This window comes from Lithobates pipiens, unplaced genomic scaffold, assembly GCF_037356315.1.
Source record: "Lithobates pipiens isolate NorthernLeopardFrog02 unplaced genomic scaffold, aLitPip1_a1.2 Scaffold_16, whole genome shotgun sequence".
Classification (NCBI taxonomy): Eukaryota; Metazoa; Chordata; class Amphibia; order Anura; family Ranidae; genus Lithobates; species Lithobates pipiens.
In genome coordinates, this window is record NW_027507748.1 from 219,033,136 (window position 1) to 219,105,224 (window position 72,089).

The following is a 72,089-nucleotide window of genomic DNA, read 5'->3' on the forward strand; positions in this document are numbered from 1 at the left end:
GGCACTCGTCCCGCCTCCTCCCTCCGAGGCAGCTGGACTATATATCTTTTGTGACCCCAGCGCTGGGAGATCGCCGGGGGCCACAAAAGATGTACATGTTTAAATAACCAGGCGGGCCGTTCAAAACCTGACCGCGGGCCGCGATTGGCCCGCGGGCTGGACTTTGGACATGCCTGCACTATCAGATTATCTGCTGAGTTTTTCCTTCAGATTTACCAAAACCATATAGTAGAAGGGCCTGCCTGATTGCATACACATTGAAAATCCTAAGGTTTGTCCTCATATTATATGGTTTTGGTAAATCTGAAGGAAAAACTCAGCAGATAATATTGATAGTGTGTATGGGGCTTAATACTAGTGTCCTCACCAAAACAAAGGGCAGTCCCAGAATTCAGGGCATTCAGGGCATTTGCTAGTACTGTAAATATTCTCTTTTTTTTCCCATAGTACCTTATTTATAGGTTACACTGTGTTATATATCCACTTCCATACACCTTTTAAGCATAAATCTCATGTGTTATACTTACATATCTTACTTACAGAAATAATGAGTGTGAAGAACAGGAATTTCCTCAATCTCGTGGAGTCAATCCACAAGAACTTTTTTTTTTTATCACTGGGATTCTATTGGTATATCTGCTACATGTCTGTGTTTGACAAAAGAGCAGGAGCAAAATTGAGATCTCATTGCCATATGTATAAATATATAAATGCCAGCAGTTGAATCAGCCTACCAGGCTCCAGATGTATCTGAAATGCCACTTTTGGGTGGGCTACCTCCTTAAAATTATGTATAATCATCGCTTGCATTCTCAGTGGTTGGCGGCATCCAACTCATTGGACCTTGACAGCCTGAGTGGGGACCCTCAAGGATTTATCATGGGTCAAATTGCTTTCATTCCACCATTTTAGTTCTTTATATAGCAATGCTTTCAATTTGCATATAAACAATGTTCTGGTATAATCATTGGCAAGGTTGGATCTTAATTTCTCGTGACTTTTATTACAAGAAAAGGATTTTATTACAAGTAAAGAAATTGTAACATTTTACTCTTTATTTTCTACAATGTGATGGTAAAATCTTATTGGCTGCTAAGGAAAGCTTCAGAATATTTTAAACTATTGGGTTTATTAGGAATAGGCAAATATCAGTGTGTAGTAGCTAATTGCAACCAATCAAAAATCAGCTTTAAGAGATCTGAAAAAAAATTGATTGAATACACTGAGCACTTTACCTGTTATCTTTGCTTTTAATTATGTGGTGATTAAATGGGAAGCAGCTGCCCATCCCATAGCTTAGGGAAAAAAACATGCTGTCCAAAGAATGTTGTGTCATGCATACCCTGTGTAAAAAAAGGGCATTCATCCAAATAGTTTTGCTTGTTTTAGACACTTTTAATAACTACAGCTATAATTCTGAATACAATAACAGCACAGTAACTATTGTAAAGTCAAAGGAAATTACATGGTAGGGTGGGGAAGGAAAATATCTTGGAAAACAAAGTATTTTAAAGGGCTAAGCCATCACACTAATGTTCACAGACCTTATAGGCATAAAATAGAGGAAATAGTAAAAGCTTTGGTTATGTAACAGAAGGTAAATAATTGTAAACCCTAACTGAATGACTGCTAAAGCACTGTTTGCCAAACTAACCATATTTTTTTTTTCAATAAAATACGTACATTTCACAGATTTCCATTCTATGTTGCATCTGTTGATTTTCTTCAGCTACTTTGTAGCCACTTCCTGACTAAATGCATGCATGACATTTCTCAGGGTTTTTGGATGGTGAGAATGTGTATTGAAATGACCATTTGAAGTCAGGGAAGCCTGTGTGACAGTGAGACAACACAGGAGAACTATTGGGAGACACTATAACAGGAAGTGCCTAAACAAAGTGGTTCTAAAGCCCTAAGGTTTTTCAGCCTAATACATTCTATGCATTAAGGTGAAAAACCTTCTATGCTGCAGCTCCCCTCAGCCTCTCCCTTTTTCTTACCAAAACCCAATTCGATCCAGTGAACGAGAGCAGCGGCTTGCAACGCTGTCTCCCTCCTCCCTCCTCAATGGGCAGATTGATAATTGGCTCTTGCTGCTGTCAATCAAATGCTGTGAAAAGGGAGTGGGGCCAACCCACCCTCTCTGTGTCAATAGCTGCAGGCAGGGCAGCTCAGGAGCAAGCATACACATGTGCCCCCATGGAGCAGCTTTCCATTGGGGCACTTGCTAAAGAGGAGGGGCCAAGATCCTGAAACTGAGCTGTAGCATGGGGGCAAAGACCATACAGCGGTTTAACAGGACAGGTTCCACTCAGAACAGGCCTCGCCATGGTCGACCAAAGAAGTTGAGGGCACATGCTAAGCGTCATATCTAGAGGTTGTTTTTGCAAAATAGACGTATGAGTGCTGCCAGCATTGCTTTAGAGGTTGAAGAGGTGGGGGAGTCAACCTGTCAGTGCTCATACACCGCACACTGCACCAAAGAAGGAAGCTGTGACAGACCTAGCCGGGACAGAGGCTTGAAGTGTTCGGTAGCTGCCTTTGTTTTCGGAAATGGAATGTCCTAAACGACTTTAACCCCTTTCATACTCGGGGTGTCCTTATAGAAGCCTCTTCTAAAGACGATGCACAAGAAAGCCCAAAAACAGTTTGCTGAAGACAAGCAGACTAAGGACGTGGATTACTGGAACCATGTCCTGTGGTCTGATGAGACCAAGATAAACTTATTTGGTTCAGATGGTGTCAAGCATATGTGGCAGCAACCAGGTGAGGAGTACAAAGACATCTGTGTCTTGCCTACAGTCAAGGATTGTGGTGGGAGTGTCATGGTCTGGGGCTGCATGAGTTCTGCTGGCACTAAGGAGCTACAGTTCATTGAGGGAACCAAAAATGCCAACATGTACTGTCACATACTGAAGTAGAACATGATCCCCTCCCTTCAGAGACTGGGCTGCAGGGCAGTATTCCAACATGATAACCACACCAAACACACCTCCAAGATGACCACTGCCTTGCTAAAGAAGCTGAGGGTGAAGGCGATGGACTGACCAAGCATGTCTCCAGAGCTAAACCCTATTGAGCATCTGTGGGGCATCCTCAAACGGAAGGTGGAGGAGCGCAAGGTCTCTAACATCCACCAGCTCCGTGATGTCATCATGGAGGAGTGGAAGAGGACTCCATTGGCAACCTGTGAAGCTCTGGTGAACTCCATGCCCAAGAGGGTTAAGGCAGTGCTGGAAAATAATGGTGGCCACACAGATTATTGACACTTTGGGCCCAATTTGGACATTTTTACTTAGGGGTGTACTCACTTTTGTTGCCAGCGGTTTAAAAAGTAATGGCTGTGTGTTGAGTTATTTTGAGGAGACAGCAATTTACACTGTTATACAAGATGTATACACTCACTACTTTCCATTATAGCAAAGTATAATTTATTCAGTGTTGTCACCTGAAAAGATATAATAAAATATTGCCAAAAATGTGAAGGGTATACTCACTTTTGTGAGATACTGTATATTATGATAAATGTTTATTTGTGATGACATACTTGTTTTACCTTGCAGAGATTTTCATACAACTTTGAAATTATACTTTTATGCATTTTGATGTGTTTTTTTCCCTACGTTTGTTAAATACACAATTTAAAAAAGTCAATGGGTTCTGTTGAAAATGTTTCTAAATTGTCCTTTGATTAAAATAATCTATCACTCCTCCGTTTATATAATTTAACACTCCTTTGATTAAAATAATGTATCACATATTTTAACCACTTTTAAAAAGATCAGAAATGTTCCAATGTGGTCAACCAATCTATTATTAAACCTTGAAAAGTGATAGCTGAAAATAAAAAAATAAAAAGCGCCATACACCAGTTTCTTGAATTGGACTGAAATGTCAAATAAATGGTCAAACTATCTAAATGTAACATGCGTGGACATTTGTAGTGTACAGAACGACATTCAAATGTTTTTAAACATTATTTTTTTATTTTATAAAGACCCACCTACCTAGTGTACACCTTTTGTATCATAAGGGAACTCTGTACATGCTACAGTAGGCCTTAAATATGTATCAGAAAATAATGTTATATTCCATCAAAATAAAGGAGAGCTGTGTCATTGGCTGACCACACAAATGATCCTGCTGAATTTGGAAATATCGGGGTGTTGCATTAATACTAGGAAAAGGGACCATTGGCCAATTGGATTTTCCCAGCTAAAAGTTATTGTTCGTCCAAAGGAAGGGTGGTGCCGGGAAGGGAGAGAAGGGAGCTTTGTAATTCTTGCAGGGTATAAAAAAAACACAAAAGTGCAATGCTAAATTCATTGAATGTCTAAATGCCATTTTAGTAAGCCCACCTTAAAAGATATTCAAAGATAAATAGAGTAAGTTGAATAGAAGGGTTTGGGATTGGACTCTAATAGCAAACACTCGTAGGATATGCAGACATTTGCACAGTCTCTCTAATGTATTTGTGACAGGAAGCTGGCTGAATATTCCTGACAATCTGGAATTATGATCTAGCCACACAACAATGAAGAGTTTTTCAAAGGAAAGGCTGTTTCCCAGAGTGGGCCTATCCTCAGGAAATCACATACGTTTCTTGTGACAACAGATGTTATTGCAAGTTTCATTTCAGCCTCAAGCGCTCAGTGAATATGTTGTCGAAATTTTTGGGATTATCCAAAACTTGGAACTAAGTATTTCTACAAGACAAAGTATTGTAAAGAGGTATGTGCAGGCTAACAAAATCATTTAAGTTGGTGATTTCACTGTTTGTAAAGCTGGATACACACTATACAATTTTCTTTAGATTTTTTTTTTTTTTCCTTTAGATTTACCAAAACCATATAAGATGAAGTCATACCTAAACACTTTCAATTTGTATACCCTTGCACTACATAGTTGAAGGTAAATCTAAAGGAAATCGAACAACAAACGTTGTATAGTGTGTATCCAGCTTTATTGTACATTGCTATAAGGCAACCAGTATTTTATTTTTTTTCCTCAAAGGCAAACCATTCATACTTTGTATTTAACTGTTGTATCTATTTTTTAAATTCTACTGCTCTGCTTTTACAATTGTTGTGAATATTCTGATGATCGCCACAATGCAAATGTATGAGTTACCTATTTTTTTACCATTAAAAAGGGCAGAAAATTAGCCATGAAAGAAGACAGTTTAGAACAACAAAACTGAAAGACAGAAAAAAAAAACACAAATTTTGCATTTCACAGTTAAAATAAAAGAAAAAATGCAAACATTAATAAATAATAATAATAATTATTATTATAAATTCTATGCATTAATATATGAACAATACTATTTCAGCTGTTACTTGTTTTTTTCCCAATAATATAGATTAACTTGCCTAATTATAAATCAGTGAAAAGCAATGTATAAAATATAGTAACCCAATGTATAAAATATAGTAACCCATAGCAACCAACCCGTTTTCATATTTCACCCGTTTAGCATAAGCAAAGCTAGTTGATTACCAGTTGATTGCTTTGAGTAACTATAACACAACATGTGAATTTATAGGCCCATGAGTAATATTACCACCCTCCATATGAAGTATAATCTTTTGCTGAGTCACTGTTTTATGACATCACAATCAAGAGATATTATAGCTGATGGTGTTATATGCCAACGCATACATACATTTAACAATCACATATGTTATTTGGAATGCTGAAAGAAACAATAATATATATATAAAAAAGGGCATGTATAATTTCTTATTGTACAAGTCAGTACCCAAAATGATGTAACTAAAGCCCAAAACTTTTTGGGAATTGTCGCTGAAGTTTAAGGCCATTTTGCAGATTGAGTAGAGTAGGTGTTGCCTCTGGATCTTTAATATAGTGATAAGGGGGAATGTAGCCTAAAGGCCCGTACACACGATCAGACTTTTTGACAACAAACATGCAAATTTACTGTTTTAAGGCAACATCCGACCATGTGTACGCTCCATCGGACAAACTTTTTCGGTTTTCATCGAACAAATATTGGCTGTTCGAACAGACAAACTTTTTGACAACATAAGTCCGATGGAGCAAAGTCCGATCGTGTGTACAGAAAACCATCGGACTTTACAAACCCGAATGCTCATAACCAACGCAAAAGATCAGACAACAATACAGAAGCTGACCAAAGGTGGCAGTAAAGAGCAGAAAAAAACGTGATTTGGTGAAAGTTGGCTGAAAAAGCCAGATCGTGTGTATGCTTAACAAGTTCACGATCAACGCCCTTTGTACAGAAATCCACAGGGAAGTTTGTAAAAAGTGTGATTGTGTGTATGAGGTTTAAGATGGGTAAGTGAGCTCTGAAAACAACTCTCCAGTAAAGTACATGAACTTATACACATTAGTCTCATTATAACAAGAATAAATATAGATTTGACACAAGTTTTTCTTTTAAAAAGAAGGCAACGGTAGCTAGCTTGATTTAGAGCAATGAAATAATAATGAAGTAACAACTTGCACATGTAAAATTAATTAAAAAAAAACACTGATATTAATAAATCTGCTGCTTGAGTAGGTTGTTAATGATGCTACACAATAATCAAGTATTATTCACATCCTAATTCAAACTTATTTTATTGTGTTTTTTTTTTTACAGGATTGACTGAGACTGAAGCTGGGTCTTTACATTTTCATACCAAGATGACACAGTCTATCAATATAAGTAATAACCTTCCAGGTAATGTACTTGCATACTTGATGTTTTATGCAAAAGAACAATGCACTTTTTTCACATAGTGTATGTAGAAAAACAGCTAAATATATATTTGCTTTTTATAGGGGAATATTTGATTGGCTGATGGTTAATATTTAAGTTAATTTTACAAAACTACAGTATACTTTGTTCAATTTTGTGGGTAGGCTACTGATAAGCGCTAGACTTGTGCACAATGGAAAATTTTGTTTAGTTTTTTTTCGTTTTCATTCATAAAATACATCATTTCACTCAATGTTAAATTCCTTATGTTACGTTAATTTGTTTTCGGACAATTCGTTATTTATGCAGAGTGTCAATATTCATTATACCAAATCAATTAGTTTTGTATGTATATCGTTTCGATTCAATATTTATGTATGTATAGATATTCGTGATTAGGTATGAGCCGAACACACCCCGGTTCGGTTCGCACCAGAACCTGCGAATGGACCGAAAGTTCTCACGAACGTTAGAACCCTATTAATTACAATGGACACGAACGTTCCAAATCTAAAGTGCTAATTATAACGGCCAATATGCATGTTATTGTCCTAAAAAGGGTTTGGGGACCCGGGACCTGCCCCAGGGGACATGTATCAATGCAAAAAGAAGTTTTAAAAACTGACGTTTTTTCTGGAGCAGTCATTTTAATGATGCATAAAGTGAAAAAAAAGGGAAATATTACTTTAAATATCGTACCGGGGGGTGTCTAAAGTATGCCTGTGAAGTGGTATGTGTTTCCCATGTTTAGAGCAGTCCCTGCACAAAATTACATTTGTAAAGGAAAAAAAGCCATTTAAAACTGCTTGCGGCTATTAAAGCATTAATTAAGTAATTATTAAGTAATGTCTTGTCCTGGCAATATGGAGGAAAATCTTTGAGAAAAATGGCATGGCTACCCCATCACCCCCCTACCCCAGCCCATTACCAGCCCCTTTCGGTCTTGTATGGATATTAAGGGGAACCCCGCACCCAAAATATGTAATGTTAAGGTTAGGCAGATGCCTGTGTTGCACAAATGAACTACACAACACCAGCAATGAGGGGGTAGATTCAGGTGTATGCTGTGCAGGAGGCACACTACACCTACTGTAACAGCGCTAGGTTAGGAAGCAAAGCAAAGCTGACACTGTCCCTGCCTATTCTGCTCTCTCCCTGAACACTACACTCACTGTAACAGTGGTATCTAAAGAAGCAAAGCAAAGCTGACACTGTCCCGGCCCAGGGCCGGACTGGGAATAAAAACCAGCCCTGGAAATAATTTCATACCAGCCCCAGAGCATTATTATACCAGCCCAACAGCATAACGTCATTATTTTCTTGTTCAAAAAAGGTAAAACCATACATTTTAAAGCACATTTGAAGAGTATATGATATATAGATAAGAGAGACGTGGAATTTACAAACAGCACCAATTGTTTACTGGCAAAAAATCATGGCATTTAGGCTACTTTCACACCGAGGCGCTGGGCACGCTGGCGGTAATGCGGCGCTATATTTAGCGCCGCTTTACCGTAGTTTTAGCGACACTTTTCGGGCCACTAGCGGAGCAGTTTTAACCTGCGCTAGCAGCCGATAAAGGGTTAAAACCGCCCGCAAAGCGCCACTGCAGCGGTGCTTTGCAGGCGGGTTTGGAGGGCTGCCCCATGTTTTTAATGGGAAGGGGCGCTTTAGGAATGGTAAATACACCGCTCCTACAGCACTCCAAAGATGCGGCTTGCAGGACATTTTTCAACCTCCTGCAAGCGCACCACTCCAGTGTGAAAGCCCTCGGGTTTTCACACTGGAGAGACAGCAGTGGCTGTTTCAGGGCGCTTTGCAGACGCTATTTTTAGCACTCTAGCGCTTCCAAAGCGCCTCAGTGTGAAAGGGGCCTTACTGGCACATTTTTTTACTGACACTGCAAAAAAAAAGGTGCCAAAAATGTCAGTTTTCAGTGCAAATATCAATATTTACGCTATAAACATGTAGCTAATGCTATTAGCAATGTGTTTAAGTTAAACAAAAGTCAAAAAACATATTTGTCCATTTACATGAAGGTCAGATTATTATATCCCAGCACAGAGTTCCTCCTTACATCAGGAGGATTCCCCTTTTACAGTGCAAGGGAACTCTGACATAAAGGGGAACATTGCAGATCATGATCTAAGTGGGAACTCGGATATAAAAAGGGGGGCACTGGTGACCAGAGACCCCACTTATATCAGAGTCCACTGCATTCCCCTTTACATCAGAGTTCTCACTTACATCAGGGTCTGCAGCATTGCCCTTTACATCAGAGTTCCCCCTTGCACTGTAAGGTGGAATCCTGCAGAGTATGATGTAAAGGGGAACTCTGGGAATGTGGGGAGGACTCTGATGACCAGAGACCACCTTCCGCAGAAAGAAAACACTGAGATAAGAAAGTTTATCGATATAAGGGGGAAACCTTTATATCAGTGCCCCCTTACAATATTGTATTGACCCCCCACCCACCTCTTAGGCTGTCACTGACCTCCTCTCAGGTGCACTGTGCAGGGCTCAGTCAGTCGGCTTCAGATTGGTGGCTCTGGTTTTATCCCATAGTTTCCTCTCCACAGTCCATACATGTCTTACTTCTCTCTTGACCCCCATCCTGGCGGCACTCCCACTCTTGACTCCTCTCCAGGGGAGGTCAAAGGCTGCAGATGGTACAGGGGAGGTCAATGGCTGTGCAGGGGACAACAGGGGAGGTCAGAGGCTGAGCAGGGGACGACAGGGGAGGTCAGAGGCTGTGGAGGAGGGGGTACAGGGGAGGTCAGAGGCTGCGGAGGAGGTGAAAAGGGAGGTCAGAGGTGACAGGGGACTACAGAGGCTGCATGGGGGGACAGGGGAGGACAGAGACTGCAGAGGGGGAAACAGGGGAGGTCAGAGGCTGCAGAGAAGGGAACAGGGGAGGTCAGAGGCGGCAGCAGGGGAAACAGGGGAGGTCAGAGGCTGCAGAGAAGGGAACAGGGGAGGTCAGAGGTGGCAGCAGGGGGGAAAAGGGGAGGCCAGAGGCGGCAGCAGGGGGGGAAAAGGGGAGGCCAGAGGCGGCAGCAAGGGGGGGGAAAGGGGAGGCCAGAGGCGGCAGCAGGGGGGGAACAGGGGAGGCCAGAGGCGGCAGCAGGGGTGGGAACAGGGGAGGCCAGAGGCGGCAGCAGGGGGGGAACAGGGGAGGCCAGAGGCGGCAGCAGGGGGGGAACAGGGGAGGCCAAAGGCGGCAGCAGGGGGGAACAGGGAAGGCCAGAGGCGGCAGCAGGAGGGGGAACAGGGGAGGACCGAGGTGGCAGCAGGGGGGGAACAGGGGAGGCCAGAGGTGGCAGCAGGGGGGGAACAGGGGAAGTCAGAGGCTGCGGAGAGGACAGGAGGTCAGAGGCTGCGGAGGGGACAGGAGGTCAGAGGCTGCGGAGGGGACAGGAGGTCAGAGGCTGCGGAGGGGACGACAGGAGGTCAGAGGCTGCGGAGGGGACGACAGGAGGTCAGAGGCTGCGGGGCAGATAGGAGGTCAGAGACTGCAGGGGGAAGGGGGGCGGACAGGAGGTCAGAGGCTGCAGGGGGGAGGGGGCGGACAGGAGGTCAGAGGCTGCAGAGGGGACGACAGGGGAAGTCAGAGGCTGCGGAGTGGATAGGAGGTTAAAGGCTGTGGGGAAGGACAGGAGGTCAGAGGCTGCAGGGGGGAGGGGGGCATTCGGGAGGTCAGAGGCTGAGGGGGGAGGGGGGCGGACAGGAGGTCAGAGGCTGTAGGGGGCGGACAGGAGGTCAGAGGCTGCGGGTGGAGGGGGCGGACAGGAAGTCAGAGGCTGCAGGGGGGAGGGGGCGTACAGGAGGTCAGAGGCTGCAGGGGGAGGGGGCATTCGGGAGCTCAGAGGCTGCGAGGTGAGGGAGGCAGACAGGAGGTCAGAGGCTGCAGGGGGGAGGGGGGCGTTCGGGAGCTCAGAGGCTGCGAGGGGAGGGAGGCAGACAGGAGGTCAGAGGCTGCAGGGGGGAGGGGGGTGGACAGGAGGTCAGAGGCTGCAGGGGGGAGGGGGGCATTCGGGAGGTCAGAGGCTGCAGGGGGCGGGCAGGAGGTCAGAGGCTGCAGGGGGGAGGGGTCGGACAGGAGGTCAGAGGCTGCGGGGGGGGGCAGACAGAAGGTCAGAGGCTACAGGGGGGAGGGGGGGTGTACAGGTGGTCAGATGCTGCAGGGGGAGGGGGGCGTTCGGGAAGTCAGAGGCTGCGGGGGGTGAACAGGAGTTCAGAGGCTGCAGGGGGAGGGGGGCGTACAGGAGGCCAGAGGCTGCGGGGGGGCAGACAGGAGGTCAGAGGCTGCAGGGGGGAGGGGTCGGACAGGAGGTCAGAGGCTGCGGGGGGGGGGGGGCAGACAGGAGGTCCGAGGCTGCAGGGGGGAGGGGGGTGTACAGGTGGTCAGATGCTGCACAGGGAGGGGGGCGTTCGGGAGGTCAGAAGCTGCGGGGGGTGAACAGGAGGTCAGAGGCTGCAGGGGGAGGGGGGGCGGACAGGTGGTCAGATGCTGCAGGGGGAGGGAGTGTTCGGGAGGTCAGAGGCTGCGGGGGGGCATAAGAAGAGGCACACGCCACCAGACAAGACTTCACTGAGCGCTGCCTTAATTTTAAAAATGGAATGTGCCCACCTTTCCGAAAATTGCTGAGCGTGTATGGGCTTGGCCCGAGCATGGCCAGCTCTGGAACAGCGCTGGCGCTTGTGCAGTTTCGTGTCGGCCCAGCCCCACAGCCATATTTTTTTCAGGCGCCGCTGCCCTCACAGCGGCCCCAGGGACAGCCAGGCAGCCGGCCCGCCGGGAAATTTCCCGGTATCCCGGTAGGCCAGTCCGGCCCTGTTCCTGCCTATCCTGCTCTCTCCCTGAACGCTATACTCACTGTAACAGTGCTATCTAAAGAAGTAAAGCACAACTGACACTGTCTCTGCCTATCCTTCTCTCTATGAACGCCGCAAGGCCGCTGCGCTGGAGGCCTTTATAGTGTGGGGCATGTACTAAACACCCTGAGCTATAATTGGCCACAGGCATCCAACCTGTGGCCAATTATGGCTCTCCTCACTGCCGGCGCTGTGATTGGCCAAGCATGCAGGGTCACAGTGCATGCTTGGCCAATCATCAGCCAGCAATGCACTGCGACTGGCGCAGTGCATTGGGGGCCGTTCGTAACATACGAATTTGCTGGCATTTTTACTATTTGTGCTTGTCAGCACTAGCATTTTATGCCTTTTACTTTCCCAATAAAAATACGGAGTACACTTAGAGCGTGTCCCTCTATTTTTTATTCTTACCTGGGTTGGCCGTGTCACCACACTAATACTGCCGGTTTGGAGGCTATCATTGCCGGATCTTATTGCTGGATTGAAGTTTCATCTTGTTAGATTGGGATCTTTTCTATCTGCGCTGGATCACACTTACATCCCTGAGTGGATATACTTAAGCCCCGTACACACGAGAGGACTTATGTCCGACAGACTTCCGAAGGAGTTCCGTCGGAGTTCTGACGGACTTTTCGGCTGAGCGGACTTGGCCACACACAATCACACTAAACTCCGACGGATTCGAACGTGATGACGTACGACTGGATTCGAATAAGGAAGTTCATAGCCAGTAGCCAATAGCTGCCCTAGCGTCGGTTTTAGTCCGTCGGAATAGGATACACACGAGCAAATTTTTCGAAGGGACCGGGTCCGGCGGAGTTCCTTTGGAAAAATTTGAAGCATGTTCCATATTCTAAAGTCCTTCGGACTTTGGCGAGTCAAAAGTCCGTTGCAGCCCACACACGATCGAATAGTCTGACGGAATCAGTCCGTCGGACTTTGGATGTTGAAAAGTCCGCTCGTGTGTATGGGGCTTTACATATGGCCCTCTGTATCACAGAGGTCCACCTGATCTGGTAAGCGCATTTGTCTCTCTGTGGTGGAGGATCTTGTCACAAATTTTTCACTGGAGGATTTTATCTCACCTTCCTTCACAAGAGATCTTGCCTTCCACCTTTTTGGACATTTTAGTTCCTTTTCATGTGGAATGGACTTTTTTCCTTAATTTATTGCTCTGCACTAACCATTGTTTTACATAAAACTATCCCCTATTTTGTAGACGTTATAACTTTTGCGTAAACCAATCAATATACGCTTATTGCAATTTTTTTTACCAAATATAAGTAGAAGAATACATATCGGCCTAAACTAATGAAGAAATTTTAATTTTGTTTTTAATTTTGGATATTTATTACAGAAAAAAGTACAAAATATAGTGTTGTTCTTTTTTTGTTTATAGCACAAAAAATAAAAACTGCAGAAGTGATCAAATACCACCAAAAGAAAGCTCTATTTTTGGGGAAAAAAGTACATACATTTCATTAGGGTACAATGTCGCACGACCGCAGAATTGTCAGTTAAAGCAACGCAGTGCCGTATCGCAAAAAATGGCCTGGTCAGGAAAGGAGTAAATTCTTCCGGGGCTGAAGTGGTTAACCACTTAAGGACCGCTGCATGTAAATCTACGTCGGCAGAATGGCATGTACGGGCACAAGCACATACCCGTCCGATCGGACCCCCTCCCGCTGGCTGCGGCGGTCCGTTTCGCTTCAGGAGTGATCCAGGATGAGGGGATGGCCGTTGGTTTCTGGCCATCCCCTCTCGATCGCTCCTGGCGAATGAGAAGCTTCCCCTACCTGTGTAGTGTAAACACAGGCAGGGAGGAAGTGATGTCACTCTCCTCGGGGCAGTGTTTTTGACCGGACTGCAAGGAGAGCAGAGATAGTAAGTGCACCAACACTACACTGACATGTAGGTACACATAGGCACACAAATCACCCCCCAATCACCCCCCCTCCCCGATCGCCCCTCCTCCCAGTCACAGTGTCACTGATCATTTAGTGTCAGTTGTGATAGTAAAAACTGTCAGGGCAGTTAGTGTTAGGTCCAGGGTAGCCCCCCCAATAAAGATTTAACCCCCTGATTGCCCCTAGAGTTAACCCTTTCACCCCCTTTTGCCAGTGTCACTAAGCGATAGTTTTTCTGATCGCTGCATTAGTGTCACTGGTGCGGCTAAGTAGCTAGTTATTCTCTTAGGTTCACCGCCAGGTTTTTATAACGTTAGGTACCCCGATATACTACCCAATAAAGGTTTTAACCCCCTGATTGACCCTAGAGTTAACCCTTTCACCAGCGATCACCGTATAAGTGTCACTGGTGACGCTGGTTAGCCAGTTAGTCATTTAGTTATTTAGGTTCCCCATCAGGTTTTTATATAGTGTCCGGGACCCCCATATACTACCTAATAAAGGTTTTAACCCCCTGATTGCCCCTAGTTAACCCTTTCACCCCCTTTTGCCAGTGTCACTAAGCAATCGTTTTTATGATCGCTGCATTAGTGTCACTGGTGCCGCTAGGTAGCTAGTTATTTTTTTAGGTTCACCGCCAGGTTTTTATAGCGTTAGGTACCCCCATATACTACCCAATAAAGGTTTTAACCCCCTGATTGCCCCTAGAGTTAACCATTTCACCAGCGATCACCGTATAAGTGTCACTGGTGACGCTGGTTAGCCAGTTAGTTATTTAGGTTCCCCCGTCAGGTTTTTCATATAGCGTCAGGGACCACCATATACTACCTAATAAAGGTTTTAACCCCCTGGTTGCCCCTAGTTAACCCTTTCACCAGTGATCACCGTATAAGTGTTACGGGTGACTCTGGTTAGTTAGTTTGCTTTTTATAGTATCAGGGCACCCACCATTTATTACCCAATAATGGTTTAACCCCCTGATCACCCAGCGGGTGATATCAATTAGGTTTTAGGGTCAGATAGGGTCTGCGTCGCCCCAGGCAGCGCTAGGTTAGTGCCAGTACTGCTAACGCCCATGCGCAAAGTATAAACCTCCCGTAGTGGTATAGTATCTGAACAGATCAATATTTGATCAGATCTATACTAGCGTCCCCAGCAGTTTAGGGTTCCAAAAAAACGCATTGTTAGCGGGATCAGCCCAGATACCTGCTAGCACCTGCGTTTTGCCCCTGCGCCCAGCCCACCCAAGTGCAGTATCGATCGATCACTGTCACTTACAAAACACTAAACACATAACTGCAGCATTCGCAGAGTCAGGCCTGATCCGTTTTTTTTGGTAGCGTTTTTTATTTAAATCCTGAAGACAGTGATTAGTTTTCGGGGTCCCGTACGTGGCTAGGCTGCCAAAAAGTCCCACACATGTGGTATCCCCGTACTCAGGAGAAGCAGCAGAATTTACTTTGGGGTGTAATTTCACATATGCCCATAGCATGTGTGAGCAATATATCATTTAGTGACAACTTTGTGCAAAAAAAAAAAAAGTTTGTAATATTCCCGCAACTTGTGGCAAAATATAAAATATTCCTGGACTCAACATGCCTCTCAGTAAATAGCTTGGGGTATCTACTTTCCAAAATGGGGTCATTTGGGGGGGGGGGGGGTTTGTGTTATTTTGGCATTTAATGGTCTTCGAAACTGTGATAGGTAGTGAGGAGTGAAATCAAAAATTTTAAATCCTGAAGGCAGTGATTGGTTTTCGGGGTGCCATACGTGGCTAGGCTCCCAAAAAGTCCCACATATGTGGTATCCCCGTATTCAGGAGAAGCAGCAGAATTTATTTTGGGGTGTAATTCCACTTATGCCCATAGCATGTGTGAGCAATATATCATTTAGTGACAACTTTTTGTAAACTTTTTTTTTTTTGTCATTATTCAATCACTTGGGACAAAAAAATAAAAATATTCAAGGGGCTCAACATGCCCCTCAGCAATTTCCTTGGGGTGTCTACTTTCCAAAATGGGGTCATGGGGGGGGGGGTTACTGCCCTGCCATTTTAGCACCTCAAGAAATGAGATAGGCAGTCATAAATTAAAAGCTGTGTAAATTCCAGAAAATGTACTCTAGTTTGTAGACGCTATAACTTTTGCGTGAACCAATAAATATACACTTATTGACATTTTTTTTACTAAAGACATGGGGCTGAATACATTTCGGCCTAAATGTATGGCTAAAATTGAGTCTATTCGATTTTTCTTATAACAAAAAGTAGAAAATATATATTTTTTCAAAATTTTCAGTCTTTTTCCTTTTCTATCGTAAAAAATAAAAATCGCAGAGGCGATCAAATACCATCAAAAGAAAGCTCTATTTCTGGGAAGAAAAGGACGCAAATTTTGTTTTGGTACATTGTTGCATGACCGCGCAATTACCAGTTAAAGCAGTGCAGTGCTAAATTGTAAAAAGACCTCTGGTCCTTAGGCTGACAATTGGTCTGGGGCTGAAGTGGTTAAAGAAACTTTCATGAGCAAAATATAAAGGCCTATGTGGCTGTCACAGTGACTCTTTTGCTTTAAAGCTAAATTCCAGGCACATATAAAAAGGCACAGATTAATGCAGCCTGAAATTAATTAATACGTCAATTAAATGTATTTTTTTAAATGCAAGAATTGTAAGTGCCTGAATTTGAGTGGGTGTCCATTTCTTGCAGTTCCCTGTACAGCAGAGACCCAACTGGGGGCAGCACAATTTGTTGTGCTGCAGTGAATAGAGCATGTTGATAAGAGGAAAGATTAATTATTGATTTCATTTTTATTTTTATTTATTGTGCACTTTTTTGCACTTTAAATGATTATTGATTTTTTCACTTTGAAAATTTTTCCTTAGCGCGAGTTTTAGTTTGTTTCTTTAATAGGAGGAAAGAGTCTGCTGCTTCTTATTTCACTGTCTGGTAAGGGGCTGGGGGAGTGTTACAACTTTGTCCAGTTTTGTTCAGGCATTGCTCTTTACAAGCCTTGTTCTAGCTCTCTCAGCACTACTAGAGCTCAGGATTTCCTTTTTCATACAGTTCACTCCTGGTTTACCAATGAGCATAAGCACATGTTAATGACACTGGGAATGACCTGGAGGATGTTTAAGTACAAAACATAAAGTATATACCGTGCTGTCTCTTTAAATGGTGAACAGCGGCCAGCACAGCAAAAGAACAATTGCAAACAACGTGAAATAAAATAAAAGTGTACCACTAATGTACAATATTAATATAAAACTGAGATAAAAAAGTGCTTTGGTAAATTGTGATGCAATGGCATCAGCAGAGCCGTCCTGGGACAGGCTCTGCTGATGCCATTGCATCACATTTTACCAAACTGCTTTTTTATCTTCATGTGTGAGCATTCCTTTTATTTAATAAAATACTCCTTTTTCTTAATGGAATTACACTATGTGGCCCCATATTTTTTCCTTCTCAACCATACCACACGGGAGAGTATATTCATTCTGCTCCTCGTCTAACCATTTTGGGGGGTTACCAATCTGGAGAGCCATTGGAAAGATCACAGGAATATTCGACTCCTAGCCAGAGGTCGTTTTTATGAATGCCTACATTTCTTGGTGTGCTACACCACAAGCTCAATTGACTCATTAGGCATATGCCTGTCTGAGTCCAAGCCCTCTGGTAAGCCTTCAACTAATTGGTAGTGGATTATCTACTTGCAACCTCTTTATACAGTATATCCCCTTTTTGAAGTCACACTGATGCCATGACAATTAATTTATGGACTTGGATTCATTCAAATGTTTGACCTTCTTTTCTGTGGATATCACGTGAACTTTTTTGTACATAATATATTTGCACAGTTGATTTATGTACTGTGTGTTATGTCCCTTTAGGGGTTTTTCACACGCATTGTCTTTAGTATTCAAGTTTTTTTCACATATATTATTACACAATATTGAATTTTAGTTCATTTTAATATTGTAGAATAGCGCTGCAATTTTATTTTATTTCAGGGTGTCTAAGTACTGTACCAACTTCTTCAAAAGGGACCAGTTAAGTGGCCACTGGGGGTCCCGGTCATTATCCTTTGTGAAGACCAACTGGTACTTAAATTCTGCACCCTGGGCAAGCCCTTGTCACCTGCACCATAACAGGGATGGACAAGACCTGTAAGGCTTACTGAACTGCAGCCAGAGGTGGATCCAGGGGGGCAGCAGGGCAATTGCCCCCCCCCCCCCCAAATATGGCACTGACATGATTGTCACACTGGTGTCACTTGCAGGCTGCAGCGCTGGAGCCTCTGCCCGAGTCTCTCTCCCTGTCTCATCAGCCAATCAGCGGTGCAGAAAGAGAGACTAGTGGGTAATTACGCGGTGCCGGGATGGACCAGTAGAAGCCTGGAGGTGGGTGGAGCTGCACTGTTGGCCTGACAACCCTGGCCCTGCACTCGTTGCTAGTGCCTGGGCCGCCTGGCGTCTAGACTCAGAGCCGACATAACGGTAAGAGGAGCTGCCTGGAGCGGAGGAGCCTGCCTAAATGTATCTGAGCACCAAATTATTTGACTAAAAGTGAGTAAAAAAAAAAAATGAATGAATTCATGTGTCAAGTCATATCGCAAAATACATGTGTGCCACTATGTATGAAAAAAAATGCCCATTTAGTCTTGACTTGTTCAATCTTAACCCCTTCAGCTGCGGAAACTTTTACCCCCTTATGACCAGGCCATTTTTTACGATACTGTGCTGTGTTGCTTTAACTGACTGACTGACAATTGCGCGGTCGTGTGACATTGTAACCCAAGTAAAATTGACGTCCTTTTTTCCCACAAATAGAGCTTTCTTTTGGTGGAATTTGATCACACCTGTGTTTTTTATTTTTTACAATATAAACAGAAAAAAAGCGTAAATTTTGAAAAAAAAAGAAATATTTTTTGCTATTTTCTATAAAAAAAATTCTTCATCAGTTTAGGCTGATCTGTATTCTGCTAAATATATTCCATAAAAGAAAAATCCCTGTCTGTACGATACGTTAAATACAGTTCTGTAAGCAACACCTTATTTCCTTATTTTCTGGCAGTGCCCCTCCCGAGACTAGACTCTGGATCCACCTTTGACTGCAGCAGAGAATAATCAGGTCTCTTACCCTTCCAGAGAGAGCTTTGCTGTGTGAGTGAGTTGTGTAAATCACAGGACTGTATGGAAACAAAAAACTTGGCAGGTGAAACAGCTACCTTATATACACTATATTGTCAAAAGTATTGTGACGCCTGCCTTTACACGAACATGAACTTTAATGGCATCCCAGTCTTAGTCCTTAGGGTTCAATTTTGAGTTGGCCCTTTGCAGCTATAACAGCTTCAACTCTTCTGGGAAGGCTGTCCAGAAGGTTTAGGAGTGTGTCTATGGGAATGTTTGACCTTTTTTCCAGAAGGGCATTTGGGAGGTCAGGCACTGATGTACGAGAAAGCCTAGCTTGCAGTCTCCACTCTAATTCATCCCAAAGGTATTCTATCGGGTTGAGGTCAGGACTCAGTCAAAGTCATCCACCCCAAACTTGCTCATCCATCTTTATGGACCTTGTCTTGGTATGCTGATGCCTTAATAGTTCCCTTCACTGGAACTAAGGGGCCAAGCCCAACCCCTGAAAAACAACCCCACACCATAACCCTCCTCCACCAATCTAACTTTCTGTTTGAGCTGACAAAGTTGCCTTGGCTGCACTGAAATCCTAAGCTCTAGTATCAACCTTTCCTGAAATCTCATATTCAAGACTTTAAAACAGCTTCCATGTGAACCTAAACTGACTTTAGGGTCTCTGCTCCGGCATCTATGACCCCCATTTGGTGTGTTTCAGTGTGGGTGCAGATTGGGCTAAGAGTCTGCCTTGACCTCACGTAATTCACAGAAAAAGTAGCCTGGATGGAGTTAGGCTGAGGCAGCTATCACCTATAACATGCTGGGCTTTAATGGTGTGTGGTGGCTGAGCTTCCCCATGATAGGGAAATAAGGAAAGGGGAAATATTCTGTAGTGCAGCAGAGAAGACCTTGAAATTTGAGTGCAGCAGAAGTACAGTATTATCAGCTTCAAAAGGAAGTTAGGAAACCATTGGATTTCTGACAGATCACTGATTACTTGCATCATTTCTAAAGTGATAGAACACACAGAGATAGACATGTGTTGTTAACAGGGCAGGGCTAAAGCAAAAGTAGAGGAGACACCATGGGCGGAAGGGGTTCAGCTGGGGGTGCTAACCAAATTATCATCTGTACTGTGCAGGTTTTATCCATCAAACTGCACAGGTGTACCTTTGCAATCAATGGGATTCTGCTCTCAGTGAGGTCTGAGGTATAATGTGAGGTCCGTTCTGTGTGTCCTTTTACCATCCCCATTTATCTTACTTTCTGACTTCCACTTTATCATTTATTTTTTGAAAAGTGTACAGGAATTATACTCTACTTACCACAAACCACATTTCTAGCCCATCCTTGCACAACAGAACACCCAATGGGGTTGATTTACTAAAGGCAAATAGACTGTGCACCTTACAAGTGCAGTTGCACTCATTTTGCCGAGAGCTTAGTGAATGCGGTGAAGCTTCTCTTTGTAAAGAATATCCAATTGGGTGCAAAGAAAATAGAAAAACAAATGCATTTTTCCTTGCACATGATTGGATGCTGGAAAAAAGCAAAGCTTCACCACAAGCTGTGGCGAAAAATTGGTGCAAATGCACTAGCTAAGTAACAGTCTAAGCATGCAAATCATTCTATACTTTCTTCCAATATATGCAAGTCTATACTCCTCTTATTTATACAGGCCTAAACTGTAAAACAAAGCATGCCTGTTTGTGTTCGTCTTCATATTGTCAAAGCTAAATATTGTATAAGCACCTAGCCACTGTTAATATTCAACACCAATCTCCATCTGTACATTATCTACATGTTAAGTTGCTTTTGTACCACCTGCATGTGGAGCACATTACTTTTGGTATTTTTAATACAACATTTAGCCTATTTTGCCAATTTTTTTCAATTATTTGTATGTAAATGTTTTAAATCCGCATTTGCTTTCTTTTGTAATGTCAGATAAAAATGTTTTGTAATGAACTTGTGTGATGAAGAACAACTAGGTGGAAACCTTGCTATATTTTAGTGTGCTCCTTATGAATAATTCACTCTGGTTTAACCACAATATAGAACCTCCTCTATTCTGTTTAGTGTTTAGACTACAAAGTGGAAATCCTAGGACTGGTAGACAGTAACTGTCATTTGACAAATTATGGATTGCGCAAACTACCCAAACAAATATAAATAATAAATCTATAATATATAAATATCTACTGGTATCAGCTGTACTCAGTATTATAATTGTACACGAATCACATGCAAAACCTTGATAATACCACCTGTGTTACTTAGCTAGATTACCTACTATGAAGTGCTCCAAATCAATCTCAAACAAGCAACATAACCCCCCCCCCCCCCCCAAAAAAAAAAATAACCAAAAAAAACAAAAATACCCCCCAATGAGTTCATATGTAAGCTTCCTGATGATGCAGATGGGATTGCGAAACATGTAGAGGCTGCGGGAACCATTCACAACGCGAGTACCGGTAACAGGTGGACTAAGGAGAGGAGTTTATGGGAGAAAGGGGTCACCTGTAGAAAAACACACATTGGCTTAGAGCGCACCCTGATCCATGGCTGGATAAGCTTAGTGTCGGCTTGCTGACACTGGAACATGTGAGTTCAATCTGTTTTAAATATTTTTTATTAAACAAGTTGAAACATTTTACACTATGATGGTTCTACATGTTTTAATGAGTTTGAATAACCAGTGGATTGCTGACTGGAGAATAATCGGGTGTAAGGAGTGGTTATCCATTGAATGAACCAAAGGCAAGCTTCCATTTATTTCGGGTGAGTGGCCATTTCACAAGTTGGTGGTGGCACGAAGGGTGAATTGTGGTGTGGAGCTACGCACGTGAACATAGGAAGATTTAACTATTTATAAAGGAACTTTTGTTTTCACTCTGAATTGTGATAGGGGAGTTGCACCCCATTTCACACATATATTTTGGAACTGAGGTTATACACGGACTCATTTGGGGGATCTTTTTGTTTTTTTTTGGTTATTTGTTTTTTTTTGGGGGTTTTTATGTTGTTTGTTTGAGATTGATTTGGAGCACTTAAAGCGGAAGTCCGCCGGGAGTTTTTTTAAAAGCCAGCAGCTGCAAATACTGCAGCTGCTGACTTTTAAAATAGTGACACTTACCTGTCCAGCGCGCCCGCGATGTCGGCACCCGAAGCCGATCTCTCGATCATCTCTCGGGTGCTGCCGGCGCCATCTTGGGTATGGGAATCAGGAAGTGGAGCCTTTCGGCTTCGTTTCGCGGTTCCCTACTGTGCATGCGCGAGTCGCGCTGCGCAATAAGGATGGACCCGCTGCCTCTGGGATCTGTGTGTTTCCCAGCAGGCAGCGGGGGACTTTCGGAAAGGGGTGTAATCTACGCCCCTTTCTGCAGAGAGCTATCCCGGAAGTGGGTGCAGATACCTGTACTGTACAGGTACCTGCACCCCCCTCCCCCCTGAAAGGTGCCAATTGTGGCGCCGGAGGGGGGAAGGATTCCAATGAGCGGAAGGTCCACTTTAGGGTGGACCTCCGCTTTAATAGTAGGTAATCTAGCTAAATAACACAGGTGGTATTATCAAGGTTTTGCATGTGATTCATGTATAATTATAATACTGAGTACAGCTGATACTAGTAGATATTTATATATTATAGATTTATTATTTATATTTGTTTAGGTAGTTTGCTTAATCCATAATTTATCATCTTTTTATTCACCTCAAAGGAGGGGTTTATTTGATTGCAGCACACCATTATATAATATAATTTGAGCGCCGGTATTTTTTCTTATTATTTTAGTAACTGTCATTTTTCCACCTTATGGTGGCCCAGCTACTGTACGAGTGGATACGCAAGCTTTATCTGTCTAATTGCATTTTGGCATTGTTTCTTTGAATGTCAGAGCAACTTGTTGTGGTATTGATTTCAGGAATTTACTGGATACTAATATCACATTATTTGTGAAAGTGTTTTACCTTGACTTTGACCATTTTCATGTTTTGAGCCCTTTATATACTATATTTTCTTATTGTTTAGAGGTCACTCATTTGTAAATGACAGAATAAATATTTTGTTGCATAGCGGTATTTTTTTAGGTGAAAGAGTTTAGTATTTATAAGTTAAAAGGGTAGTGTATTTTGTTCTTTATGCAATGAAACAATGTGTCTGTAATATTCAAATTTGCAAATATGATTTGTTTAAACAATAAGAAAATATAGTATATAAAAGGACTCAAAACTGGGGAAAATGTCCCAATCAAGGTTAACAACATGTTTATAACACTTTAATAAATAACGAGATGAAAGATATTAAAACGTATTTTTTATGTATTATTTTCAGTGAGCCAGAGCTTGCCATAATAGTATACTGATATATATGTAATTTTTTTTTTCAACAGATCTAGGAGCTCCCTTCTTATACTGGGATCGTAATGAAAATGACAAGGCTTCCTACTGTGTGGAAACGCCATATGGATTCCAGTTGGATTTGGACTTTCTAAAATATGTTGATGATATCCAGAGTGGTCAGACTTTGAAGAAAATGTCTCTTAGCAGAAAACCAAGATCATCACGGCGCTCTACATCATCCTTAAGAAGCCTGTCCAGCCAAACTGGAATTTCGATTTCAACAGAGTCTTTGGATTATAGTGAGGATGGCACCTCATCAGACTCCGTTTTTTTTACAAGAGACGTTGTAGATAACAGCTATTCTGGTGCGGCCAAACAGGCATTGGGTTTAAGAAAGTCAAATCCAATATCGCCAACACCTTTGTTTAAACTTCTCCCGCCTCCATCAGCAAAGTCACTTCGGAATGCTCGTGTTGAGAAAGCACTTGAGAGTAGAAAAAAACAAGAGCAACTAATTGTAGACTATGAAAAAATACAGTCTTCCAATCTTTCTAAGCTTAGTTCTGCTAGTAGAAGTTCACCCAATCTCACCCAAGGATCTTTATCAACTTTGCAATATAATAAAAGTGGAGACAGACATGCAGTCCTAAGTCCAACCTCCATAGGATCTATGAAATTCAGTCCTGTGAATTCTGGAAGAAATACTCCAGCTGATAATTCTTCTTCAACTCATCTTCAGTATATTCGGGAGCAGATGGCTGTTTCATTGAAGCAGCTGAAAGACCTTGAAGAACAGGTAAAAGTAATTCCTCTCTTACAGAAGCAAATGTATACACTTGAAAGAGAGAAAAAGCAGCTTACAGATGAACTGGAGAAGCAGAGGGCATATGCCATTGGAATGCCATCGATTGCTAACTCTAGCCTCCATGATATTGATTTAAAGAAAAAGCTTGATGCTATATCTGAAAATGAGATTAAAACGGAAACTAAAAAATCTGAAATTAGATTAGAGTCTGGATTATCTAAGCCAAGTAAAATTACAGAGCTAAAAAGACTCACGGAGAAATTAAGTGATACAGATAGAAAAACAGGTCATGAAAAAACAGCAACTGACAAAACACTTGTTCGTTATCCAGCAGTGAAGGAAAAGTCCAGAAAGTCTGTATCAGTTGGGGAGAATATTCCTATGACAGAGTCTGTGTTTTACTATAGATCTCAACATGAAAAAAAAGATGCTGCCGTACAATATGCAACTGAAACATCAGATGTAGGTGTTTGGGTAATGGAACCATTATTAGGTCTGACATGCGAAGCCGAGAGGGAAATACAGATTTTGGAACATACAATAGAACATCAAAGAGCTGTTATCAAAATTCTTGAAAATAATCTTAAGGCTGCCTGTGATGAAATGGATGAGCTAAGGGTAGCTGTCTCCACCAGAACCATCATAAATGTGCAACCAAACCCTGTGGAAGCATTAGCAGATGCAAACGGTCCAAAACCATCTGAAGAATACTTACAAATGGTGGACACAAGAGCGCTTTTTGCTCCAGAAATGTCTGCAAGTGGCATTGGCAGTGATATTGAATTAAATAGATTAGATCATTTTGGAGATGAAGCTGTTGTGGATATGACTGAATGTAAAGAAATAAGCATAAGTGCACATTCTAAAGGACAGTTAATACCCAGTAGCTATGGATTTGACACCATAAGTGTACCGGTTTCTGAGCATGAACTGACAATCTTAGGCAGAGATGAGGTGGATAGTGCTGGCAATAACGATATCAAGTGTGCTCTATCTGATAAAGATATCAAAGATGGTGAAACATATGCCACTGGGGCTTATGCAGGAGAAAAGAACAAAGCGTTAATGCATCAGAGTTCGGAAGAGGATAATGCAGAGCGAGATACAGATGGAAGCAGGACATTAAAATCTTTAGATGAAGTCAGTAAGTAACTTTATTATTAAATCTGAAGCTTAAACCTTATATTTTGCCTTCCCTGGTTTACACATCCCCCCCTCCCCCTTCACCAACCTGCTAATGAAATGATTACATAAATCTGTTTTTAGTACATGCCTCATTTAGACCCGGTGATGTTATGACTAGTTCTGTTGTTTCTCTATGCAATCCAGGAAGATCATGGTTGGTGGTAGCAGTTGGCAGGTTGCTGTACTTGAAAACACAAAGCTGGCTAATGATGACTGAAAGAACCGAAATCGAATGAATGAAAGGGTGGGACAAGACCAATAAAGCAGGAAGAAAAGGGCTAGATGATTCTTATGTCATAAATTTTAATGCTCAGTGTGATAAGCTTACGATGTGCAGCTTGTCGACCGGCTCCTGTACATATACATCGGCAGGTTAAAGATGGATATCTTGGTAACGGCAACAGCTGCTACAATAAACGAGGTATCCATCTTTTCAGTGGGCAGTCCTGTTTACGATAATGGTTATCTCTGCGGCGGATTTGCAGCGAGATCACCATTATTGGCGGTGGGAGAGGGCCCCCCGCTGCTTTCCTGCTCCCTCCGTCGCTTACTCGCTTACCGGAGCCTCCGGCAACGGCGGAGGCGATGGGGACCTGTCCGTGGCTGGGTATGGAGATGAGTGAGGGGAAGATCCATACCATAGAAGGACGGAAGCGACGTCAAAACGTCACTTCCGTCCATACGTCTTAAAGGCCATTTTTTGTTGTCATTTTTTCAAATGACAAATTTTTTATTTTTTTGCATTGAAGTCCAAATATGAGATCTGAGGACTTTTTGACACCAGATCTCATATTTAAGAGGACCTGTCATGCTTTTTTCTATTAGAAGGGATGTTTACATTCCTTGTAATAGGAATAAAAGTGAGCCTTTTTTTTTTTTTTAAAACAGTGTAAAAATAAATAAAATAAAGTAAAATAAAGAAGAATTTTTTTTAAAGTGTCCCATCCCAACGAGCTTGCACACAGAAGCGAACGCATACGTGAGTAGCGCCCGCATATGAAAACGGTGTTCAAACCACATATGTGAGGTATCGTCGCAATCATTAGAGTGAGAGCAATAATTCTAGCCCTAGACCTTCTCTGTAACTCAAAACATGCAACCTGTAGAATTTCTTAAACGTCCCCTATGGAGATTTTTAAGGGTGAAGCATGACATGTTGGGTATCAATTTACTCGGCGTAACTTTATCTTTTACACTATAAAAAAAATTGTGCTAACTTTACTGTTGTGTTATTTTTTTATTCAAAAAAGTGTTTTTTTTTCCAAAAAAATGCGCTTGTAAGACCGCTGTGCAAATACGGTGTGACAAAAAGTATTGCAATGACCGCCATTTTATTCTCTAGGGTGTTAGAGAAAAAAAATGTATAATGTTTGGGTGATCTAAGAAATTTTCTAGCAAAAAAAACTTGTTTGTAACTTGTAAACACCGAGACTGAAAAAGAGGCTTGGTCTTTAAAGTTGTTGTAAACCTTTTACAACCACTTTAAACTACAGGCAAGCCTATAATTAAGCTTGCCTGTAGCTGCACTGGATATCTCCTAAACCTGCATGGTTTAGGAGATATCCCTGTATTTGCATGTGCCGACGTCATGCGGCACATGCCCACTTAAGCCAACTGAAGCAATAGAAGTATGTGCCGTTGCTTCAGTTGTACTGTGCCATTTGCGGCGTCTCCCGCACTGGAGTGACGCCATCACGGCTCCCGCCAATCACAGGGCCGGAGGCATGATACCCAGAAGCAAGCCCCGGGCGACATGTCAGCAGCCTGAGGGGGAGACGTGGATGGTTGCAGGGGATTCATTCTCAGGTAAGTAATTCATAATGAGCTAGCATGCTATGCATACTAGCTCTTTGTGCCTTTATCTTGCAGGGTGTGTTTTTATTTATTTTTTTGCAGGAGGGTATACTTCCTCTTTAAGTGATTAAATCAATGTAGAAAATTTCAGTACAAAAGAGGTGCCTGTGCAAATGAGCAGAGAAGGTAGTGCTAACGTTTAACTTTAAAGTGGTTGTAAACCTCTGAAACGAACAGAGCATATCCCTCCATAGTGGGTTTTAGCCTCAATCCAAAGCATTGACTGTGATTTCTGTCTCTTCCCTCTGCTTTCCACATTAGTCACTTTTGACAGGATATCTCGATTTAACCCAGTCCACAGTATCTTGACAAACAGCACAGAGAATTTGACTGAAAGCCTCAGCTGTGCCTGTTTCTCTATGAGACTGTGTGTAGAGGGAGTGTATCCTTACCCTCCACTCAGGCATCGAATTACACTTAGCCCCCCACTCTTCGCTGTGCTGTGACATCAAATCCCTGCCCCTTGCCTGCGGGAGCTGAGAAATAGCTTTTGATTTGTGTGTTTTAGAAGGCTGCAGAGAAGAGAGGGCTGCAGATAAACAGGCATAACTTATGAAGAAGGATTTGTTTAATCTCTGCATATCACCTGAGGATAGTCACCTCAGTGGGTATATGTGAGAGTTTGCAATAACTTTAAATACATTACTATTACTAGTACATGGTATTTTTATAGAAGACTGACATTATGAAGCTTATTACTTATACAATATATACAATATATCTATTATTAACTTGCTAGTTCTTCCATCCCATATGTGCTGATTAAATGCACTATATATAAAAATTGCCCACCGTTTATTTTAAACTAAAACATTCCCTGTAGACCACTGAATTTACTTAATATATTTCTTTGTGGTTGAGGTATTTATTGCATCTTAGTTCTACCTTTCCCAGGTGTACAGCTAATAAAAAGGCAATTAAGACAATCTATATTGGTTTTCATTAATTTTATTTTCAAATTATTAATTAAATTGCTATTTCATTTGTAACTTTTTTTTATTCCACAACATGTTTTATTACAGGATGTAATTATGCCTCCAATTGCCATCCCTGGGTCCAATGGGAGTGTCTCAGTAGAAACTGCGGGATTTTCCTTGAACAGTGGAATGGCAGCTGGCAGGGTTTTAACCATGAAATCAGGAAAAGTAGTGAGAACTGTGTACTCAGAATCTCCAGGTGTTCTGATATGCAGACGAGTCCTGGGTTTATGGGTCCAAAGTCTGGCCTCACCCCCTCCTGCATCCTAAGCCTCACTTAAGACCCCATGAACACAGGGCGCTAGCTAACCTCTCCTAAATGCCTTTCCTTTTTTTACACTTAACGCGTGTAAACTTGTGTAAATGCGTTTAGATGCATTTAGACGTGTCAAGTGCTTGAGAATTCTGGCCATTGGAATGAATTAACACTCAGGCACTTGGCACGCTTAGCGTTAATGCGCGTTTACACACACCAAACATGTTTTCTGCCGAGACACAACTGTTTCTGGAAGCGCTGGCAATGGGTTTTTTTATGCCTATAAATGCTTATGTGTGCATGGACACAACATGGAAAGACGAAAAAAAAAAATCAAATTTCTTCATCAATTTAGGCTAATATGTATTCTGCTACATATTTTTTATAAAAAAAAGAATCCCAATAAGTGTATAATGATTGGTCTGCGCAAAAGTTATCGCTTCTACAAACTATGGGATACCTCTTTTTTTTTCTGACAGGGAAGAACTGTGTTCTTCCCTGTCAGAACGGGGGATCTGCCTTGTTTACATCACTGTTCACCGTTCTGTCTCTCCGTGAAGCGATCGCTGTGTATTGCACAAAATGAAGTGCAATAGAGCCAACCTGCCACAGTATATGTACTGTAGCCTGTTGGCAAGTGGTTAAAAACAGTGTATATGCAGGAGCTCTTAGCCACATTAATGGACCAATAATAAGACTTAGATGAGAGAGGAGAAAGTTTGTTCACTCAGGAATATGCGTAGCAGAGGAAATTGGGCATTCTGGGCATCTGGAAAGCTTAAAGTGTTTATAACCCTAAAAAAATATATATATATATCCTGTTCCTATAAAGCATGCATAACAGCACAGTGCTTGTGCTGTGTAATTTGCACCATTGTATAACCTACAATACCTGGCTGATCCTGCCTGGTTCTGCCCACCCCCCCTGTAAACTGACCACATTTATCATGGCTGCTGAGCCCTGACACCGTGGTCAGTTTTTGTGCATCCGTTTATCCGTTGTCTCTCCTCTGTACCCCCCCTCTCACCAATGACCTACTAACTTCTAAAACCAATGGCCATTACTCCATACTCATACTCTTAGCCCTTGTACACACGGTCAGACATTCCGACAACAAAATCCGTCGGATTTTGTCCGACAGATTTTGTTCGAAACTTGTGTTGCATACACACGGTCGGACAAAGTTGTCGGGAAATCCGATTGTACGTAACATGATGACGTTATTTCATTATGACGGGACTACGTTCAGGCTAGTAGCCAATAGCTTTAGTCTAGGAATTTGATCTGAGCATGCGTGGCACTTTGTCCGATCGGAATTCTCTACACACAGTCGGATCATGTTGTTGTAAATTTTTATAGCCCAGCTCTAAAACTTTGTCCGTTGGATATTCTGACAATGGAGCCCACACACAGTTGGAATATCCGACAACACGGTCCGATCAGACATTTTCCGTCGGAATGTCCGACCGTGTGTACAAGGGCTTAGACCTCTCTGCTGCCTTCAACACAGTTTACCACCTGCTCCTCCTCAGCAAACTACACTCCCTTGGTTTCTGTGATTCTGCTTTATCCTGGTTCTCCTCCTACCTATCTCACCACACTTTCAGTGTCACTTAGAACTCCATCTCCTCCGCTCCTCTTCCTCTCTCTGTTGGGGGTACCCCAAGGCTCTGTCATTGGGCCCTCCTATTCTCGCTCTATACCTCTTCCCTGGGCCAGTTGATAACCTCTCATGGCTTCCAATACCACCTCTATGCCGATGACACCCAGATCTATCTCTCCACTCCTCAACTCACCCCCTCAATCTCCTCACAGATCTCAAACTTACTGAATGACATATGGATGGAAGTCCAGTAAATGAAGTGAAAATGGTGACTTAATCAAATTTTTCTGTGCAAACAGAAACACCAGTGCTTGTGAACCTCCACCACACAACACAACACACAACAAATCAACCTCCAGACATCCATGGCAGGAATCAGCTGTGATTAAAATGAGGACAAGTCAAACGATCCAAGGGCAGACCAGTAAGCAGCAATCACGATCCCAATGAAAAAGGAAAACTCACCATAGCTTATTAAAAAGATTGGATCGAGCCGCGCTTATGCAATACGGGAAGCAGAAGGGGTACAAAGAACGAAAAACATCCAAATATCAATATATACAGGTTGCAGCCCCCCAACCAGGAAATCCCCGTAAGGGTCTTTCAAAATAATTAATAATCTCAAGAGAATATGGGGTGTCCGGCGCTACCTATTCTCAAAGATGAGTACCACCCTTATTTCCACTAGACACAATATTACCACAAGACAGTAGGTTAATCGTTATAAATTTGTTGGAAACAATCGAATCCTCACCAAAAAATACAATAAACTGTGCATAAAGGGACTACAGAAAATCTTATAAAGTGCTTTGTGCAAGGATAAGTGCTACATATAATACTTGTTGTGAATCACATGCAATTCACACAATTCCCTATATGTGTTATATTATTCAGCATTCATAAACTACAAAAAATTAGGCTATGGTGCAACCTCATGAAAAACCAAAAACAATATGGCTATAAAAAAATTTCTATAGGCACCAGACCCCAAACCTCATGTGCAAAATAGCAAGATAATTTTACCAAATATATGCATATACAATACCGTAAATATCAACCAGGGTATTTATATATTATATACAGAAAGGGGAAAAGGATTATATATATATATAATTATGTGCATAAAAAATAAATTTAAATCAGAAATAAAAAGTTGTTCAAAAACAACATTAAGCAAACAATAGAGCAAAAAAGTGATAAAACAAAAAAAGGGGAGAAAAAGAAAAAAACACAAAAAGAGTCTATTAATGTCCACATGTGAAAAAAAAGGAGAAGAAAAAATAAAAAATGGAAAAAATCATCAAACAAAATCCTTGATTGTGCAAATCCAGCAGGAATAAGGTGACTTTTGTGCTTGTGACTGAATTCTCCGGGTGACTGTGTGCTCCCCCACAAGGTTCCCCACTCACCAGAACGATACACCCCTGCAGAGGTAATAAGCATTCAGATCAGTCTTTATGTGATTCCAAACTTTCAAATCCGTATACGATGCGATTGCTCCAAGAAATACACCCCTCCCGGGGTACTCCACTTTTAAATGCGAACCCAGTTTTCAGGCACCATATGCGCAATCCAAAGAAAGGAGGGAGTCCAATTTAGTCCTCATAAAGACTGATCTGAAGGCTTATTACCCCTGCAGGGGTGTATCGTTCTGGTGAGTGGGGAACCTTATGGGGGAGCACACAGTCACCTGGAGAATTCAGTCACAAGCACAAAAGTCACCTTATTCCTGCTGGATTTGCACAATCAAGGATTTTGTTTGATGATTTTTTCCATTTTTTATTTTTTCTTCTTTTTTTTTCACGTGTGGACATTAATAGACTCTTTTTGTGTTTTTTCTTTTTCTTCCTTTTTTTGTTTTATCACTTTTTTGCTCTATTGTTTGCTTAATGTTGTTTTTGAACAACTTTTTATTTCTGATTTAAATTTATTTTTTATGCACATAATTATATATATATAAAATCCTTTTCCCCTTTCTGTATATAATATATAAATACCCTGGTTGATATTTATTGTATATGCATATATTTGGTAAAATTATCTTGCTATTTTGCACATGAGGTTTGGGGTCTGGTGCCTATAGAAACATTTTTATAGCCATATTGTTTTTGGTTTTTCATGAGGTTGCACCATAGCCTAATTTTTTGTAGTTTATGAATGCTGAATAATATAACACATATAGGGAATTGTGTGAATTGCATGTGATTCACAACAAGTATTATATGTAGCACTTATCCTTGCACAAAGCACTTTATAAGATTTTCTGTAGTCCCTTTATGCACAGTTTATTGTATTTTTTGGTGAGGATTCGATTGTTTCCAACAAATTTATAACGATTAACCTACTGTCTTGTGGTAATATTGTGTCTAGTGGAAATAAGGGTGGTACTCATCTTTGATAATAGGTAGCGCCGGACACCCCATATTCTCTTGAGATTATTAATCACCATAGCTTATGTCCATAAAACACAGTTTATTTTATAAGCAAAAATATTGCACTTACATTTGTAGAAATATTAAAAGCTCATAAAGAAATTCCGGCCAGCTAGCACACACCCGTCCTAGACAGCGATGAAGTCAGCATGTCACCCTCCCGATGTCCGTTTCGTCAAAGAGTGACTTAGTAATGGGGAACCTAGGACGGGTGTGTGCCGGCATTTCTTTATGAGCTTTTAATATTTCTACAAATGTAAGTGCAATATTTTTGCTTATAAAATAAACTGTGTTTTATGGACTTACACTATGGTGAGTTTTCCTTTTTCATCGTTTGGCTTGTCCTCATTTTAATCACAGCTGATTCCTGCCATGGATGTCTGGAGGTTGATTTGACGCCACAGATTTAATACTACAGGCCCTGTATCGCTTACCCTCCGGTAAGCGCATATGTTGTGTGGTGGAGGTTCACAAGCACTGGTGTTTCTGTTTGCACAGAAGAATTTGATTAAGTCACCATTTTCACTTCATTCACTGGACTTTTGATATAATTACTTTATTTCTTTCATTTTAGGATTTATTATTGTTATCACGTTTTTATCACGTATTACACATTTATTTAATCACATGTTCATTCATGAGTATGATTTTATATTTATTATGGTGATTTTTTGGTGTCATTTATTGTCATATATTATTACATTATTTTAGCTTAACTTTATGCGCAGCTATATTCTATGTTTTGGTTATGGTGTTTGTAGATATCTTACAAATTTGAGCTGCAGCTATATTCTTAGTGATTTATTTATTTAGTTTTTAGCGCGGTATCTAACCCCTTATTTTTCTGTCTAAAACGGAGCTTGCAATATTTCCTCCTTCTCGGTCCCCATCACATGACTTTACCATAAAGATCAACAGCACAACCATTGATCCCTCCCCACACATGCCAGGATGCTGGGTGTAATCCTTGACTCTGACCTCTCCTTCAGCCCCTACATCCAATCGCTGGCTAAATCCTGCCTCCTTAACCTCCGCAACATCTCCAGAATTTGACCCTTCCTGACTAATGACACCACGAAGCAACTTATTCACTCCTTGATTATTTCCCACCTTGACTACTGCAACTCTTTCCTTTACGGCCTACACTTACACAGGCTATCCCCCTTTCAGTCTATTATGAATGCTGCTACTAGACTAATACACCTCATTAATCAATCCGTGACTGCTGCCCCACTCTGCCAATCCCTTCACTGGCTTTCCCTACCCCACCATATAAAATTCTAAATGCTAATGACAACATACAAGGCCACCCACAATATTGCCCCCAGCTACATCACCAACCTCATCTGCAGATATCGCCCAAATCGTCCCCTCCGCTCCTCCCAGGACCTCCTGCTCTCTAGCTCCCTTGTTACCTCTTCCCATGCTCACATTCAGGACGTCTTCAGAGCCTCTCCCATCCTCTGGAATTCCCTGCTCTGGTGTATCCGATCAGCCCCTAACCTGTCCACCTTCCCTGATCCCTGAAAACTCACTTATTCAGGGAAGTCTATCCCACTCCCACCTAACAACTGTCCCCGAGCCACCCCCCATCAAATCATTCCCTACATGTTACCTTTTGTACCACCACCCCCTCCCTTTAGAATGTAAGGTCTACGAGCAGGGCCCTCCTGTCCCTTCTGTAATAAACTGTACTGTGATTGTGTTGTCCCCCCTCTACATTGTAAAGCACTGCGTAAACTGTTGGCACTATATAAATTGTGTATAATAATAATAATATTCATACAATCCCCTCTGTTAGATAACGTTATGTGCCCCACTGTATGTGCTTTATAAAAAATATGCCGATTTTAGAGCGCCTCTCAGTGCTCACGTGACCGCCAGCAATTCTCCTCCTCTAACCCTCCCCCCCCCCGATATAAGTGGGAGTTCTCGGCCCCTTGTACTGTAGTTGTCAGACTGCGAGAGGGGAGAGATGAGCGGTCACATGAGCGCTGGGAGGTACTCTGAATAAAAAATCTGCATTTTTTAAATAAAGCAGATACAGTGGGGCACATAATGGTATCAAACAGAGGGGGTTGTACGATCATGACAAAGTGGCTTTTACAACTAAGAACAGGCCTGATTTGCATGCTCTCAGAGGTGCGTGTGCTTACAGCTATGGATGAATAGGAACTTTCCACTGCATGTTTACTACTATCTGTTATCGGCTATAGAAAAGGCAACATACAGTATATTGGTATATTGCAATATGTTTAAGCTGCTATGTTATGATCTTTTTCTTTCTTTCTATTCTAGTTATGAGTTGCGCTCAGGTTCTTGCCAGCTAAGTATTAAAAGCACTGAAGATGTCAAGTGGATAGTGGCCTCAGGAGTAATTTCATTGAACACATTACTGATTCTCATATGTTTCCCATGGTAGTGAAGACCATATTTTCCAGTTACTGATGTGTTTCTAATATCTTTGTAATATACTTATGTGCTTCACTGTATTCACTGTATTCTTGTTGGAATGCTTATAAAATCTATCAGGTGTTAAACCAAATCATGTCTCTTGTACATATTACAAAACATCTTCCCAACCCTAGCGTTAGATGCACTAGCAGATTTAGATCGACTTGACTAACAAATTAAAGCTGAACACCAGCTAACACTTTTTAAGCAGTTAAAGCAGCATGTTTTTTCCCTTTGGGATAAAGGTTTTACATAAATGAATAAAAGCTGATTGTTGTAAGCACCCATGTCTTTTTTTGGAAACTGCAGCACAAAAATCCTTCTTAGCCCTTGTACACACGGTCGGACATTCCGACAACAAAATCCGACGGATTTTGTCCGAAACTTGTGTTGCATACACACGGTGGGACAAAGTTGTCGGAAAATCTGATCGTACATAACGTGATGACGTTATTTCGTTACGACGGGACTACGTTCAGGCTAGTAGCCAATAGCTTTGGTCTAGGAATTTGATCATGAGCATGCGTGGCACTTTGTCCGATCGGAATTATCTACACACAATCGGACAAAGTCAGATCGGATCATGTTGTCGGAAAGTTTTATAGCCCAGCTCTTAGATATTCCGACGGAAACAGTCCGATGGAGCCCACACACAGTCGGATTATCCAACAACACGGTCCGATCGGATATTTTCCGTCAGAATGTCCGACCGTGTGTACAAGGGCTTAGGGCTTGTTCACACTTGACTAAATTTCTAACGCTTAACAAGCGCTCCTATTGCGTTAGTAGGGGTGTTAGACTCATGTTAATGAGCTATAGTATGGGTGTTAGACTGGCGTCAATGAGCTTTAGTATGGGCGATAGAGTGGCATTTTACAAGCGTTACTGACAACTGTAAAATGCTCCCCAAATGCCCAATGAGCAGTTTTGAAGCATTTGATGAGCTTTAAGGTAAGTTAAAACTGCTCTACAAACACCTATTCCATTACAATTAATAAACTAACCTTAACAATCAATGGAGTTGATTATAAGTGTGGTATTTGCATTTGGAATGTATTACTGTGAACCTACATCATGCATTCCAAGGAGCAGTCCATGCAAGTGAAACAGGCCATTATAAGGTTTCAAAAATTAAACAAATCCACCAGGGAGATAGCAGCAACATTAGGAGTGGTCAAATCAACTGTTTGGTACATTCTGAGGAAAAAGAACACACTGGGGAGCTCATCAACATAAAAGGCCTGGACATCCATGGGAGACAACAGTGGTTGATGATAGCAGAATCCTCTCAATGGTGAAGAAAAACCCATTCACAACATCCAGACAAGTGAAGGACACTCTCCAAGAGGTGGGAATATCTTTGTCAAAATCTACAATCAAGAGCAAATACAGAGGATTCACCACAAGGTGCAAACCACTCATAAGCCTGAAGCATAGAAAAACCAGATTAGACTTCCAAAAAACATCTGAAAAAGCCAGACCAGTTCTAGAAATGCGTTCTTTGCTTGCGTTCTAACCGAAATGCATTCTAACCACTTGCTGACCAGTCGCCTTTGTTATGCGGCGGCAGGTCGACTCTCCTGCACAAATTGCCATAGCTGTAGGCAGGTGTTAGCGGGCTGCACAGTGCGTGAGCATGCCAGCGGGTCGGGCAGGCTCGTTGTCCTCCGGAGGCCCGCGGTCACCTATTACATAGGCAGAATGGGGAACTGCCTTTGTAAACAAGTCGATTCCCCATTCTTACAGGGGACATGTCAGAGATCTACTGTTCCCAGTAAACAGGAACAGTGATCTCTGCCATGTCCCTGGTAACCCATCCCCCTACAGTTAGAACACGCTGAGGGAACAAATTTAACCCCTTGATCGCCCCCCTAGTGTTAACCCCTTCCCTGCTAGTGACCTTTATACTGTAATCAGTGGCTTTGTATAGCTCTGATCACTGTATAAATGTCAGTGGTCCCAAAAAAGTGTCAAAAGTGTCCAGTCTAGCTTCCATAATGTTGCAGTGCTGCTAAAAATCGCAGCTCACCGCCATTACTAGTAAAAAATAAATAAATAAATAAGAATATATGAATATAAATATAAATCTTTTCCCTCTTTTGTAGATGCTATGACTTTTGCGCAAACCAATCAATATATGCCTATTGTGTTTTTTTTTTTACCAAAGATATGTAGAAGAATATATATCAGCCTAAACTGATGAAGAAATTTTTTTTTTTTGGATATATATTATAGCAAAAAGCTTTTGCTGTTGCTCTTTTTTTGTTTAATAGCGCAACAAATAAAAATCCCAGAGGTGATCAAATATCACCAAAAGTACGCTCTATTTGTGGGAAAAAAGGACGTTAATTTTGTTTGGGTACAGAGTCATGTGACCCGGCAATTGTCAGTTAAAGTGACGCAGTCATTAAGGGGGCAAATCCTTCTAGGGCTGAGGTCGTTAATCTGTACCAGAATGATGGGAAGATAAAAGTGTGGAGGTGACTTAGAACAGCTCATGATCCAAAGCACACAACTTCACCTGTAAAACATTGTGGAGGCAGTGTGATGGCATGGGCATACATGGCTTCCAGTGGCACTGGGTCATTGGTGTTTATTGAAGATGGGACAGAAGCAGCCGGATAAAATCAGCAGTGTTTAAAGATTTACTGCCAGCCCAGATTCATCCAAATTCAGAAAAGTTGATTGGACAGCTCTCACAGTACAGATGGACAATGATCCAAAACACGCTGCAAAAGCAACCTAGGAGCTTTTGAAGGAAAAGAAGTGGAATATTCTGCAATAGCCGAGTCAATAACCTGATCTAAACCCAATTGAGCATGCATTTCACTTGCAAGGCACAATTAAAAGCAGAAAGACTCACAAACAAAGAACTGCAGACAGCTGAAAAGCATCAGAAACAAAGAAACCAAGTCTTTGGTAATGTCCATGGGTTCCAGACTTCAGGCAGTAATTGCAAGTAAAGGATTCTCAACAAAACATAAAAAATGTAAATTTTATTTATGATTATATTAATTTTTCAAATTACATTTGAGCCCCTGAAAATGGGGGGACTGTATAAAAATTATTGCAGTTCCTAAAATTTGTAGTTGATATTTGAAGTTGAAGTAAAGCTGAAAGTCTGCTCTTCAAATTAATTTGGATTGTTTAATGGATTGTTTAATTTTAATTTTATTTTGGTGGCATACAGAGCCAAAAGTATGAAAATTGTGCCTGTGTCCAGATATATATGGACCTAACTTTTTGTATAATATATATATATATATATATATATATATATATATATATATATATATATATATATAACCATTGATAGAAGTATACAGCCCACAGAACACCAGTTGACCAGCCTGAAATAGTGGAATATGTAATTCCAAAACAATTTGACCCTAATTTTTGTAGAATTTCACACATTGGCATTTTTTAATTTATGCTTTAGAAGGGCATGGCTGGGCAAAGTAACGTACCCGAGACCCGCGTACGCGTCACAGAGCTCAAGAATGGGGAGATGCCGATGTAAACAGCATCTCCCCATTCTGCCTAATGACAGGATGCTGACCATCTGCTCCCTGTCATCGGGAGCAGCAACTATCAGTGTCCATATCATTACAAGCCCATCCCTCAGTCAATTAGAAACACTCCCCTAGGACACACTTAACTCCTCCCTGCCCCCTAGTGGTTAACCCCTTCACTACCAGTGACATTTTTACAGTAATCAATGCAATTTTAAAGCATTGATCGCTGTATTAATGCCAATGGCCCCAAAAATGTGTCAAAATTGTTCGATGTGTCCGCCATAATGTCGCAGTCATGAAAAAAAACGCTGATCGCTGCCATTACTAGTAAAAAAAAAAAAAAAATTAATAAAAATTCCATAAAAGTATCCCCTATTTTGTAGACGCTATAACTTTTGCGCAAAACAATCAATAAGTATGTAAAAGAATAGGTATTGGCCTAAACTCAGGAAAAAAAAAATTTTTTAATATATTTAATATATTTTTGGGGGATATTTAAAAGTAAAAAATGATGTGTTTTTTTCAAAATTGTCGCAATATTTTTGTCTATAGTGCAAAAAATAAAAAAGCAGGGGTGATCAAATACCACCAAAAGAACGATATATTTATGGGAAAAAAAGGATGCCAATTTTGTTTGGGAGCCATGTCACACGCAATTGTCAGTTAAAACAACACAGTGCCAAATTTCAAAAAGTGCTCTGGTCAGGGATGGGGTAAATCCTTCCGGGCTGAAGTGGTTAATAATTGCAACATTATAATAGTCCTAACATGTATGCTCTGGAGACTTGCACATTTAAAATTCAATTTGGAAGCAAAAACAGTGGATCACAAAGGATGCCTTGATATGAGCCTCATGCTTTAAATGCCTTACATTCCAAGAGTGTCTTACACATTGTACTGTCCCTAGAGCCACTTCACCCTGACAATAACAGTATGTCGATGGCTGTTTTTAACCCTGAAGGCTCAGGGAATACATCAAATGCAAGCCTTTGTAAAATGTCTTATGATCTTAACTCCACATTTGTTTTTCGTATTAACAACTTTTAGAAGGTGCCAATACACTTGAAACAACCCAATGAAGTGAAATGATTAATAGAATTCAAGATGCCAGAGGAGTAGATAAAAGTAGCAACATCTTGGTGCCAAATATGTACAGGTGCCCTTTGAATCGTTACTTTGATCAAAGAAAGCTGCACCTAGCAAGGGGGGACAGCTGTTTCCCCAGAGTTTAGTGAATAAGGTGAAGCTCTGCTGACTTCTATCAACCATTCATGAACAAGCAAAAACTATGTTTTTTTTTTCCTTGCATGTGATTGCACCAAATGAACAACACTCTGTGGAAAATACTCCTGCAAAGAGCAGCAGTCTATTAAACAGGAATATCAAGTGAAAACAACATTTACTTGACAGCCAGGTGTATCTGGTAAGGTTACCAGATTTTCAAAATGAAATCCAGGGACGTTATACTGATCAAACCTAAAAAACCCTACCTCCATTTGTAGCCACTTCCACAAAACCATGCCCCTATAGACTTTTGAAACAAGAGGCAGGCATTAAATGTAAGAAGACAACATAGACAAATAAAAGGCACCAAGACATGCATGCATAGTTAGAAGGGATGTCTTAAAGGCACATTGGAGAAAAATATGACAGTGAGCCACTCACTGAAAACCTGGAGGTGTGGTTAATAAAGTTGGTGTCACGTCGTAATGTTAGGGCCTTAAGTATGGAAGTAAATTAAGCCCCTTCATTTGTATCATTGGCATTAATAGTAACCCTCTGCACTGATGTAAGTGGCCACAATAGAAGTCTTGATATTTTCATTGCGGTGTACCACCACAGATTCTGCACCCTCCAGAATCCCCCACCATATACCCTGCATCTCCCAGGATCCCTCCCATGTACCCTGAACTGTTCAGAATCCCCCACCATACACCCTGCACTCTCTAAAATCCTCCTCATACATTCAGCACCCCCCTCCCCAGAATACTCCCACACACACTGTGCATTCTTCAGAATATTCCCTTCTTACACCCTGAATCCTCCAGAATCCCCCCAATATTCACTGAACACTTGAGAACTTCCTATACACTCTTAACTCCCCAGAATCCCTCCATACACCCCGCACCCTTCATAACCTACACCATCAACACCCTAAATCCTCCAGAATTCTCACACCATACCACATGCATTCTATAAATGTATATGATTGCATAAATTATAAATATCCCATTCATGGTTCACTGGTCTCTGGCTGGGACTGGTTATCCAGTGTGACATGGCCATCATGCATTCATCCCTCTCCTTCTCTTTCCTGGGCAAAACACAAAGGGCAATACCTGCTCAGTATAATGTTTACACTACACCACCAAGAGGCCAGGTATAATGCTGGGGACACTTTTTTCCCAGGAACAGACCCCTCAAAGCAGGGATTGGCTCTTGGGAATATTGATGAAATGATAACCACAGCATGCCATTTAGGCCTGGTGACTGTCTAGGGGTTCTAATCTCTAGTATACATTATGATTAAAAAGTTAAAGGGGTTGTAAAGCTTTGCTTTTTATTTTCTAAATAGGTTCCTTTAAGCTAGTGCATTGTTGGTTCACTTACCTTTTCCTTTCAATTTCCCTTCTAAATGTTTTTTTTCTTTGTCTGAATTTCTTACTTCCTGTTTCTCCTCACTAAACTTCACACCATCATCCGAGCGGTGTTTAGTCAGCCAGAACAGCTTACTGAACAGCTTACTGAGGAGGAACAGGAAGTGAGAAATTCAGACAAAGAAAAAAACATTTAGAAGGGAAATCGAAGGAAAAGGTAAGTAAACCAACAATGCACTAGTTTAAACGAACCTATTTAGAAAATAAAAAACAAACCTTTACAACCCCTTTAAGATACATTTTTGAAATTACCATAGCTGATGACTATGTTGACTTTCTGGTTTCAATACTTTCTAAGTTTTTGACTACTAACAAATATACAGTTCAAGAAAGAATAAAAGCAAAATATCAGAAAATTGGAAGCCATTCTCACATTACTTGTTGTTTTGAGGGAAGAATGTCAGCATGATAGCCAGGCAGCTAGCGTTTGCACAACTACACAACACAAAGCTAGTATTGAAAAGCCTGCATGTTTCTCTTGAAATTTTTCATTTTGGTTTTGATGGGCATTTGTTTACAAATTTTTTGGAAATTACAAAACAGCTGAAAAGTTTCATTCAATTATTACAGCTTATAGCAGTGGAAGGCATCTGTTAAAACTTAATTTTCATACAGCTTTAAAAAGAAGACTCAGGGCCAATAAAGTTGATGACAAAGTGCCTAAATCCAGAGTACCATAGCTGTTGCAACTGCAGCTACAAAAAATACCGGTTCAGGGAAAGAAACAACCTAACGGTAACATCCACCCCACATCCTTCATCCTAGTAAGAAAAAGAGACACAAACAAAAGGGCACTGGCAAAATGTGAAATGGGATTTTTTTGACATATATTACCTGTAAAATACTTTTCTTTGAGTACATCATGGGATACAGAGCCAGGCTAATATTCATTACCTGCTGGTTTATACTCCATCTCCAGGTGAATGGATACTAGAAGACCAAAGGTCTTTATCCCCTTGCCGCCGAGCGTATGCAGATGTGTGTACTCGGCTTTCGGGGGTTATACCGGGATGATGCCCGCAGCTGCAGGCATCATCCCGGTACTGTTTTTTAGAGCCGGCGATCGGCTTTCCAGATATAACAACTGATGTGGCTAAAAGCCGCTCGGCTGTTATACCACCTCCCACCACTCTTACCGGGGCTCCCGTTCCATCGGGTGCCCCGATCAACAATCCGCCACTTCTGACATCTAGGGACAGACTGGAATGAAGACGTAAGTGGCTTCATTCCAGCCTCTTAATTGTAAACACGGAAGTGACGTGATGACATCACTTCCCATTTACTCGGCTGCCAATGGCGCAGGTTTTAAACAAAATTTATAGTATTCAGAATCGCCGATTTTTAGGTACCGTAGTTTGTCGTCATTCCACGAGTGCGTGCAATTATAAAGTGTGACATGTTTGGTATCTATTTACTCAGCGTAACATCATCTTTCACATTGGGCTAACTTTACTGTTTCATTTTTTTTTAAATCATGAAAGTGTCCCTTTTCCGAAAAAGTTGCGTTTAAAACACAGCTGCACAAATACCGACATAAAATATTGCAACAATCTGCATTTTATTCTCTAGGGTGTCTGATACATAAAAAAATATATATAATGTTTGGGGGTTCCAAGTAATTTTCTAGCAAAAAATATGTATTTTAACTTGTAAACACCAAATGTCAAAAATAGGCTTTGTCATGAAAGGGTTATACAGGAAGCGATCCCTATAAAACCCCCATACAGGAAGCACTTAAGTTTTGTAGCAAGTACTGAATCCTCAAAAAAGAGGGGAGGAATCTCTGTGTCCCATGATGTACTCAAAGAAAAGGATTTTACAGGTAAGTATGATGAAAACATCCTATTTTCTTTTTCATACATCATGGGACACAGAGTCAGGCTAATATTCAATACTTGCTGGGACATCCCAGAGCAATAGCCTTGAGGAGAGGGAGACACCTTGCCAAACAATAGCCATCAGAACTTATACGGCAGCCCGCAGTACACTGCAGCTGAAAGCCAAATCCTCGGCTGCTCGAACATCCACTTGATAACATTTTGTGAACATATGTACTGAAGACCAGGTAGCTGCCTTACAAATCTGAGCTACAGATACCGGATGGCAAAAAGCTGAGGAGGTTCCTACACCCCTGGTAGGATGAGCCCTCACTCTAAAAGGAAGAGCTTTATGTTTCAGACCGTAGGCCTGAATGATCAATTGATGGACCCAATTGACAATGGAAACCTTGGAAGCTGCTTACCCCTTCTTGGGTCCCTTTGGTAAAACAAAACCGCAGATCTAGACAAATAAACCTTAACTGACCAGACAACGTCCAACGAATGCAGTCGTCTCTCTTCTGGCGAGCGAGGCTGAGAAAAAAAAGGTAAAATAATATCCTGATTTAAATGAAAGGCCGACACCACTTTTGGCAAAAAGGATGGAACAGGTCACAACACGACCCTGTCGTGATGAAGGTTTAAGTATGGTTCCCTGCATGAAAGGGCCGCCAACTCAGATACCCTTCTAGCCGAGGTAATGACCATCAGGAAGACTAGCTTGCATGACAGCAAGTCTAATGGAATTTCCTTGATAAATGGTTTCAAATGGTTGTTTCTGTAACACAGACAGCACCAAGTTCAAGTCCCAAGGACTCATAGGTGACCTAATCAAGGGAAGCAAACTAGTCGCCCGCTGCATAAAATTTCGAACTAACGGATGGGATGCTAAAGGTCTTTGGAAGAATACTGACAAGGCTGAAATTTGACCTCTGATTGTACTCAAAGTCAATCTGATTTCCACAGCCGATTGTAGAAAAGAGAAAATTCTTCCAATCACTTATTTCCGAGGATGCCATTTTCTGGCTTCACACCAAGCAGCATAAGTGTTCCAGACCTTATGATACCAGCCTGAGAGACTGGCATCTGTAGTCAGTACTCTCCAAGTTACCGGGAGAAAGTATTTTCCCTTTCGCAGATTCTGATCCTGCAACCACCAGTTTAGGCTTAAGCTTGCCGAGGAGATAAGCACATTGGATAATCCAGGGCATGTCCTCTTCTGTTCCAAGCCAACAAGTCTTGTTGTAAAGGCCTGGAATGGAACTGGGCATAGGGCACAGCCACGCAGGAGGATACCATCCTCCCTAGAAGACCCATACAGAGCCGAATGGAGGGTTGTCTGGTGCCCCTTATCTAAAGCACCTGAACCAGGGCACTGATCCTTACAGGTGGCAAGAATACTCTATACTTGAACCATATCTAGGATCAGACCTAAGTACTTTAGACTTTGAGCTGGTTTCAAGGCTGACTTTTTAGTTTTTTTGACCCAGCTTAAGCTTTTCAAATAACGCACTGTGCATATTATGCTCTGTTCTAGACACAGGACACAGGAACCTCTATAACCACTCCTTGATGCACTAGATCAGGGGTCTCAAACTGATGAGGCAGTGCAAAGCTGGCAGTTACAAGCAGGACTCCCATAGGCAGAGACATGATGGGACTTGTAGTTTTGCAACAGCTGGAGGGCTACCAGTTTGAGACCCCTGCACTAGATGATGTAGTGCCTGAAGCAATACGTTTCTTTTTGGAGGATCCATGGGAACGCTGGATCTTAAAAACCTCTGAGGGGGAACCCCCGGTAACTCCAGCTTGTAACCACAAGAAATAATTGAGGTGACCCACTTGTCCTAAATTATTGTTCTCCAAATGTCCGAAAAGTGCAGCAGCCTTCCTCCCATTCAATGGAGTGGGGGCGTCCGCTCAAAAGGAAGGCTTGGTGCTGGGTTTAGAAGAGCTTTGGACCCAGGGCTTTGCCCAAGGCTCTAGTGCCCTGTTGGTGGCAGAACCCCCTGACGCTGAGACATTTGAGGAAGCAGTCCCTGATGTTTTAAACAAGGGACATCTGGTGCTTTTCTTCACAGGAAGTAGAGAACTCTTCCCTCCGAAAATCTTTTGGATATATTTGTCCAAATGATCACCAAATAAACATTCCCCATGAAAAGGGAAACCTCCCAAAAACTTTTTACAAGGAAGCTCGGCTGACCAGTTCTAAAGCCACAAAAGTCTATGCATATGTACAGAGAAGAGAGCCAAATAAGAAACCTGCTGTATTGAATCATTTAAGGCGTCAACAGCAAGACACAGCACTCGAGGAATCTGTCTTACTTTCAGGCAGATCATCCTCCTGGTTAGGTCTATCAGGCCATTTGACCTGATCCTTTATGGACTGGCAGATACCAATTGTTGCAAAAAAAAGGAATCCTTTATCAATGACTCCAATTTCTTGTCAACAGGGTCTTTCAAGCCCTGTGCGCTATTTACCAGACAAGTTAAGTTCTTGTTTAAGGAAGAGACTGCTCTATCTACAGCTGGCATGCTCAATTTTTTAACAAACTTTTCATCCATGGTATATAAAAGGGAAAACCTCTTAGGAGGAACAAAAATCATGTCAAGATGTTCTCAATCAGCATACACATCGGCATACACAAGCCTGTGCAGTCTGAAGAGGCCTCAGGCATCCCAAAGAGGACCAGGGGGGCTCAGTCACCTCTGCAAGAGGCAACTTAAAGGCAGAATGAACCATTTCCATCAGAGTCAGGATCAAAAGCCTCTGCAACCGAGAGGCAGACATTAACTGGATATCTTCTTGTCCAGATTGCTCGGATGCAGACTCATCTACCGGGCCCTCCACAGAATCCTGAGCTTTAAGCTCTTCCCCATCCTCAACCCATTCCTGCTGCAGACTAGGAGGCTCTGGGAGGGGGATCTGTCACACTTCTTGTCACCCAACGGAATGGAGGCAATCCTGTGCTAGGGCCAAGGACAGTTCATCCTTGGTGATAAAGGGCAAAGCAGCAGCGTTGACTGTAGGAACAATACTAGATAGGCGCAATGGCTCAGATTGGAAGCCTCTGGTCCTGCAAGGGTTACAACACTAGGGATACGACTAGGTTCATCAGGAACTACTGACGACAAAGGTGTACCCTTCCCTGTAGTGTTAGTCTCACTCCTCTTTTTTGAAGACATTTACCAACCACAAAAAGAGAGTACTTGGGTGTAGTATTAAAACAACTCAGAAGGAAGACCCTTTAATGGGGCTCACCAAGCCCCTATGTAACAATCCTGCTAAGCACATTTAGCCTGCTAAGCAACACTTGATGATTCATGTGTGACCTGGGCAAGGAGAAATAAACCACTGCAAGGGTCTGTTCAGAGCATGCTCTGTGTCCCACAGCTGCCTTCTGGAAGCACCGCATGCTTGGCCTACACAGCTTAAATATGCTGGCTGTGTGCAGGAATGTTCTGTGCGTGAGTGTTCATGCATGTGTGTGGTCCTGGCGAACGGGCGTGGCTGTATTTGCATATGATGCAAATCCTCGTGATAAAAACTACTGCACATGTGCGGTGAAGCCGCTTGCGCCATGGCCACCAAACAAACTGCTAAGTCCAGAGGCGCTTTTGCGAATGCATGTGTGCCATGGCCGCCAAACGAACTGCTAAGTTCAGCTGCGCTTTTGCAAAAACATGTGCACCATGGCCACCAAACAACAACTGCTGAGCACAATGGCACTCTTGCGAACGCATGTGCACCATGGTGAACCAAGGCGAAATGGCGCATCGTCGTGCTCCATCATACAGGTAAAAAACAGCCAGACACAAGCAAAAAAGGTACACTTTTCAAACACCCACAGCTAGCCTAAAACTCCCCGTATGGTCACCGCACACAGGTGTCCAGCCTCTAGCTAGCTTGACTGATTGTTACAATCACACACCCCATAATAATAAGTAAAGGGGTTTCACTTACCCGTCCAGGCGCAGGGCAACTTAGAAACTAAGATCTCAATATTCACCCATCACAGCGGGTTCCTGTCACTTGAGGACCTTCAAGGACTGGGTATCCTTTTCACGTTTAGGGTCCACTCCCTTGGACCTGTACAGCAACCGGCAGGAATGCCTTAGCGCTGTGGTGTCCAGGTTTCCACTTTACAGGGTCCAGAGCCTGGGGCCGCATTACAGGAAAAACCTTGCAGGATCTTGAGTCTTCTTTGTGAGGCTCGAATACTATTTATCTGAGCATATAAAGCCTGTGTCAAATGGATCTGATTGGTCAATCCTTTGATTCAGAGAGCTCAAACAAACCATGGCATTCACCTTGCAGACGCTGGCAAAAAATTGAAGTACTTCCTGTATTGGAGGGGTTATATAGTGGATCACTTCCTGTCTAAAGACCTTTGGTCTACAAGTGTCCATTCACCTGGAGATGGAGTATAACCCAGTAATTTTAGCCTGACTCTGTGTCCCATGATGTATGAAAAAGAAAACCAGAACTGCTGCTGACAAGAAAGGATGCATGGAAGTCTAAACAAGCAGCTAGAACAAACCCACCTACAGATGAGGGGACAAAAAAAGGATCAAAAAGCACATAGTGGTCTCCCATACAGCTATAAGACACTTGTTACAGTATTTGATGCTCGCTCATGATCTGTGTCTAAACAATACATACAATAAATGCACACAAAAAAATGTGTAGCGGTACCCCTGTAGGGGCTGCTAAGTGATGTGGCCCACCTGTCACCCTGCCCAGCCCGGCATTCAATTCTCAGTCACTCTAAGACAATGAACAGTCCATGTACTGGTTTTTGTTTGTTTTATAGAGGGAATTTCACTTGGATGGGGTAAGGAAATTATGGGATGCCTGATGAATTGTAGATCAATTGGTGAATTGTAGAACAATCAGTTAGGATGAACTATGTACACTCCCTGTACACAGCACTACTTCAGTCTTCTCCGGCACTTTCCTTGCTTGCAGACTATTCCTCTTCCTTCCTCCTGCACAACTCTAGACTCTCAGAATCAGCTAGCACTAAATGCTTAGGCCTGACTCTGACTCAGTCAGACCTTAGTAACCTTAGTAACCGCCCTTTGCAGGCAGGAACTGGAAGCTCCTATGGTGTAGCAAGAAAATAGAAAGTCTCAAGTGTTAGCGGTCCTACTGATGCTCCCAGTCAGCCCTCTTCAGGCCCTGCCACCCTACATGGCTGCAGCTGCCCGACTCCACTGCCCATGATACCACAGTTCATTCCACTGGCTCTGCACCCATCCCAGACTGCATACTCTCAGTCCTCTCAGGCATGCCTCCCCAGTCCTCCCCACTGTGCATGTCACTCACCAGCCCTCCTGGTTGCGACCAGTTGTTTCTCTCCTCGAAGATTTCACTGGCAATGTTAGCTCCTGCTGTTCTCTCTGCTCCTCTTGTGCCTCCTGTCCAGAACCTTCACGCTTTCTTAAAGGGCTCTGTCGGCACCCGAGCCCCGGGCCCAAGGTCATCTCCCAGACTGGGGGAGCTTCTTCTAAGGCCCTGACAGCCTAGCACTTCATCTTCAAGCTCTGAACAACTCCAATGACTCCTCCCCATCTGGGCTGACCCTGGGTATTTAAGGAGGCCTGCCCCCTGCCAATCCACCTTGGTGATTGGTCAGAGTTCCTTAGAACACCAGAGGCAGCTCCACGCCTGGAATAATCTAGAAGAAAGAGGGAGATCTCAGTGACGCTGCCAGTGGGTCAACAGCTGCTATTCTAAGTCACTCCCAGCCCACACAAACCAAAACAAACCGGCCTGGTTGCCAGCCAGGCTTGCCTAAATTTACTTTACCTATACAAAAAAATCCTATTCTAGCACTTACCTAAGTAGAGGGTGCTACACCTGTGATTACATACAAATAAATATAGAACAATAAAACAATACATCTGTGCAAAAAGCAGTGATAGATTACATGTACAAAAGTTCAAACAAATAAATCGATACATTAGAATGTGCAGACAGCAAACAACTTCATCAGAAGTGGAGTTTTTTTCCATAACTATATTTCTTAAAGTGTAAGTTCACCTTTACAGAAAAATATGTACAGTGAACTTACACAGGACCCCCTCCCCATCCTCCCCAGTCCCGCTGACCTGCAGCGCAGCAATCTCCCGTTCTGACCACCGATATAGCCATCTCACAGCTCCAGGGCTTAGAAAAATCCCCAGAGCTTAATCTACTAAACATACCCCGTCAGGAGGGATTTTAAGAGTATTCTTTTTTTTTTTTTAACAATAAATTTTTTATTAAGGTATTTAAAAGATATACAAGTTTTCTCCATAGACAGAGTATCTTAACAGTGCATCTTAACAGATAAACAGCATTTGTTCATGTTCAAACAACCTAGACGCCCATATTAGATCTATCTGATACAGTTCAAACCTTGGTGAAAATTCGATCAGGGTAGAATAGTAATAACCCCACCTTCAATGCTTATATAATGGAAGAGCTGGTTGTCCCCTGACCCCACACCCCAACTGGGATCACACTGTGTAGGGCCAAGAGGACCCCCCACCCCTCCGGTTGTCTTTAGTGTTCTATTGGTTGTGTAAGACCTTGTCACTGATAACCTTCAGTATCTTCAACCTTGTATCGAATGTGGGAGCAAATGCAGTATAATTTGAACCAAATTCAATACAGATTTGCAAAAACAAGAAATAAAAGAAAAACAGAGAAAAAAGAAAAACAGAGAAAAAAGAAAAGAGAAATTGAAATAAAAGTACACAGTCTTTTGCGTCCGTTGTTGGTATGTAAGTCACATCGATTGCCCAAGTAATCAAAAGCCCTTTTAGGGATGTTGCTCTGGTCTGTACCAGTCAGTCCACGGTTTCCATTGTGCTTGTGCCATCGGATATTTTCCTTGGGATGAGGCAAACAGAATTTCATACGTAGCATGAATATTAGTGGTAGCTAATATTTCTCCCAGATCAGGGGGATTGTGATCCCCCCAGTGTCTCATGATCACCAGCCTAGTGCTCAGTAAGATGTGTGTAGCTATTACTCTTGCTCTTTTGGGTAGTGTATCTAAATCAAGTGAGAGAATGGTCATACCAGGGTGTTTGGGTATTTGTAGCTGTAATATGTTCTCAATCGTATAGAACACTTTATCCCAGAGTGTTTGAATGCTAGTGCATTCCCACAGAATGTGAAAGAGCGTGCCTACACATCCGCACTGCCTCCAACACAGCGGGGATGTTTGGTTATCGAACTTGGACACTCTGTACGGGGTTAAATACCACCTCAGGAGTATTTTTTGTGTCAGTTCCCATAGGTTGATACACATGGTGGCAGAGTACGTAAATTGAAGTGCCTGTTGTCATTTATCTGATGAGTATTGGGATCCCCAATCATGTTCCCAGGCCATAATATTAGAGCTTTTGGTGAACGATAATTTATCGTTTAATGAGTTGTAGAACAGGGAAATTCCTTCAATGTTGGTGGTTGTATTAGTTAAGTAGAGGAAGATCCTCCACTGAATCGAGATAGCGGAGTTATCCTTGAGAAAGTGTTGTATTTGGGTATACCTATAAAGGTCAGAGTCTTTAAGGTCAAATTCGATTTGTAACGACCTGAACGTTTTCATAGAGGGTCCTATGATTAGTTCAGTAATGCTATTAATCCCCTTCCTGACCCAATGTGTCACCTGGAGATCAGGTATGATCTCCGATAGGCATGCAAGAGGTAACTGAATTGAGGACAAGGGAGTGTTGGTGTGAGGAGTATCAAGTAAGAGTTTCCAGACCTGTAAGGACGCGCGGATTGTTGGGGCTAGGGAAACAGCAGGCATCCGTTTAATAGTGCTAGCCATTAAGTAATTATAGGTGTTGGTGCCTGAAATCTGGAATTCCTCCAGCTCCTGCCATTTCGTTCTGAGTGAATTTGGAAACCATGATCTCAGTTGCGCAAGAACCGAGGCTGTGTAGTAATCTTTAATCAGTACATTTCCCACTCCTCCAGCTCTTCTCACCGCTATGGATTTCTTAAAGGCCCACCTTGCTTTCTTACCTTTCCATAAGAATTTATTAATTATAGATTGCATTTTGATAAAATATGAGTTGGGGATCAGGATGGGTAATGCCCTGAATAGATAGATGATCTGTGGTAAGATCACCATTTTAAACGCTGCCAAACGCCCTGACCAAAGCAGCTCAGCCTTTGCTAGATCTTGAAGTTTCAACGGCAGAGAGTTAAGAAAGGGCGTATAGTTGGCCGAGAAGAGTTCTCTAGTTGAAGCAGTCAGGAAGATCCCTAGGTATTTGACCCTATCTTTGCTCCAGGCGTATGGAAACCGTGAACTGAGCTCTCTCTGTAAACCTGGTGGTATGCCCATTCCCAGTACATAAGATTTGCTTTCATTCACCTTGTAATAAGATAGGGAAGTTTCAGGGTTCGTAAGCATTAGAATAATATCGTCTGCAAATAGGCTGATGACATGTTCAGATTTGTGGGTATGGAAGCCAGTAATGTCAGGATGCCCTCTAATAAGGGTGGCCACAGGGCTCCAATATGAGGTTGAAAATTAAAGGGGAAAGCGGCCACCCCTGATGGGTGCCATTAGTGATTTGGAACGGCTTGGAGAGAATGCCCGAGTGTACACTCGGGCAGATGGTGTAGAGTGTAGAGTATAGGGCCAATATTGCCTGCAGCATATATCCCTGAAAACCATATCGCCGCAAGATCATCTCCATGTAACCCCAATGTACCCGGTCGAAGGCCTTCTCCGCGTCCAATGCCAGCAGCAGAGAAGGCCTCCTCCCGGCCCCAGCCAGATGAACAATGTTCGTCAGTCGCCTGGTGGCGTCTGAAGTTTGACGCCCCTTAGTGAAACCAGTCTGGTCTGGGTCTATTAGAAGTGGCAGAACATCTATCAGGCGGTTCGCTATCAGTTTAGCGTATAATTTCAGATCAGTGTTTAACAAGGAAATAGGTCTAAAATTTGCAGGTGTATTTGGGTCTTTCCCTGGCTTCGGCAATGTCACAATTAAGGCCTCGAGCATTTCAGGGGGGAAGGACGAAGAGGCAGCGGCATCGTTGAAAATTTTACCCAGATAAGGTGCTAAGATGTCTTTAAAAATGTGGTAATATTCCCCCACAAAGCCATCCGGACCTGGGGATTTGTTAATTGGAAGTGTATCAATTGCTCCACGTATTTCTTCTATAGTAAACGGTGCGTTCAGGGATGCTATTTGTTGTGATGTTAGTGTTGGGAGTGAGATTTTCAGCAAATAGTCATTGATCATGTCAGTGGTGGGTTGTGGTGTATCTCTGTCTTCTTTAAGGTTATAGAGGGTGCTGTAGTAGTGGCTAAATGCATCTGCTATGTCTTGTGGGTGTTGCATTTTCAGTTTAGTGGTGGGGTGCAATTGGAATGGGATTTTGGTTTTGTGTCTATGCCCTTTGATTTGGTGTGCTAATAGTTTCCCTGCTCTATTACCATGTGCGTAGTATTTAATTTTAAGTCGTTTGGTATGCTTCTCAAAATCCTCCAATAAGAGTGTTCTGAGATCACATCTTAGTTGGGTTAACATCTTGGAATTGGAGGGGGATGGTTGGTGTTTGTTTTTTGATTCTAGGTCATTAATTTTAGATGTGATGTCATGGATCTTTCTTTGCCGCTGCCTTCTCGCCCTCACCCCCATTTGGATAAGAATTCCCCTCATATAGGCCTTGTGGGAGTTCCACAAGGTGAATTGATTGCACACCGATGGTTCATTTAAGGCAAAAAACTCTTTCAAAAGTTTCTCCATGCGCAGCCTACACCCCGGTTGTTGCATAAGAAAGGAATTAGCTCTCCAGACCGGGGTGGAGCCCACCATGGAGGTGTCAGTCAATGAAAATTTTATAGAAGCGTGGTCAGACCACCTGATATCATTAATATCAGAAGAGATGATTCTGGACAGAGTCCTTTGGTCTACCAAGAACAAGTCGATCCTGGAGTAAGTTCGATGTGTCGCCGAGAAGAACGTGTAGTCCCTTCCTTCAGGGTGTAGACAACGCCACACATCGAACAACTCCTCCCCATGTAGTGTTTCAAGTAAGGATAAACTTGTGCGGGTCGTCCTTGCTGTGGAATCCACCGTGGGGTCAGGCACCACATTAAGTCGCCACACATTATCAAGAGACCCCTTCTCATACTGTTGATCCTTTTCATGAGCTTATGGAAGAAACAAAGCTGTCGTGAATTAGGGGCGTACACGTTGACAATAGTATACGTTATTTGGTTAATGTCGCAAATGAGTATGTGGAATCGACCATTGGGGTCCTTGTGTTCTTCTTGTAAAGTAAATGCAACAGTGTCCCGAATCGCAGTCAGCACCCCTCTAGTTTTGGATGTGGAATTAGTGGTAAAAACATGTGGATATTGCCTATTACTGCACGGTGGAGCCGACGCCTCGCAAAAGTGGGTTTCCTGGGCGCACAGGACGTCACTCCTGTTTTGTAAGGCTTCAGCCCACAGAGATTTCCATTTTACCGGTGGTTGAGGCCCTTAACATTAACCGATAAGAAGTTTATAGCCATAGGAGCAATAGTGTGCTATGAAGTCGTTGGCGTAATTGCCTCAGTGAGCGGCATAACACATACCCACTCCAAAAATGGTAAATGTGCCCCTGCCACAAGAAAATCACATTTACTCACTATGATTGCAGGTCTAGTCCGAGAGGCAGGGCGTTGATTCCATCCCATAACTTCATAGGATCTTGTGGGAGAGAGATCTCGCGGCAGATCGTGTCCGACTGTGACACCAGACTGTGTGAGGGCGAAGGAAATAAAAAACAAACGAAACAGATAAAAATATAAAAAGTTGAACTAAAGCAGAGGCGTACTTGCCGATGGATAATACCGTGACCGTGTTACTGTAGGGCAAAGAGCCATCAGCAGAATGACACCTAAGTGGTTCTAAGGGGTATACACCCGGGTGCAGCTATGCACTGCTCAGGTAGGCTGGGGGTAAGTTCAAGCCTATTATTTGGTCCGGGGACCCTTAGGTGGACAAGTTGAGGCTCCCATGGCCCAGAGGGAGATAACTGATAGTTAATGGTGGGACCTGGCGTTCCTCTGCGTAACAGTTTTCCAATCTTGGATATGTTCCAGTTTGCTGGAGGTGGCAACAGTGTTGTCGGCCGGTTCAGGGATGATTTGCCATTCTTTAAGTAGTAACAACCCTATTTCCAAGGAATCTACCACAAAGAGTTTATCTTGTTTTGTAATGACGAGTTTGGTCGGGTAGCCCCATTTATATAGGATACGGTGGTTCCTCAGTGCTTTCGTTATAGTGTTCAAGTTCCTACGCTTTTGCAGGGTATGTTAAGACAAGTCAGCATAGAATTGTAGGTCTTTGTATTGGGGTAGGAGCTGATCACGATTGCGCACTATTGACATCAATTGCTCTTTTATGTGAAAAAAGTGCAAGCATAAAATCACATCCCTGGGGATGTTTTCTGAAAGATGAGAAGGTTTGGGCAAACTGTGTATTCTGTCAATAGTAAACTCTATATTGGGTGCTTCAGGTAGGTGAACAGGGCTTTGGCATAGGATCTCAGGTCTGAAGGTGTGACCGATTCGGGGATCCCCGTATTTTGAGGTTGTTCCTCCTGGATCTGTCTTCAATGTCCGCTAATTTACTTTTCACCCATGCTGAGTCTCCTTCTCGCTCTTCATTAGCATCCACCAAATCATTAATGGTGGATGCATACTCCCCCATCTTCCTCTCAATGTGATCCACCCTGTGCTCCACTGCTCTCACCTCCCCGCTTAGCTTATGCATACAGTTCATCATGTCCGATTGCAGAGTGCTTCTCAGAGAGACAAGCATATCTTTGAGGACCGTGTCCAGCATAGGCTGGTTCATGGTGGGAAATTTAGTGATGGATTCCGGGAGTTCCCTAGTGTCCTCCCCTGAATCTGATACATGGCTGGGCTAAATCCAGCGCCATCCATCCTCATCTTAGCCTTAACCGGGCTTCCGGAGGGAGAGTGTGGAGGTGGGGAGTGTGAGCTGTCTTGCGGTTCATCTAGGGAGGGTGAGGTGTCAGCATTCAGTTGATTAAACCGAGGAGTGTGAGAAGGGGTGAATGTGGCGTCAGCGCCATGTTGCCTACCTCCATGCCGTGGCCTGGTAAAGTCATCCATCAGGCGTTGTGGCTTGGACAAGCCTTTTCGTTTGTTGGGCATGATCCTCAGCGGTGCCCGAGGTAGAACGCCAGGTTTAGGGGCCAAAACGGGGTGTCTGTCAGTAGATTTGAGCCGCTGTTTCCACCGTGTCTCCGGAGCTCCGGTCTTATGCTGCCATTCAGCTCCGGTGCAGGCCACGCCCCCCCCCATTTTAAGAGTATTCTAATTGGTTGGCTACATCACATAGGCGGAGCCGATCAATCAGAACCCACATAGCCCGTCCTCTCTGCGGGAAAGAAGAAGAGTGAATGGCGAGAGGATTTCTAAGCCCCTTTTATACTTACCTCACTCCATCCAGCCCTGTGCCCATCCATAACGGCTCTCCCCCTCTCTCACAGGCTTTTATGAGGCAGGAGGAGCTGTTGGCCAAGCAGGTGAGTCAAATCCTGTTACAAGGGTTCCTGTGGGGTACCATCAAGAAGGTGAGGAGCCAGAAGCGCTGGCAAGGGACATGAGGAGAGAAGGATCACATCTACTTTGTTAAAAACCATTGCATAAAGCAGGAAAGTAGGACATGCTTCTTATTAAAAAAAATACTTTATGATCACTTGATCAAGTTTTATTTCATTGTTTTTTTAACCACTTGCCTAGCAGGCACTAACAATCAGTGCCCTGATTGCTTTCCTACATGTCCCCCCGTGAGGAGATGCCGCTGATCGGCTCTCCTCTCCTCATAATCTGTCAGTGTGGGGCGAGGAAAGCCGATTACCAGCACTTCCTTGTTTACATGTGACCACCGTGATTGGACACAGCAGATCACATGGTTAAAGAGCCACGGACGCGAGAGTAGCCGTTCTGGGACGTCGTCATATCACGGCATCCCAGAACAAGAGCTGCACTGCCCCACTGTCATTTGGCGGTGGGCGGGCAGCAAGCAGTTAATATAAGGTGCTTATTTACTACATTACAGTGCCTTGAAAAGTATTCATACCCCTTGAAATGTTCCACATTTTGTCATGTTACAACCAGTTCTTCAGCAGGGACAGGGAAGCTGGTCAGCGTTGATATGAAGATGGTTGGAGCCAAATATAGGGCAATCTTAGAAGAAAGCCTGTTAGAGTCTGCAAAATACTTGAGACTAGCGCGGAGGTTCACCTTCCAGCAGGACAACGACCCTAAACATACAGCCAAAGCTACAATGGAATGGTTTAGAGCAAAGCATATTCATGTGTTAGAATGACCCAATAAAAGTCCAGACCTAAATCCAATTGAGAATCTGTGGAACAACTTGAAAATTGCTGTTCACAGATGCTTTCCATCCAATCTGACAGAGCTTGAGCTATTTTGCAAAGAAGAATGGGAACAAATTCACTTTCTAGATGTGCAAAGCTGGTAGAGACATTCCTAAAAAGACTTGATGCTGTAATTGCAGCAAAAGATTGTTCAACAAAGTAATGACTCAGGGGAGCTGAATACAAATGCACGCCCCATTTTTCAGATATTTATTTGTAAAAAAAAATAAAAACCATTTATTATTTTCCTTCCACTGCACAATTATGTGCCACTTTGTGTTGGTCTATCACATAAAATCATAATAAAATACATTTACGTTTTTAACATGACAAAATGTGGAAAATGTCCAGGCGTATGAAAACTTTTTTAAGGCACTATATGCACTAGTCTTTATTTATATTGGGCTTAGGTCAATGAAATTAAGTTAAAATATATTGTTTGGCATTTTTAAAGTGCAGAAAAGTGCAGAAGGTTCAGAGTTTTTTTTTACTTATAGTACTTACTTATTTCATAATTGCTGTACATCACTGCAGCAAAATACTTATCATCATAAAAAGTACCTAAAATACATGAAATGTTTTCAAAACTGATACCACGGGGTCAACCTATGTTTGCTGATCTGGAAATCCTTTTGGATTTTATCGTGACATAAAGAAAGATTCATTGGTTGAAAGCAGAAAAAAACAAGCAAACATAAAAAGGTGAGGATACCTGGCATTCTAATTAAAGGTGATCCTTTTCTGTAAACTCGGGATAGTGGCAGCATACATACTTCTGTACTCCAAGCTATGCTTAGTCATAGTGTTAAAACCATCAGTGGTACAATATTACTTTATAACATAATTAACATTTGATACCCCCATTTAAGGATATTATTCACTGTGTAGTGCCCTGTCTTAGATAGGCTAAATTTAGTTTTTTTTTCCTTTCCTGTACTTAGTGGAGGAACAATCTAGGGTTTTCCTAATATTGGAGGTTGAGTGCTCCTATCTGCCAGGAGGGTAGAAGTAGGAGGGTCAGCCACTGAGTTGAGTAATTATCTGACCTCAGCCAATTCCTGGGAGGGGGCTCCTAAAAGGTGGCTGTGGAGATAAATGTCTTGTTCAGAGTCTTTTCCTCCAGGGATGCCTCTGGGAGGCAGCCTTTGTACTGAAGAGCTGTTACTAGGCTTCAGGATTGACCGAGGGCCTGGAAGAACCTGGATTGAAAGACATTAACTGGAGGACACTGCCTTAGGGAGCTGGGCTGGAGAAGGACCCATTTCACTGAAGAGTGTTGTATGGAAGCTGGTTGACAACAGCTGTTCTTGGACATTATGAACAAGTCCTTTTTGCCTAGGACTTCAGATGTGCTTGTGCTTTGGAGGATATATGCCAGAGTTTGCTACAAGGACTACTTTTACAGAGTCTCAGATTATTTGGTTATCCCATAGAGAGCATCCAGAAGAGATGGATGAGGGTGGAGGATAGTCCAAGAACGCCAGCAAGAACAGGTCAGATTATCAAGCACAAATCCTTAAGCAGTAGCCTTTGCTGGAGGTGGAGGGGATAGACAGCTAAAAAGGAAGTAAACATGTGGCTGGGACTTTGTAGGCACCTTAAAAATTCAATAAATACAGTAGAATACCTACATAATCTTAAAATCACAAAAGTTATTTATTTAACAATTATTAAAAAATATATATCATGGATGATTAAACAAAGTTTTTATAGTCCTTGGACAGTCCCTATAGGTGCTGACAGACTGGATGAACATATTGGTAACAACATATACAGTAAAGTCCAACTGTTGGCATTGGCAGCAACCCTTGTGACTGTACCTTAGCAGTAGAGAAGTTGGTGGGCTTCTGTGAAGGTCAGGTAAAAGCAATAATTTGGATGTTTTAACTTACATACCTGATGATTTTCTTGGTCCTTGTATCATATGATATGCCAATGCATCCCTGAAGAAGACAATTGTCCGAAACACATTGGGCTGCTCAATATGAATAATGTCACCCTAAAGCAAGACTAATTAATAATCATCAAAATATATGATGAAAATAGTGATATGATTTTTTTGGAAGCCATCTTCACAAAGACTATAAAAACATTGTTTGGTCAGCCATCATATATATTTTTTAATGATTGTTAAAGTCTAGACTGAGTCAGTGCTTGTTGGTGTGCTTGGAGCTGGTGCCTGGGGCGGGCAGCCTCTGAACAGGTCAGGAAAGACCTGGGCTATTGCCAGGGGTCCTGCTGGAAGTGAGTGCTACAACATTCTTAGGCTCCAACTGGTTACTTAACTCCATTTTTCTGTTTCAACAAACTGTTATTGAGAGGCCTATTTAACCGCTTGCCAACCAACCGCCATAATTATACTGCGGCAATTCGGTACGATCCTGCGAGCCGTCGTAGCTATATTCCAGCTCCTTTAAGCAGGATACCAGGCACGCACACGGGAGTGCTGATGCTCATGGCCGACGGTCGCAATGACCGCCGGCCACAAGCGATCTCGGGCATGAGAGGCAGAACAGGGATGTGTGTGTGTAAACACAAAAATCCCTGTTCTGTTCTGTGAGGAGAGACAGATCGTGAGTTCCTAATAGCTAGGAACCACAATCTATCATCCCTTTTAGTCAGTCACCTCCCCCTACATTTAGAATACACAGTCAGGGAACACAGTTGACCCCTAGATCGCCCCCTAGTGTTAACCACTTCGCTGCCAGTGACATTTATACAGTAATCAGTGCATTTTTATAGCATTGTTCGCTGTATAATTAGCAATCGTCCCGAAAATGTGACAAAAGTGTCCGATGTGTCAGCTATAATATCGCAGTCTCGCTATTACTAGTAGAAAAAAACATTATAATAAAAATGTCATAAATCTATCCTCTATTTTGTAAACACTATAACTTTCGCGCAAACCAATAAATATATATGATTCCTCTGGCCCCCTCGCCCCCCCCCCCATACCCAGTTTAAAAGCCCCTCCAACTTTGTGGCCATCTTTCCTCCCACTAGGGCTGTACCATCCTCATTAAGGGGCAGCCTATCCTTACTAAAGAGTCGGTAGTCAGCCTAGTTCTCCAGGAACCCAAACCCCTATTCCCAATTCCCCAGCCAATTGTTTAATTCCCTAAGCTTCTTATATATATGGTGAATGGTGTTGCGCTCCACTAAAAGTACAGATACATAAATAGAATAGATAAATATGGATATAACTATCAATATACAATGTGCAAATAATTATCCAATGACTATTATCTTGTTCAATAGTAAGTAGATACTCTTTCAGAAACTTATTTTGATTCTAAACGCATGCAAACTATCATACAAAATCATAAAAAACTTCTTCCACAAAAGTGCATCTAGTGACAATAAGCAATAAAGTGCATACAGTGCCAAAAATGTTTAACATAAAATCAAAAAAAGTATATATATATATATTATATATACAATATAATTCAGTCCATAGTGTATAAAAAGTGTAACATTCAAAAATAAAGTGACAAAGTCTGAAAAAACCCGTAAATATTGAATCGTTCAATGTCCAATACGGTGCAACAAAGTAATAATGAAAGTGTCTATTTCTATATAAAAAAGCTCTCAATCCATATCAAAACGTGCACTTTATATATCCACTCTAGGCAAACTATAAACAAGGCAGCAGCATCAAACGAACGGAACACACGTTCGTACTACGGACGTCACTTCCGGTATCCTCCTAGTCCAATCCTACGCGTATCGTCACTTGGACATGTGACTTCATCAGGGATAGACTATAGGAGGAAAGCTGACCCTTAAATACCGGGTGCGGATCGCGGCCATTTTCTTGTAGTCCACTGGATACACCTTAACATTGTTTAACCACTTTCAGACCGGACCATTTTGCTGGTAAATGACCAGAGGTCTTTTTACACTTTGGCACTGCGCTGCTTTAACTGGTAATTGCGCGGTCATGCAATGTTGTACCCAAACAAAATTTGCGTCCTTTTCTTCCCACAAATAGAGCTTTCTTTTGATGGTATTTGATTGCCTCTGCGATTTTTATTTTTTGCGATATAAACGTAAAAAGACCGCAAATTTTGAAAAAAATGATATTTTCTACTTTTTGTTATTAGAAAAATCCAATAAACTCAATTTTAGTCATACATTTAGGACAAAATGTATTCAGCCACATGTCTTTGGTAAAAAAAAAGTCAATAATTGTATATTTATTGGTTTGCGCAAAAGTTGTCACATCTACAAACTAAGGTACGTTTTCTGGAATTTACGCAGCTTTTAGTTTACGACTGCCTATCTCATTTCTTGAGGTGCTAAAATGACAGGGCAGTACAAAACCCCCCCAAATGACCCCATTTTGGAAAGTAGACCCCCTAAGGAAATTGATAAGAGGCATGTTGAGCCCATTGAATATTTTATTTTTTTGCCTCAAGCGATTGAATAATGACAAAAAAAAAATTTTTTTTTTTTTTTTACACAAAGTTGTCACTAAATGATATATTGCTCACACATGCTATGGGCGTATGTGAAATGACACCCCAAAATAAATTCTGCTGCTTCTCCTGAGTACGGGGATACCACATATGTGGGACTTTTTGGGAGCCTAGCCGCGTACAGGGCCCCGAAAACCAAGCACCGCCTTCAGGCTTTCTAAGGGCGTAAATTTTTGATTTCACGCCTCACTACCTATTACAGTTTTGAAGGCCATAAAATGCCAAGATGGCACAAAACCCCCACAAATGACCCCATTTTAGAAAGTAGACACCCCAAGCTATTTGCTGAGAGGCATGTTGAGTCCATGGAATATTTTATATTTTGCCACAAGTTGCGGGAAAATTACAAACTTTTTTTTTTTTTTTTTTTTTTCACAAAGTTGTCACTAAATGATATATTGCTCATGCATGCCATGGGCATATGTGAAATGACACCCCAAAATAAATTCTGCTGCTTCTCCTGAGTACGGGGATACCACATATGTGGGACTTTTTGGGAGCCTAGCCGCGTACGGGGCCCCGAAAACCAAGCACCGCCTTCAGGCTTTCTAAGGGCGTAATTTTTTGAGTTCACTTCTCACTACCTATTACAGTTTTGAAGGCCATAAAATGCCAAGATGGCACAAAACCCCCACAAATGACCCCATTTTAGAAAGTAGACACCCCAAGCTATTTGCTGAGAGGCATGTTGAGTTCATGGAATATTTTATATTTTGCCACAAGTTGCGGGAAAATTACAAACTTTTTTTTTTTTTCACAAAGTTGTCACTAAATGATATATTGCTCACGCATGCCATGGGCATATGTGAAATGACACCCCAAAATAAATTCTGCTGCTTCTCCTGAGTACGGGGATACCACATATGTGGGACTTTTTGGGAGCCTAGCCGCGTACGGGGCCCCAAAAACCAAGCACCGCCTTCAGGCTTTCTAAGGGCGTTACAGTTTTGAAGGCCATAAAATGCCAAGATGGCACAAACCCCCCCCCCCAAATGACCCCATTTTAGAAAGTAGACACCCCTAAATTTAGGGGTACACTAGTGAGACTAGGTAATAAATGGCGGGTGCCCTGAAACTATAAAAAAATAACTAACCAACCAGCGTCACCTGTAACAGTTATATGGTGATCACTGGTGAAAGGGTTAACTAGGGGGCAATCAGGGGGCTTTATGCGGTAGTATATGGGGGTCCCTGGCGCTATAAAAAGCTGCGGCGAACCTAAATACCTACCTGCCTAACTAGCGTCACCTGTGACACTAATACAGCGATCAGAAAAACGATCGCTTATTAGGCTGGGTTCACACTGGAGCGATGCGGGAACGCCACGAATGCGCGGCGGGTTCCCGCATCGCATGCCTCCCGGCGGCAGTTCACACTGCCCTATGCGAACTGCTGGGAGTGTCAGTGAAATGTTAATGACACCCCCAGATCAGTTCGCATATCGCAGTGCGATCTGCAAACTTGGATCGCATGGTGTGAACACCCATGCGATCCGATTCTGCTGCGGACCAAAAAAAGGGTCCCGTGCGAGTTTGCGGCGGGTGCGGCGGGTGCGACACGAATTCAGCCATACTATCTGTATAGCTGAACTCGAATCGCACAGAGATCGGATGTGATTTGCACTGCAGTGCGGTGCGAATCACATCCGTTCTCATAAACCGCTGCAATGTGAACCCAGCCTTAGTGACACTGGCGACGGGGGGTGATCACGGGGTTAAACCTTTATTGGGGGGGTTAGGGGGGTACCTTAGAACTAAAGGGGGCTAACCCTAACTGCCCTAACAGTTATTAGTCACAAATGACACCTGCCGGGTGATCAGGGGGTTAAACCTTTATTAGGTAATAAATGGCGGGTGCCCTGAAACTATAAAAAAATAACTAACCAACCAGCGTCACCTGTAACAGTTATATGGTGATCACTGGTGAAAGGGTTAACTAGGGGGCAATCAGGGGGCTTTATGCGGTAGTATATGGGGGTCCCTAGCGCTATAAAAAGCTGCGGCGAACCTAAATACCTACCTGCCTAACTAGCGTCACCTGTGACACTAATACGGCGATCAGAAAAATGATCGCTTATTAGGCTGGGTTCACACTGGAGCGATGCGGAAACGCCGCGAATCCGCGGCGGGTTCCCGCATCGCATGCCTCCCGGCGGCAGTTCACACTGCCCTATGCGAACTGCTGGGAGTGTCAGTGAAATGTTACTGACACCCCCAGATCAGTTCGCATATCGCAGTGCGATCTGCAAACTCGGATCGCATGGTGTGAACACCCATGCGATCCGATTCTGCTGCGGGCCAAAAAAAGGGTCCCGTGCGAATTTGCGGCGGGTGCGGCGGGTGTGGCGGGTGCGGCGGGTGCGGCGAATGGCTGAACTCGAATCGCACAGAGATCGGATGTGATTTGCACTGCAGTGCGGTGCGAATCACATTCGTTCTCATAAACCGCTGCAATGTGAACCCAGCCTTAGTGACACTGGCGACGGGGGGTGATCACGGGGTTAAACCTTTATTGGGGGGGTTAGGGGGGTACATTAGAACTAAAGGGGGCTAACCCTAACTGCCCTAACAGTTATTACAGTCACAAATGACACCAATGCAAAAAAAAAAAAAAAAAAAAAAAAAATGACATTGGTGTCACTGTGACTGGGGGGCAGGGGTAATTGGGGGGGTGATCGGGGGGTAAAGGGGGGGTGTGAGTGTGCCTGGCATGTTCTACTGTGTGTGGGATGTGTTGGTGCAACTCACTGATCCGCTCTCCTCCGTGTCGGAACGAAAAATACCGACACGGAGGAGAGAATACATCACTTCCTCTCCTGTGTTTACATTACAGGAGAGGAAGTGATGTCACCGGGGATTTCCATTCGTCGGGAGCGATCGCGAGGGGGTGGCCATGAATGAATGGCCGTCCCCTCGTCCGGGATCGCTCCCGAACGAAAACCGACCGCCGCAGGCACCGGGCGGGGGCCCGATCGGGCCCCCGACCCGCGGGAGGCAAATCACGTACATGTACGTGCTTATGCCTGCCCGTGCCATTCTGCCGACGTACATCGGCGTGCGGCGGTCGGCAAGTGGTTAACTAATGACCACCCTTGGCCATCTTCCTGTGGCCCATATGATAGAAGGTCTATTTGGCGGCCATTTTCCCATAGTCCGCTGCATATCACTGCAGGTAATTGTGGCCATCTCCCTGTAGCCCATACCTTCTTATTACATTATGTACGTTTGTAACCGGTGGCCATGTATTATAAGCTCGTCATTCAACGTCACAATTACGGTCGTAAACCCAACCTACGGCCATTTTATTCCCTAAGCTTCTGCTGCCTCTCTGGTGTGGCTCAAGGTACAGGTAGTATTTCAGAGAAAATTACCTTGGAGGTCCTTTTCCTCAATCCTCAATCTATTCCCTAAGTCCCTGAAATCATTTTTCAGGACACTTCACCTTCCTCTCACTTTGTCATTGGTGCCATCATGTACCATAACCGTTGGGTCCTCCCCAGCCCCGCCCAGTAATCTGTCCACCTGATCCACGCTGTGCCGAACCCGAGCGCATGGTAAACAACATACTGTTCGGCGACCATGGTCTTTCTGACAGATTGCCCTCTCTGTCTTGTCTAGCCTTTACTGTGTCTCTGCCCCCCTCCTTACTGGAGCCATCACTCCCCTGGCAGCTAGGGGAGATCACCTGCTCCAGCACTGCCCCCCCCAAGCTTATATTTTTAGCATCAGGCAATTTGGCATATTTGTTGGGATGTACCAGCTCAGGAATACAGGAATTCCTGGATGATAGCAGGGACATTTTGTAAACTGAAGAACGTTACTCAAACTTGTAGTTTCCATCACTAGTGTTAAAGGATATCTTCCACCTATTTTCCTCATGGATTTAAAGTGGAACTTTAGTCAGAAAATTAGGTCCTGCAAGATGACTTCAGACTGGCCTCTTCTGTAGGTAAAGCTATGTAAAACAATAACAATAAGTGCCTATACTGTTTAAAATCCAGTAATATACTGTCTCACCCCTCGCTCCGCACATGCTCAGTTTGTCATAAACCATGGATCAGACCGAGACAGAAGTACAATTAAATCATACTTGTTTATTAATAAAAAATAAAAAGGTAAATAGAGTAAGCGTAGTCAAAGCATAGCCAGAGTCCAGTAACCAGATCGAGTAGTCAGCCAGTCCAGAGTTCAATAACCAGATCGGGTAATCAGCCAGGCCAGAAGTCAGGGATCCAAGTGGAGCAACAGAAAACAGGATAAGGAGCCAGAAGGGATGTCAGCAAGCCAGCCTTTACACAGGAGATAGTTTCTTGTGATGTGACCAAGGCAAAGGCAGAGATGAAGTGAGCTGGACAGCTTTAAGTAGGCAGGTCAGACGAGCATGATCAGGAACAGCTGGTAACTGTGGAGAGAGATGAGAGCTGGCAATTAGCCGACAGCTGAGCAGCCAACCCAGAGAAGGAAGGAAACCCTTCATTAGTTATGTGGGCAAGGTATATAGACGACATCCTCCTCCTGTGGAGTGGTACACCAGACTCCCTGAGGGAATTTTTTGAAACCCTGAACCATAATGACAGAGGCATCTCATTGTCATTCGAGATGAGCACGTCTAAGGTTAATTTCTTAGACCTGGAAATAGAGATAACAAATAACCAATTTATGTTCAAAACATTCTTTAAAGCAACGGACCGTAATAGTTTTATCCCTCTGGATAGTTGTCACCATAAATCCTGGTTAAACTCAGTTCCACGTAGTCAGTTTTTACGCTTACGGAGGAATTTTACTGATTTAAACACATTTAAAATACAAGCAGGAATCCTGAAACAAAAATTTCTGGATAAAGGATATGATGTCAAATTATTGGATGGGTAACTACAGAAAATTATTGACACCAATAGGGATAGCCTTGTTGCAGAAAGACCACAACGTGAATATGATGACACCCATAAGTGGTCCATGTTGACATCTTTCTCATTACAACACAAGCAGATTAAAACTATTATAAATAAACATTGGGGAATATTGAAAAATGATCCAGTCTTAGCATCTAAATTGCCTGAACAAGCTAAGGTGCTCTTCAGAGGGGTTCCATCTCTGCAGAGTCATATTGCCCCTAATGTCTTGGATCCACCCAGTCGCCCGTAATTTTTTCATAATATGACGGGATTCTTTCCATGTAAGAAATGTGTCGTATGTAAACACAATATATCTGGGAGATTTAAGACAACTGAATTTACATCAACTGTTACCAACAGGACATATACCATCAAACCATTCTGTACTTGCAATACTAAGTACGTAGTGTACTTAATCACGTGCCCATGTGGCAAACAGTATGTAGGGAGAACAACCAGAACATTTGCAATTAGGGTAGGAGAACATATAGCTCTCATAAAAAGCAGAGATTCAAAGCATACGGTTCCGAGACATTTTAAAGAGCACCACAACAGCGATCCCGCTGGAACACAATTTCTGGTCATTGATAAATACACACCACCATGGAGGGGAGGTGCTATGACCAGGGGCGTGTCCAGATTGGAGACTTACTGGATATACGTGATTAAATCCTACTCCCCTTTGGATTAAATGTGGAGTGGGATATTAACGCGTTCATCAATGAGGGATAAGACAGTGACATTTATGTCTAGTCGAATGCTCTATTTCGATATTAACTTGTATATCAGAATGTATGCCTTATGAGCATAATTGTTAAAACCAATATCTGGGCTTGTATGCCTTTCTCGTTGATGGCTATACGGGGGTTATATCATCTTCAGCTTTGTGAAGATGATCTAATCTATTTTCGTGTTCAAATATTGGTTAACTCTTTAGATGCTGCCGTGTGAGTGATGGACATATGGCAGCGTCATTAGGTTGCCTTTTATGTACGTCTTATATTGTATAATATGTAAATGGTGTTGAAGTTAGGGAAAATATATCTATGGTAGCCTAGTCCACATAAATGGCTACTTTTTAGATTAAACAGCTATAGATGTTCAAATTCTTATTACAGCCCATTAAAGGCAATAGAATCATTGTTTTTCACATTAATGTCTATTTTTTTGGTATTTTTGATACTAGGTGCATACCTGCTTATTTAGATGGGACGTTTGGTGTGTATTTATCTATTATGATGTTCTGTGGAATATCTGTAACCCAGTTTGGGAACGTGACATTCTTGGACATATACGTGATTTATTTTGTGTTATTGTCGTAATTTAATAAAGTTAGACATTGCGTTCCGCCCGATGTCTATTTGCGCTCCACACACTTCGGAAGTGATGTGACTTTGTTCACCTCATTTCCTCTGTGTGGGAAATGGCCGTAATATGGTCATTATGCGGTGCGTTCCACCCCACGTTCATTTGCATGCCACGTAGTCCGGAGGTGAGGCGTTCGTATTCACCTCACTTCCGGCAGCGGAGGACAGCCTCTTTACTGATTGACAATACGGTCGGTTACTGATTGGCTGAGCGACGACCGAAGCGAACGCATCCACGTTCGCGCCAATTGCCGTCTTCCCCGTCATTGGCTACAACATATACTAACCCGGAAGTATACATATCTCAACTTTTTTATATATTTTTCGCTTTTAATATATACGTATATTCACTATATTTCTTATTCATTATATTTTTCACTTTTTATAAGTGGATCAATTAATATATATTACAATCTGTTCAATCTTTCTTGACCCTCCGACCTGTTCGCATAACGAAGTGATGTCTTATGAGTCACACTAGTTCATGCGACATGCAGGTCTGTTTTTTGCTTTGGTGAGGGGCCAATCGTGTAATGTTTAGGGATATTTGCCATCAATCAAAATGGTGGCGTCCGACCGGATCTCGCATCTCAGAACGAGGTCTGGTTTCAGTCCTGTTATAAAAGGTGGTGCATCGCTGCGCTGCCCGTTCCCCATTGACAACGTCATTTATGACGAAACGCATCTGGGAAGGCACGCAGTGACGCCATCACATTGTAGAAGGGGAGGACGGGCTCCCGAATGCCGGCCGGCTTTGTATGTTCTACTCTGCACGTTGTATCTGAATCGATGCTTATGTAAGTGCACTATTTTTTTGCTCTAATAAAATTTCCAAACGGTGTTACACTATGCTGGTTTCCCTTTCTTCCCTGGAGCCATTGATAGTATTCTTTTGGATCGTGGAATGAGATGTTTATAAGTGAATGCTGCTTTTCACTACGGTCAGCTGATCCACTATAAGGAGGAGTAGATTGAGGAGACTGAGGATTTACTTACAACGCTTTAATTAAGCTTCCATCTGGTAAGCGCACTCACTTTATGGTGACGGGCACTTGTGCGCATCTCGTGTATGTGTAATCACCGTGGTGTCCTCATAAAGGATCGCGACTTTGGATTGTTTATGGACTTTTTTTATGAACTCTCTAATTAAAAAATCATATTAATTGTCATTTTTTATTTTTAATTTTGAATGTATCAACCATTCATAATCTTTAAAAAAAAAATTCTGGGTAGTTAGGTATAAATTATTTCCCTGTTGGCGCAGCTTTTTGTATTTCCTTATTGTTGTTAGGTGTGTGTATCTCACTTACTGCTGCTGCCTTTTTTATAGATTATTGCACCCTTTAGCTGTTTCACTCAAGCGCAGTTTATTTTTCCTTTACACTAACCCGGAAGTGTCTGTTCGCCTTCCGGGAAAGGTATGGTCGGGGCTATACTTTCTGTAGCTGTTAGCTGCTCCCTTAAGGTGATGTCTTATAATTTTAAAAGAGGCCCACTATGGTTTTAAAATATGGGCTTGTATACAATCTAAATTAATACAAGCTAACCCTGGCTTCTTGGAATGTTTTCATAATGAGGTGTGGAACGCACGCCGGCGGCCATTTTATACCGGAAGTAAGTTCCGGTGACACGGGCTGAATGAATCTGTGCCTAATTGGGGGTCCTGGTATTTAAGTGAGTAGGTTGCAGTCGAGTGGTACCCCAGATGACGTCTTCTACGACGAAACGCAATCGGGTTTTATCTTGCTAAGCGCTTAAACTACTGTACACATGTGAGTTTTGTACTTTTATCTTTTATTTTTCTATAAAAAACAGAATTACACTATTTTTGGTCCCTGTTTTTTCTTCGTATGTATTTAAACATGCCTATGGATATATCTGGCTGGAGTTAAAATACCTCTCAACATATGAAGGGATTGATTATACTCAAGGTCCCCCTGGATAACTGGTTGCTGTGAGAATCTGCATATGGTTGCAAAAGTCTGTATGATCCCCCAAATGTAAATTTGTGAGGATCCAATAATTCCGGTAAGCGTTCAATTCGCCTGCTGACGGGAACTTCGCGTGGTTAATGCACGAGTTTTTCATGAAGGAGGTGTAACATATTTCCTGCACACTTGTGGACCATAGAAGGATACTATACACAAAGGACTCTGTACTGTTTTATTGGGACTCTTTTTCCTTTTTTCTCCCTTTTTTTTGTCTCCTGGATTTTTTGGAAAATTCCTTTCTCTCACTTTATAGTCACAAATATATGTTTACATAGTAATCAATACTTACGTAAGATTTTATGTGTTATGTGCACCACTTCATAGTGGAATTTTTCACTGAATGCAATTGTATAATTTTGCACTTATTATGCTTATGTAAGGAAGGCATAATTATGTTTGGTGTCTGAAGTTTTGAGAAGCGCTACACTTTTATATAGCAACCCAGAGAAGGAAGGGCTAAGCCAGCCCTGACACAGTTTCTCTCCATTTTTAGGCACTGATAAATATGTAGAGGCTAATTTTCTGACAGGCTTACAGCGGAATTTTACCCTCCTATCCTTTACAGCCAAGGAAGCTGCTTCTGTTTGATCTATAACTGCCATGGTGCTGCACATGTGATGAGTTATGACACCAGCCATTTGATGATTTGACAATTTGGTTGAGGACACAAGCAAATGTAACAGTTATCAAACCCAGCATTCCAGGAATGTAACTGTTTTTGAAATCAATAAATTGATGGGTTTGGTTCCACTTTAATCATTTACTGCTGTTCAGGGGCTCTGGGCTTCAGCAAAATGGAAGCCTACAGCAAGAAGAAACAGGAGCAATGCTGGAGGCAATTTGCAGTGCACATTAATTTTGGTGTAGCGCCTACCCCAATTTTCTGGGAGCCTGATGGTGACATACTTCCTCAGGGTGCAGGTTACTAGGCATAGTGGGTGATGAACAAGAAAGAAAGTTGGGAGCCAGTCACGGTTATGCTTAAACAAGAGAGAAGTTTATTTCTCAAACAGTAAAAATGTGGGAGAGAGGGGATAGGGCACAGGACACCCTTAGTAATGATCAGCAAATAGGCAGATTGACAGACTCCTTAGACAACAATAGGTGAGATAAGTGTAGCACGGACCTCTTGGGGGGGTCGCTTAGAATTGCATGTTCATCTGTGCCACTTTAACCCTGTGAACTTTCCAGCCCTCCTGACACTTTAAGTTCAGACGTGTTGTATGTACCTTTAAATAACACACCAACACAATGCAGATTGATTAGCGCTCTCTCTGGTTTTACTCGATCAAAGGGAGAATCTTGTAACTGGGTATTTGTCAGTTAAGTCCTGGGTAAACAACCAAAAGTTGAAAAGGTCCTCTGAGGCAATTGAATAACAGCTTGGAATCACAGATATATAATAGCAATGCACATAGGAACAGACAATAAATTAATGAATATCTAAGGAAAGCTACTAAATCATTGTCTATACTATCACTGCAAAAAGGGGACCCCAGGCTGGCCTATTATACATTTAATCCTAATGAGAGACTGGGTATTCTAGATCATCCCTTTTAAATAGCAATAGGATAACAGTGTCCAATATCCAAGGCCTTGCAATAATCTTCACCGGCAAGTTGGAGCTATAGAGCTCATAGAACAAGAATCCTGAGTGTGGCATGGTGATATGTAGTCAAAGTAAAACAGCCGTGCCTAGCTAGTTGTAAACCTTAGAGTAATTCCAGGTTTAAGATGTCTGTACACAGTGTTCTGTGAGATAGGATAAGCCAATTGCAGGTGTGAGGTGTCTATATACAGTGTTCTGTGAACTAGGATAAGGCAGAGATTGTATTAGCGGGCGGATGTCCTCTCACCAAACTGAAGAAAAGTGTAGGAATCTCCTGAACAGCGATTCAAGTCAATGCATCCTTATGCAGAATGGGTGGAGATGCCAGGCTGGAACCATGAATAGTCTGATAGTCTGGCTAGTTACAGTGACACTGTGTAGCAAGCAGCGTTGCACCCACCTGGGTCAGAGCTGGGATCCTTGTTTTGCCACGTGGTAGGCCACAGTCCTTTTGCACAGCAGCGGAGGAGTGTTTACTTGATGGAACCCTGGATGCAAGAGGCCTTGGGTCTAGTCTGCTGATCCTTTTAAAGCCTCTCCCAGAGTTCTTTTTCTCTAGCAGATGGCATGCTGGGATGTGTAGTCCACGGATAGTTCTGCAGATCCAGGATGTTGGTTAAGGAGACTACAGTCTCCACACTGCTCTCTGCCGGGCTCAGGAAGATGATGCAAATGCTTTCAAGCCCAGCACTAGAGAAACACAGATGGTTTAAGAAGGGAAAGGGTAAGTCTGCATTGCCAGAAAACTGTAGCCTGCTGTCGGCTACACCCCCCCCCCCACTTGAAAGTCTTTGGTCCCCGAAGACAGGATACAGTCCCATTAATTTATCTATTGATTAGTGCACCTAATTATAAGCAACAAATTATTCTAACCACCACCAACAGTAGCAAACTGGCTAATAGATGGATTTTCTAACAATAAACTATTTACACCATCGGACAGAGTTATATCATTTTGATGACAGGGCAGTAATATATTAGTGACCCACCCAGTAGTGGCAGGAGACTGATCAGGGTCATATTTTACCAAAGGTTCAGTAGAGGAGGCTGGACCTTGGCTAGGAAATTGAGCTGTGGAAATTAAGTTCATCAGAGCCTTCTTCAAGGGTGTCATAGGTCAGTCTCTTAGGAGGACAGATTTTCTGTCTAAGTCTTGAGTATATACCCAACCAGGTTCACGATCTGTCCCCCAAAAACTACAGCCAGGCTCTGGCTCTTCCATAGCAATCTCTCCTTCTGATTTAGGGACATGGGAAACTGGAGCTTCTCCAAAGTCTTGTACCTCAGTGTTGTTGGCTGGTTGTAGTTTTAACCCTCCAGTCCCTCTCCCAGGGGAGCGGATAGGCCCTTCTGCCTCAAAAGGCTGAGGTTCTACCCTTCTGGGTTGAGATGTTTTGTTCCTGTTTTCCATTGGAGATTGAGGGACTGGTGGTTTCCTCAAGTGGTGGAATCCATAACCAGTCAAGGGTTAATTCTTTCTCATCACTCTCCTCTTCTTTAGCCTCCTGGGAGGTGGATTCAGGGATCCAACGAGTTCTAGATTTTAAAGTAGGGGGGTGTGGTGCATCAGAACAAGGAGATTCGAATGGCTTTGGAAATGGGAAGCAAGTGGTTCTGATGCCATGTCTTGAGTGGGCCCGTCTTCCCTTTTGGGCAGATCTGGTAAACGGACAGCCCTGGTAATCTTTTGCAGACAAGGTATGGTTGAGAACGCCATTGATCAGCCAACTTATGTTTTCCAGGTACCCCTAAATTGCGCAAAAGCACCCAATCTCCTGGTTGAAAGTCTTGGACC

General features: G+C 42.6%; 1 protein-coding gene across 2 annotated transcripts; it reads left to right on the forward strand.

Annotated features, from left to right (window-relative positions):
* The first annotated feature begins 4,367 nt into the window (after positions 1–4,367).
* LOC143982389 (KN motif and ankyrin repeat domains 1-like) lies at positions 4,368–34,821 on the forward strand. 2 transcript variants are annotated; one of them, XM_077481058.1, is made up of 4 exons: positions 4,368–4,731; positions 6,626–6,706; positions 23,025–24,919; positions 34,386–34,821. In XM_077481058.1, the coding sequence occupies exons 2-4, from the start codon at positions 6,670–6,672 to the stop codon at positions 34,389–34,391; spliced, it is 1,938 nt and encodes a 645-aa protein (XP_077337184.1). In that variant the 5' UTR covers positions 4,368–4,731; positions 6,626–6,669; the 3' UTR covers positions 34,392–34,821. The 2 variants fall into 2 exon arrangements, with proteins under 2 accessions (XP_077337184.1, XP_077337183.1); XM_077481057.1 differs by having other exon boundaries at positions 4,374–4,731; positions 23,025–24,923.
* Positions 34,822–72,089: the final 37,268 nt, after the last annotated feature.

What these genes read in the sequence shown, in the direction of transcription:
- LOC143982389 (XM_077481057.1), top strand. Translation starts at nt 6,670, where the DNA reads ATGACACAGTCTATCAATATAAGTAATAACCTTCCAG. An exon ending in TATAAGTAATAACCTTCCAG is followed by an intron (nt 6,707 to 23,024) that starts GTAATGTACTTG and finishes TTTTTTCAACAG; the next exon opens with ATCTAGGAGCTCCCTTCTTA. An exon ending in AAAATCTTTAGATGAAGTCA is followed by an intron (nt 24,924 to 34,385) that starts GTAAGTAACTTT and finishes TTTCTATTCTAG; the next exon opens with TTATGAGTTGCGCTCAGGTT.